Here is a 72,089-nt window from a genome sequence, read left to right as displayed (position 1 = left end):
CCGAACGTCCAATCCTAACCCGCAAATTCTCTCTAACCCTAGACCTCAACATAACCATAACCCTAAGTCCATGCCTAACCCTAATCGTCCACCTAACCGTAGCCCTCAACATAACCCTAACCCTAGGTCCAAACCTAACCTTAATCGACTCTCTAACCATAGCCCTCATCATAACCCTAACCCTAGGTCCAATCCTTACCCTAATCGTCTACCTAACCCTAGCCCTCAACATAACCCTAACCCTAGGTCCAATCATAACACTAATCGTCTATCTAACCCTAGCCCTAAACAAAACCCTAACCCTAGGTCCAGTAATAACCCTAATCGTTTCTCGAACCGTAGCCCTCAACATAACCCTAACCCTAGGTCCAATCCTAACCCGAACGTTCTCTCTAACCCTAGCCCTCAACATAACCCTAAACCTAGCTCCAATCCTAACCCTAATCGTCCACCTAAACCTAGCCCTCAACTTAACCCTAACCCTAGCTACAATCCTATCCCTAATACTCTCTGTAATCCTAGCCCTCAACACAACCCTAACCCTAGGTCGAATCCTAACCCTAATCGTCTACCTAAGCCTAGCCTTCAACATAACCCTAACCCTAGGTCCAATCCTAACCCTAATCGTCTCTCTAACACTAGCCCTCAACATAACCCTAACCCTAGATCCAATCCTAACCCGAACCGTCGCTCTAACCCCAGCCCTTAACATAACCCTAACCCTAGATCCAATAGGAACCCTAAAAGTCTCCATAAACCTGGCCCTCAACATAACCCAAACCCTAGGTCTAATCCTAACCCTAATCGTCTATCTAACCCTAGCCCTCACCATAACCCTAACCCTAGGACCAATCCTAACCCTAATCGTCTATCTAACCCTAGCCCTCAACATAACCCTAACCCTAGCTCAAATCCTAAAACTAATCGTCCACCTAACCCTAGCCCTCAACATAACCCTAACCCTAGGTCCAATCCTAACCCTAAACGTCTCTGTAACCCTAGCCCTCAACATAACCCTAAACCTAGGTCCTATCCTAACCCGAACCGTCTCTCTAACCCTAGCCCTCAACCTAACCCTAACCCTAGGTCCAATCCTAACCCGAACCGTCTCTCTAACCCTAGCCCTCAACGTAACCCTAACCCTAGGTCCAATCCTACCCCGAACCGTCTCTCTAACCCTAGCACTCAATATAACCCTAACCCTAGGTCCAATACTAACCCGAATCGTCTCTCTAACCCTAACCCTCAACATAACCCTAACCCTAGATACAATCCAAACACTAATCGTCTATCTAAACCTAGCCCTAAACATAACCCTAACCGAACCGTCTCTCTAACCCTAGCCCTCACCATAACCCTAACCCTAGCTCCAATCCTAACCTGAACCGTCTGTCTAAACCTACCCCTCAACATAAACAGAACCCTACATCCAATCCTAACCCTAATCGTCTACCTAACCCTAGCCTTCAACATAACCCTAACCCTAGGTCCAATCCTAACCCTAATCGTCTCTCTAACCCTAGCACTCAATATAACCCTAACCCTAGGTCCAATACTAACCCGAATCGTCTCTCTAACCCTAACCCTCAACATAACCCTAACCCTAGGTACAATCCTAACACTAATCGTTTATCTAAACCTAGCCCTAAACATAACCCTAACCGAACCGTCTCTCTAACCCTTGCCCTCACCATAACCCTAACCCTAGCTCCAATCCTAACCTGAACCGTCTGTCTAAACCTACCCCTCAACATAAACTGAACCCTACATCCAATCCTAACTCTAATCGTCTACCTAACCCTAGCCCTCAACATAACACTAACCCTAGCTCCAATCCTAACCCTAATCGTCTACCTACACCTAGTCCTCAACATAACCCTAATCCTAGCTCCAATCCTAAACCTAATCTTCTCTGTAACTCTAGCCATCAACATTACCCTAATCCTAGGTCCAATCCTAACCCTAATCGTCTATTTAACCCTAGCCCTAAACATAACCCTCACCCTAGGTCAAAACCTAACCCAAACCGTCTGTCTAAACCTAGCCCTCATCATAACCCTAACCCTAGGTCCAATACTAACGCTAATTGTCCATCTAAACTAACCCTCAACATTACCTTAACCCTAGGTCCAATCCTAACCCTAATCGTCTACAATAACCCTAGCCCTCAACATAACCCTAACCCTAGCTCCAATCCTAACCCTAATCGTCTACTTAACTCTAGCCCTAAACATAACCCTAACCCTAGGTCCAATATTAACCCTAATCGTCTACCTAACCCTAGCCCTCAACATAACCCTAACCCTAGGTCCAGTCCTAACCCTAATCGTGTATCTAACCCTAGCCCTAAACTTAACCCTAACCCTAGGTACAATAATAACCCGTAACGTCTCTCTAACCCTAGCCCTCAACATAACCCTAACCCTAGGTCCAATCCTATCCTAAATAGTCTACCTAACCCTACCCCTCAACATAACCCTAACCCTAGGTCCAATCCTAACCCTAATCAACGCTCTAACCGTAGCCGACAACATAACCCTAACCCTAGCTCCAATCCAAACCCTAATAGTCTGTCTAACACTAGCCCTCAACAGAACTCTAACCCTAGGTCCAATCCTAACCCAAACCGTCTCTCGGAACCTAGCCCTCAACATAACCCTAACCCTAGGTCCAATACTAACCCGCAACTTCTCTCTAACCCTAGACCTCAACATAACCATAACCCTAAGTCCAATCCTACCCTAATCGTCCAACTAACCCTAGCCCTCAATATAACCCTAACCATAGGTCCAATCCTAAACCGCTCCGTCTTTCTAAACATAGCCCTCAACATAACCCGAACCCTAGGTCCAATCCTAACCCTAACCGTCTCTCTAACCCTAGCCCTCAACATAACCCGAACCGTAGGTACAATCCTAACCCTAACAGTCTCTCTAAACTTAGCCCTCAACATAACCCTAACCCTAGGTCCAATCCTAACCCAAACCGTCTCTCTAACCTTAGCCCTCAACATAACCCTAACCCTAAGTCCAATCCTAACCCTAACCGTCTCTCTAACCCTAGCCCTCAACATAACCCTCACCCTAGGCCCAATCCTAACCCAAACCGTCTCTCTAACCCTAGCCCTCAACATAACCCTAACCCTGGGTCCAATCCTAACCCTAATCGTCTATCTAACCCTAGCCCTCAACATAACCCTAACCCTAGCTCAAATCCTAAAACTAATCGTCCACCTAACCCTAGCCCTCAACATAAGCCTAACCCAGCTCGAAACCTAAACCTAATAGTCTCTCTAATCCTAGCCCTCAACACAGCCCTAACCCTAGGTCCAATCCTAACCCTATTCGTCTACCTAACCCTAGCCTTCAACATAACCCTAACCCTAGGTACAATCCTAACCCTAAACGTCTCTGTAACCCTAGCCCTCAACATAACCCTAACCCTAGGTCCAATCCTAACCCGAACCGTCTCTCTAACCCTAGCCCTCAACCTAACCCTAACCATAGGTCCAATCCTAACCCGAACCGTCTCTCTAACCCTAGCCCTCAACGTAACCCTAACCGTAGGTCCAATCCTAACCCGAACCGTCTCTCTAACCCTAGCACTCAATATAACCCTAACCCTAGGTCCAATACTAACCCGAATCGTCTCTCTAACCCTAACCCTCAACATAATCCTAACCCTAGGTACAATCCTAACACTAATCGTCTATCTAAACCTAGCCCTAAACATAACCCTAACCGAACCGTCTCTCTAACCCTAGCCCTCACCATAACCCTAACCCTAGCTCCAATCCTAACCTGAACCGTCTGTCTAAACCTACCCCTCAACATAATCTGAACCCTACATCCAATCCTAACCCTAATCGTCTACCTAACCCTAGCCCTCAACATAACACTAACCCCAGCTCCAGTCCTAACCCTAATCGTCTACCTACACCTAGCCCTCAACATAACCCTAATCCTAGCTCGAATCCTAACCCTAATCTTCTCTGTAACTCTAGCCATCAACATTACCCTAATCCTAGGTCCAATCCTAACCCTAATCGTCTATTTAACCCTAGCCCTAAACATAACCCTCACCCTAGGTCAAATCCTAACCCAAACCGTCTGTCTAAACCTAGCCCTCATCATAACCCTAACCCTAGGTCCAATACTAACCCTAATTGTCCATCTAAACTAACCTTCAACATTACCTTAAACCTAGGTCCAACCCTAACCCTAATCGTCTACAATAACCGTAGCCCTCAACATAACCCTAACCCTAGCTCCAATCCTAACCCTAATCGTCTACTTAACTCTAGCCCTAAACATAACCCTAACCCTAGGTCCAATATTAAACCCAATCGTCTACCTAACCCTAGCCCTCAACATAACCCTAACCCTAGGTCCAGTCCTAACCCTAATCGTGTATCTAAACCTAGCCCTAAACTTATCCCTAACCCTAGGTACAATAATAACCCGTAACGTCTCTCTAACCCTAGACCTGAACATAACCCTAACCCTAGGTCCAATCCTATCCCAAATAGTCTACCTAACCCTACCCCTCAACATAACCCTAACCCTAGGTCCAATCCTAACCCTAATCAACGCTCTAACCATAGCCGACAACATAACCCTAACCCTAGCTCCAATCCAAACCCTAATAGTCTGTCTAACACTAGCCCTCAACAGAACCCTAACCCTAGGTCCAATCCTAACCCGAACCGTCTCTCTGAACCTAGTCCTCAACATAACCCTAACCCTAGGTCCAATACTAACCCGCAACTTCTCTCTAACCCTAGACCTCAACATAACCATAACCCTAAGTCCAATCCTACCCTAATCGTCCACCTAACCCTAGCCCTCAATATAACCCTAACCCTAGGTCCAATCCTAAATCGATCCTTCTCTCTAAACCTAGCCCTCAATATAACCCTAACCCTAAGTCCAATCCTAATCCGAACCCTCTCTCTGAACCTAGCCCTCAACATAACCCTAACCCTAGGTCCAATACTAACCCTAATTTTCTACCTAACCCTAGCCCTCAACATAACCCTAACCCTAGGTCCAAACCTAACCTTAATCGACTCTCTAACCGTAGCCCTCATCATAACCCTAACCCTAGGTCCAATCCTTAGCCTAATCGTCTACCTACCCCTAGCCCTCAACGTAACACTAACCCTAGGTCCAATCCTAACACTAATCGTCTATCTAACCCTAGCCCTAAAAAAAACCCTAACGCTAGGTCCAGTAATAACCCTAATTGTTTCTCGAACCCTAGCCCTCAACATAAACCTAACCCTAGGTCCAATCCTATCCCTAATCGTCTACCTAACCCTAGCCCTCAACATAACCCTAACCCTAGCTCCAATCCTAAACCTAATCGTCTCTCTAAACCTAGCCCTCAATACAACCCTAACCCAAGGTCCAATCCTAACCTGAACCGTCTCTATAATCCTAGCCCTCAACATAACCCTTACCCTAGGTCCAATCCTAAAACGAACGTTCTCTCTAACCCTAGCCCTCAACATAACCATAACCCGAAGTCTTATCCTAACCATAATCGTCTACCTAACCCTAGCCCTCAATATCACCCTAAATATAGGTCCAATCCTAAACCGACCCGACTCTCTAAACCTAGCCCTCAACATAACTCTCACCCTAGATCCAATCCTAACCCAAACCGTCTCTCTAACCCTAGCCCTCAATATAACCCTAACCCTAGGTCCAATCCTAACCCTAATCGTCTTCCTAACTCTAGACCTCAAATTAACCCTAACGCTAGCTCCAATCCTAACCCTAATCGTCTCTCTAACCCTAGCCCTCAACATAACACTAACTCAGGTAAAATCCTAAAGCTAATCTTCTAACCCTAGCCCTCAACATAACCCTAACCCTAGCTCCAATACTAACCCTAATCTTCTCTCTAACCCTAGCACTCAACATAACACTAACCCAGGTACAATCCTATACCTAATCGTCTCTCTAACCCTAGTTCTCAACATAACCATAACCCTAGGTCCAATCCTAACCCTAATCATGTACCTAAACCTAGCCCTCAACATAACCCCAACCCTAGGTCCAATAATAACCCTAATCGTCTACCTAACCCTAGCCCTCAACATAACCCTAACCCTAGGTCCAATCCTAACCCTAATCGTCTACCTAACCCTAGCTCTCAACATAATCCTAACCAAGGCTCCAATCCTAAACCTAATCGTCTCTCTAACCCTAGCCTTCAACATAACCCTAACCCTAGCTCCAATCCTAAACCTAATAGTCTCTATAAACCTAGCCCTCAACACAACCCTAACCCTAGGTCCAATCCTAACCCGAACCGTCTCTATAATCTTAGCCCTCAACATATCCCTAACCCTGGGTCCAATCCTAACCCTAATAGTCTCTCTAAACCTAGCCCTCAACATAAACCTAACCCTAGATCCAAAAGTAACCCTAATTTTCTACATAACCCTGGCCCTGAACATAACCCTAACCCGAGGTCCAATCCTAACCCTAATCGACACTTTAACCGTAGCCCTCAACATAACCCTAATCCTAGGTCCAATCCTAACCCTAATCGTCTATCTAAACCTAGCCCTAAACATAATCCTAACCCTAGCTCCAATCCTAACCCTAATCGTCTCTCTAACCCTAGCCCTCAACATAACCCAAACCCTAAGTCTAATCCTAACCCTAATCGTCTATCTAACCCTAGCCCTCACCATAACCCTAACCCTAGCTCCAATCCTATCCCTAATCATCTCTCTAATCCTAGCCCTCAATATAACCTTAACCCTAGGTCCAATCCAAATCCAATCCGTCTCTCTAACCCTAGCTCTCAACATAACAATAACCCTCTGTCCAATCCTAACCCTAATCGTCTCTCTAACCCTAGCCCTCAACATAACCCTAAGCCTATCTCCAATCCCAACCCTAATCGTCTACCTCATCCTAGCCCTCAACATAACGCTAACCCTAGCTCAAATCCTAACCCTAATCGTCTCTCTAACCCTAGCCCTCAACATACCCCTAACCCTATCTCCAATTATAACCCTAATAATCTCTGTAAACCTAGCCCTCAACATTACCCTATCCGTAGCTCCAAGCCTAACCCTAATCGTCTCTCTAATCCTAGCCCTCAATATAACCTTAACCCTAGGTCCAATCCAAATCCAATCCGTCTCTCTAACCCTAGCTCTCAACATAACAATAACCCTCTGTCCAATCCTAACCCGAACCGTCTCTCTAACCCTAGCCCTCAACATGACCCTAACACTGGGTCCAATCCTAACCGGAACCTTCGCTCTAACCCTAGCCCTCAACCTAACCCTAACCCTAGATCCAAACGTAACCCTTATCGTCTACCTAACCCTAGCCGTCAACATAACCCTAACCCTAGCTCCAATCCTAACCCTAATCGTCTCTCTAACCCTAGCCGTCAATATAACAATGACCCTTGGTCCAATCCTAACCCTAATCATCTATCTAAACCTAGCCCTCACCATAACAGTAACCCTAGGACCAATCCTAACCCTAATCGTCCACCTAAACATAGCCCTCAACACAACCCTAACCCTAGCCCCAATCCTAACCCTAATCGTCTACCTAATCTTAGCCCTCAATATAACCCTAACCCTAGCTTAAATCCTAACCGTAATCGTCTCCCTAAACCTAGCAATCAACATAACCCTAACCCTAGGTCCAATCCTAACCAGAACCGTTTCTCTAACCCTAGCGCTCAACCTAACCCTAACCCTAGGTCCAATCCTAACTCTAATCGTCTATATAAACCTAGCCCTAAACATATCCCTAACCCTTGGTCCAATCCTAACCCGAACAGTCTCTCTAACCCTAGCCCTCAACATAACCCTAACCCTAGGTCCTATCCTAACCCTAATAGTCTCTATAACCCTAGCCCTCAACATAACCATAACCCTAAGTCTTATCCTAACCCTAATGGTCTACCTAACCCTAGCCCTCAATATAACCCTAACCCTAGGTAACAATTCTAACCCGAACCGTCTCTCTAAACCTAGCCCTCAACATAACCCTAAGACTAGCTCAAATGCTAACCCTAATCGTCTCTCCAACCCTAGCCCTCAACATAACCATAACCCTAGCTCCAATCCTATCCTGAACCGTCTCTCTAAACCTAGCCCTCAACATAACCCTAACCCTAGGTCCAATCCTAACCAGACCCTTCTCTCTAACCCTAGCCCTCAAGTTAACCATAACCCTACATCCAATCCTAACCCTAATCGTCTACCTAACCCTAGCCCTCAACATAACCCTAACCCTAGCTATAATCCTAACCCTAATCGTCTCTGTAACCCTAGCCATCCACATTGCCCTAACCCTAGGTCCAATCCTACCCTAATCGTCTATCTAACCCTAGCCCTAAACATAACCGTACCCCTAGGTCCAATCCTAACCCGAACCGTCTCTCTAACCCTAGCCCTCAACATAACCCTACCCTAGGTCCAATCCTAACCCTAATCGTCTACCTAAACCTAGCCCTCTACATAACCCTTAACATAGCTCCAATCCTAACCCTAATCATATATCTAACCCTAGCCCTCACCATAAGCCTAACCCTAGGTCCAATCCTAACCCTAATCGTCTCTCTAAACCTAGCCCTCAACATAACCCTAACCCTAGGTCCAATCCTAACTCTAATCGTCTATATAACCCTGGCCCTATACATAACCCTAACCCATGGTCCAATCCTAACCCGAACCGTCTCTCTAACCCTAGCCCTCAACATAACCATAACCCTAGGTCCAATCCTAACCCTAATCGTCTACCTCACCCTATCCCTCAACATAACCCTAACCCTAGCTCAAATCCTAACCCTAATCGTCACTCTAACCCTAGCCCTCAACATACCCCTAACCCTATCTCCAATTATAACCCTAATACTCTCTGTAACCCTAGCCCTCAACATTACCCTAACCCTAGATCCAAGCCTAACCCTAATCGTCTCTCTAATCCTAGCCCTCAATATAACCTTAACCCTAGGTCCAATTCAAATCCAATCCGTCTCTGTAACCCTAGCTCTCAACATAACCCTAACCCTCTGTCCAATCCTAACCCAAACCGGCTCTCTAACCCTAGCCCTAAACATGACCCTAACACTGGGTCCAATCCTAACCAGAACCTTCGCTCTAATCCTAGCTCTCAACATAAAGCTAACCCTAGGTCCAATCCTAACCCTAATCGCCTACTTAACCCTAGCCCTAAACATAACCCTAACATTAGGTCCAATCCTAACCCTAATCGTCTATCTAACCCTACCCCTCAACATAACCCTAACCCTAGTTCCAATCATATCCCAGATCATCATCCGAACCCTAGCCCTCAACATAACCCTAACCCTAGCTACAAACCTACCCTAATCGTCTCTGTAACCGTAGCCCTCAACATAACCCTAACCCTAGCTCCAATCCTAACCCTAATCGTCTACCTAACCCTAGCCCTCAACATAACCCTAACCCTAGGTCCAGTCCTAACCCTAATAGTATCTCTAACCCTAGCCTTCAACAAAACCCTAACCCTAGGTCCAATCCTATCCCTAATCGTCTATCTAAAACTAGCCCTAATCATAACACTAACCCTAGGTACAATCATAACCCGAACAGTCTCTCTAACCTTAGACCTCAACATAACCCTAACCCTAGGTCCAATCCTAACCCTAATTGTCGACGTAACCCTAGCCAGCAACATAACCCTAACCCTAGGTCCAATCCTAACCCTAATCGTCTATCTAACCCTAGCCCTAAACATAACCCTAACCCTAGGTCCAATCCTAACCCGAATTGTCAATGTAACCCTAGCCCTCAACATAACCCTACCCCTAGCTCCAATCCTAACCCTAATCGTCTACCTAACCATAGCCTTCAACACACACATAACCGAGGTCCAATCGTAACCCTAATCGACTCTCTAACCGTAGCCCTCAACATAACCCTAAACTTAGGTCCAATCCTAACACGAACCGTCTCTCTAACCCTAGCCCTCAACATAACCCTAACCCTAGGTGCACTCCTAACCCTAATCGTCTCTCTAACCCTAGCCCTCAACATAACCCTAACCTTAGGTACAATCCTAACAATAATCGTCTATCTAACCCTAGCCCTAAACATAACCCTAACCCTAGGTCCAATCCTATCCCTAACCGTCTACCTAACCCTAGGCCTCAACATAACCCTAACCCTAGCACCAATCCTAACCCTAATCGTCCCTCTAACCTTAGCCCTCAACATAACCCTAACCTTGGCTCCAATCCTAACCCTATCATCTCTCTAATCATAGCCCTCAATATAACCTTACCCTACGTCCAATCCAAACCAAATCCATCTCTCTAACCCTACCTCTACATACCCTAACACTCGGTCCAATCCTTACCCGAACTGTCTCTCTAACGCTATCCCTCAACATAACCCTAACCCTAGGTCCAATCCCAACCCTGATCGTCTATCTAACCCTTGCCGTCAACATAACCCTAACCCTAGCAACAATCCTAACCCTAATGGTATCTCTAACCCTAACCCTCAACATTACCATAACCCTAGTTCCAATCCTAAACCTAATTGTCTATCTAAACCTAGCCCTAAACATTACCCTAACCCTAGGCCCAATCCTAACCCTAATCGTCTATCTAACCCTAGCCCTCAACGTTACCCTAACGCTAGGTCCAATCCTAACCCTAATCGAATCTCTAACCGTAGTCTTCAACATAACCCTAAACCTAGGTCCAATACTAACACTAAAGTTCTACCTAAACCTAGCCCTCAACATAACCCTAACCCTAGGTCCAATCCTAACCCTAATCGTCTATCTAACCATAGCCCTAAACATAACCCTAACCCTAGGTGAAATCCTAACCCGAACCGTCTTTCTAACCCTAGCCTTCAACATAACCCTAACCGTAGGTAACAATTCTAAGCCGAACCGTCTCTCTAAATCTAGCCCTCAACATAACCCTAAGCCTAGGTCAAATGCTAAGCCTAATCGTCTCTCCAACCCTAGCTCTCAACATAACCATAACCCTAGGTCCAATCCTAACCTGAACGGTCTCTCTAAACCTAGCCCTCAAAGTAAATCTAACCCTAGGTTCAATCCTAACCAGAACCTTCTCTCTAACCCTAGCCTTCTACATAACCCTACCTCTAGGTCCAATCCTAACGCGAACCGTCTCTCTAACCCTAGCCCTCAACATAACCCTAACCCTAGGTCCAATCCTAACCCTATCGTCAACCTAACCTTAGCCCTTAACATAACCCTAACCATAGCTCCAATCCTAACCCGAATCGTCTCTCTAACCCTAGCATTCAACATAACCCTAACCCTAGGTCCAATCCTAACCCGAATCGTCTCTCTCACCCTAGCCGTCAACATAACACTAACCCTACGTCCAATACTAACCCTAATGGTCTACCTAATCCTAGACCTCAACATATTCCTAACCCTAGGTCCAGTCCTAACCCTAATCGTGTATCTAACACTAGCCCTAAACATAACCCTAACCCTAGGTCCAATCCTAACCAGACCCTTCTCTCTAACCCTAGCCCTCAATATAACCATAACGCTAGCTCCAATCCTAACCCTAATCGTCTATCTACCCTAGCCCTCAACATAACCCTAACGCTAGCTCCAATCCTAACCCTAATCGTCCACCTAACCCTAGCCCTCAACATAACCCTAGCCCTAGCTCAAATCATAACCCTAAGGGTCACTCTAATCCTAGCCCTCAACATAACCCTAGCCCTAGGACCAATCCTAACCCGAACCGTCTCTCTAACCCTAGCCCTCAACCTAACCCTAACCCTAGGTCCAATGCTAACCCAAACCGTCTCTCTAACCCTAGCCCTCAATATAACCATAACCCTAGGTACAATCCTAACACTATTCCTCTATCTAACCGTAGCCCTAAACATAACCCTAACCCTAGGTCCAATCCTAACCCGAACCGTCTCTCAAACCCTAGCCCTCAACATAATCCTAACCCTATGTCCTATCCTAACATGAACCGTCTCTCTAACCCTAGCCCTCAACATAAACGTAACCCTAGCTGCAATCCTAACCCTAATCGTCTACTTAACCCAGGCCTAAACATAAACCTAACCGTAGGTCAAATCCTAAACCGAACCGTCTCTCTAACCCTAGCCCTCAACATAACCCTAACCCTAGGTCCATTCCTAACCCTAATCGTCTACCTAACCATAGCCCTCAACATAACCCTAACCCTAGGTCCAATCCTAACCCTAATCGTCTCTCTAAGCATAGCCCTCAACATAACTCTAACCCTAGGTCCAATTCTAACCCTAATCGACTCTCTAACCGTAGCCCTCAACATAACCCTAACCCTAGGTCCAATCCTAACCCTAATCGTCTATCTAGCCCTAGCCCTAAACATAAGCCTAACCCTAGGTCCAATCCTATCCCGAACCGTCTATGTAACCCTAGCCCTGAACATAACCGTAACCCTAGCTCCAATCCTAACGCAAATCGTCTATCTAACCGTAGCCCTCAACATAACCCTAACCCTACCTCCAATCCTAACCCTAATCGTCCACCTAATCCTAGCCCTCAACATAACCCTAACCATAGCTCAAATCCTAACCCTAAGGGTCACTCTAATCCTAGCCCTCAACATAACCTTAACCCTAGGTCCAATCCAAACCTTAAACGTCTACCTAACCCTAGCCCTCAACATAACCCTTACCCTAGCTCCAATCCTAACCCTAATCGTCTACCTAACCCGAGCCCTCAACATAACCCTAACCCTAGGTCCAATATTAACCCTAATCGTCTACCTAACCCTAGCCCTCAACATAACCCTAACCCTAGGTCCATTCCTAACCCTAATCGTGTATCTAACCCTAGCCCTAAACATAACCCTAACCCTAGGTCCAATAATAACCCGTATCGTCTCTCTAACCCTAGCCCTCAACATAACCCTAACCCTAGGTCCAATCCTATCCCAAATAGTCTACCTAACCCTACCTCTCAACATAACCCTAACCCTAGGTCCAATCCTAACCCTAATCAACTCTCTAACCGTAATCCCACAACATAACCCTAACCCTAGCTCCAACCCAAAACCTAATAGTCTCTCTAACACTAGGCCTCAACACAACCCTAACCCTAAGTCCAATCCTAACTCGAAAGTTGTCTCTAACCCTAGCCCTCAACATAACCATAACCCTAAGTCCAATCCTAACCCTAAACGTCCACCTAACCCTAGTCCTCAATGTAACACTAACCCTACTTCCAATCCTAAATCGATCCGCCTCTCTAAACCTAGCCCTCAATATAACCCTAACCCTAGATCCAGTCCTAACCCGAACCCTCTCTCTAAACCTAGCCCTCAACATAACCCTAACCCTAGGTCCATTCCTAACCCTAATCGTCTACCTAACCCTAGCCCTCAACATAACCCTAACGCTAGGTCCAATTCTAACCCTAATCGACTCTCTAACCGTAGCCCTCAACATAACCCTAACCCTAGGTCCAATCCTAACCCTAATCGTCTATCTGACCCTAGCCCTAAACATAACCCTAACCCTAGGTCCAATCCTATCCCGAACCGTCTACGAAACCCTACCCCTCAACATAACCCTAACCTCAGGTCCAATTCTAAGCCGAACCGTCTCACTAACCCTAGCCCTTAACATAACAGTAACCCTAGCTCAAATCCTAATCCTAATCGTCTATCTACCCTAGACCTCACCATAACTCTAACCCTAGTACCAATCCTAACCCTAATCGTCTATCTACCCTAGCCCTCAACATAACCCTAACGCTAGCTCCAATCCTAACCCTAATCGTCCACCTAACCCTAGCCCTCAGCGTAACCCTAGCCCTAGCTCAAATCATAACCCTAAGGGTCACTCTAATCCTAGACCTCAAGATAACCCTAGCCCTAGGACCAATCCTAACCCGAACCGTCTCTCTAACCCTAGCCCTCAACCTAACCCTAACCCTAGGTCCAATCCTAACCCAAACCGTCTCTCTAAACCTAGCCCTCAACATAACCCTAACCATAGGTCCAATCCTAACGCTGACCGTCTCTGTAACGCTAGCCCTCAACATAACCCTAACCCTAGGTCCAATCCTAACCCTAATCATCTACCTATCCCTAGCCCTCAACATAACCCTAACCCTAGGTCCAATCCTAACCCTAATCGTCTCTCTAAGCATAGCCCTCAACATAACTCTAACCCTAGGTCCAATCACAACCCGAACAGTCTCTCTAACCCTAGCCCTCAACATAACCCTAACCCTAGGTCCAATCCTAACCCTAATCGTCTATCTAACTCTAGCCCTAAACATAACACTAACCCTAGATCGAATCCTAACCCGAACCGTCTCTCTAACCCTAGCCCTCAACATAACCCTAACCCTAGGTCCAGTCCTAACCGTAATCGTGTATCTAACCCTAGCCCTAAACATAACCCTAACCCTAGGTCCAATAATAACCCTAATCGTCTCTCTAACCCTAGCCCTCAACATAACCTTAACCCTAGGTCCAATCCTATCCCTAATTGTCTACCTAACCCTACCCCTCAACATAACCATAACCGTAGGTCCAATCCTAACCCTAATCGTCTCTCTAAACCTAGCCCTCAACATAACCCTAACCCTAGGTCCAATCCTAACCCTAATCGTCTATCTAACTCTAGCCCTAAACATAACACTAACCCTAGCTCCAATCCTAACCCTAATCGTCTATCTAACCCTAGCCCTCAACATAAACCTAACCCTAGGTGCAATCCTAACCCTATACGTCTATGTAACCCTAGCCCTCAACATAACCATAACCATAGGTCTAATCCTAACCCGAACTATCTCTCTAACACTAGCACTCACCATAACCCTAACCCTAGGTCCAATCCTAACACAAATCGTCTCTCTAAGCGTAGCCCTCAACATAACCCTAACCCTAGTTCCAATACTAAGCCTATGGTCTACATAACCCTAGCCCTCAACCAAACACTAACCCTACCTTCAATACTAACCTAATCGTCTCTCTAACCCTAGCCCTCAACATAACCTTAACCCTAGTTCCAATCCTAACCCTAATCGTCTATATAACCCTAGCCCTAAACATAACCCTAACCCTAGGTCCAATCCTAACCCAAACCTTCTCTCAAACCATAGCCCTCAACATAAACTTAACCCTAGGGCCAATCCTAACCCTAATCGTGTACCTAACCCTACCCCTCAACATAACCCTAACCCTATGGTCCAGTCTTAACCCTAATAGGGCATCTAACCCTAGCCCTAAACATAACCCTAACCCTAGGTCCAATCCTAACCCTAATCGTCTCTCTAACTCTAGCCCTAAACATAACCCTAACCTTAGCTCCAATCCTAACCCTAATCGTCTCTCTAATCCTAGCCCTCAACATAACCCTAACACTGGGTCCAATCCTAACGAGAACCTTCTCTCTAAACCTAGCCCTCAACATAACCCTAACCCTAGTTCCAATCGTAACCCTAATCGTCTCTCTAACCCTAGCCGTCAACATAAGACTGACCGTAGGTCCAAACCTAACCCTAATCGTCTATCTAACCCTAGCCCTCAACATAACCCTAACCCTAGCTCCAATCCTAACCCTAATCGTCCAACTAACCCTAGCCCTCAACATAACGCTAACCCTATCTCCAATCCTAACCCTAATCGTCTACCTAACCCTAGCAGTCAACATAACCCTAACCCTTGCTTAAATCCTAACCGTAATCGTCTCTCTAACCCTAGCCCTCAACATAACCCTAACCCTAGGTCCAATCCTAACCCGAACCGTCTCTCTAACCCTAGCCCTCAACCTAACCATAACCCTAGGTCCAATCCTAACCCTAATCGTCTATCTAACCCTAGCCCTATACATAACCCTAACTCTAGGTCAAATCCTAACACAAACCGTCTCGCTAACCCTAGCCCTCAACATAACCCTAACCCTAGGTACAATCCTAAAGCTAATAGCCTCTCTAAACCTAGCCCTCAACATAACCCTAACCCTAGGTCCAATCCTGACCCAAATCGTCTATCTAACCTTAGCCCTCAACATAACCCTAACCCTAGGTCCAATCCTAACCCTAATCGTCTACCTAACCCTAGCCCTCAACATAACCCTAACCCTAGGTCCAATCCTAACCCAAATCGTCTATCTAACCTTAGCCCTCAACATAACCCTAACTCTAGGTCCAATCCTAACCCAAATCGTCTATCTAACCCTAGCCCTCAACATAACCCTAACCTTAGGTCCAATACTAACACTAATCGTCTATCTAACCATAGCCCTCAACATAACCCTAACCCTAGGTCCAATCCTAACACGAATCGTCTATCTAACCCTAGCCCTAAACATAACCCTAACCCTAGGTCCAATCCTATACCGAACCGTCTACGTAAGCCTACACCTCAACATAACCCTCACCCCAGGTCCAATTCTAAGCCGAACCGTCTCTCTAACCCTAGCCCCCAAAATAACCGTAACCCTAGCTCCAATCCTAACCCTAATCGTCTATCTACCCTAGCCCTCACCATAACTCTAACCCTAGTACCAATGCTAACCCTAAACGTCTATCTACCCTAGCCCTCAACATAACCCTAACCCTAGCTCCAATCCTATCCCTAATCGTCCACCTAACCCTAGCCCTCAACATAACCCTAGCCCTAGCTCAAATCCTAACCCTAAGGGTCACTCTAATCCTAGCCCTCAACATAACCCTAACCCTAGGTCCATTCCTAACCCTAATCGTGTATCTAACCCTAGCCCTAAACATAATCCTAACCCTAGGTCCAATAATTACCCGTATCGTCTCTCTAACCCTAGCCCTCAACATAACCCTAACCCTAGGTCCAATCCTATCCCAAATAGTCTACCTAACCCTACCTCTCAACATAACCCTAACCCTAGGTCCAATCCTAACCCTAATCAACTCTCTAACCGTAGCCCACAACATAACGCTAACCCTAGCTCCAATCCAAAACCTAATAGTCTCTCTAACAATAGGCCTCAACACAACCCTAACCCTAAGTCCAATCCTAACTCGAAAGTTGTCTCTAACCCTAGCCCTCAACATAACCATAACCCTAAGTCCAATCCTAAACCTAAACGTCCACCTAACCCTACTCCTCAATGTAACCCTAACCCTACTTCCAATCCTAAATCGATCCGCCTCTATAAACCTAGCCCTCAATATAACCCTAACCCTAGATCCAGTCCTAACCCGAACCCTCTCTCTAAACCTAGCCCTCAACATAACCCTAACCCTAGGTCCATTCCTAACCCTAATCGTCTACCTGACCCTAGCCCTCAACATAACCCTAACGCTCGGTCCAATTCTAACCCTAATCGACTCTCTAACCGTAGCCCTCAACATAACCCTAACCCTAGGTCCAATCCTAACCCTAATCGTATATCTGACCCTAGCCCTAAACATAACCCTAACCCTAGGTCCAATCCTATCCCGAACCGTCTACGTAACCCTACCCCTCAACATAACCCTAACCTCAGGTCCAATTCTAAGCCGAACCGTCTCTCTAACCCTAGCCCTTAACATAACAGTAACCCTAGCTCAAATCCTAATCCTAATCGTCTATCTACCCTAGCCCTCACCATAACTCTAACCCTAGTACCAATCCTAACCCTAATCGTCTATCTACCCTAGCCCTCAACATAACCCTAACGCTAGCTCCAATCCTAACCCTAATCGTCCACCTAACCCTAGCCCTCAACATAACCCTAGCCCTAGCTCAAATCATAACCCTAAGGGTCACTCTAATCCTAGCCCTCAACATAACCCTAGCCCTAGGACCAATCCTAACCCGAACCGTCTCTCTAACCCTAGCCCTCAACCTAACCCTAACCCTAGGTCCAATGCTAACCCAAACCGTCTCTCTAACCCTAGCCCTCAATATAACCATAACCCTAGGTACAATCCTAACACTATTCCTCTATCTAACCGTAGCCCTAAACATAACCCTAACCCTAGGTCCAATCCTAACCCGAACCGTCTCTCAAACCCTAGCCCTCAACATAATCCTAACCCTAGGTCCTATCCTAACCTGAACCGTCTCTCTAACCCTAGCCCTCAACATAAACGTAACCCTAGCTGCAATCCTAACCCTAATCGTCTATTTAACCCAGGCCTAAACATAAACCTAACCGTAGGTCAAATCCTAAACCGAACCGTCTCTCTAACCCTAGCCCTCAACATAACCCTAACCCTAGGTCCATTCCTAACCCTAATCGTCTACCTAACCATAGCCCTCAACATAACCCTAACCCTAGGTCCAATCCTAACCCTAATCGTCTCTCTAAGCATAGCCCTCAACATAACTCTAACCCTAGGTCCAATTCTAACCCTAATCGACTCTCTAACCGTAGCCCTCAACATAACCCTAACCCTAGGTCCAATCCTAACCCTAATCGTCTATCTAGCCCTAGCCCTAAACATAAGCCTAACCCTAGGTCCAATCCTATCCCGAACCGTCTATGTAACCCTAGCCCTGAACATAACCGTAACCCTAGCTCCAATCCTAACGCAAATCGTCTATCTAACCGTAGCCCTCAACATAACCCTAACCCTACCTCCAATCCTAACCCTAATCGTCCACCTAATCCTAGCCCTCAACATAACCCTAACCATAGCTCAAATCCTAACCCTAAGGGTCACTCTAATCCTAGCCCTCAACATAACCTTAACCCTAGGTCCAATCCAAACCTTAAACGTCTACCTAACCCTAGCCCTCAACATAACCCTTACCCTAGCTCCAATCCTAACCCTAATCGTCTACCTAACCCTAGCCCTCAACATAACCCTAACCCTAGGTCCAATATTAACCCTAATCGTCTACCTAACCCTAGCCCTCAACATAACCCTAACCCTAGGTCCATTCCTAACCCTAATCGTGTATCTAACCCTAGCCCTAAACATAACCCTAACCCTAGGTCCAATAATAACCCGTATCGTCTCTCTAACCCTAGCCCTCAACATAACCCTAACCCTAGGTCCAATCCTATAACAAATAGTGTACCTAACCCTACCTCTCAACATAACCCTAACCCTAGGTCCAATCCTAACCCTAATCAACTCTCTAACCGTAGCCCACAACATAACCCTAACCCTAGCTCCAATCCAAAACCTAATAGTCTCTCTAACACTAGGCCTCAACACAACCCTAACCCTAAGTCCAATCCTAACTCGAAAGTTGTCTCTAACCCTAGCCCTCAACATAACCATAACCCTAAGTCCAATCCTAACCCTAAACGTCCACCTAACCCTAGTCCTCAATGTAACCCTAACCCTACTTCCAATCCTAAATCGATCCGCCTCTCTAAACCTAGCCCTCAATATAACCCTAACCCTAGATCCAGTCCTAACCCGAACCCTCTCTCTAAACCTAGCCCTCAACATAACCCTAACCCTAGGTCCATTCCTAACCCTAATCGTCTACCTAACCCTAGCCCTCAACATAACCCTAACGCTAGGTCCAATTCTAACCCTAATCGACTCTCTAACCGTAGCCCTCAACATAACCCTAACCCTAGTTCCAATCCTAACCCTAATCGTCTATCTGACCCTAGCCCTAAACATAACCCTAACCCTAGGTCCAATCCTATCCCGAACCGTCTACGTAACCCTAACCCTCAACATAACCCTAACCTCAGGTCCAATTCTAAGCCGAACCGTCTCACTAACCCTAGCCCTTAACATAACAGTAACCCTAGCTCAAATCCTAATCCTAATCGTCTATCTACCCTAGACCTCACCATAACTCTAACCCTAGTACCAATCCTAACCCTAATCGTCTATCTACCCTAGCCCTCAACATAACCCTAACGCTAGCTCCAATCCTAACCCTAATCGTCCACCTAACCCTAGCCCTCAACGTAACCCTAGCCCTAGCTCAAATCATAACCCTAAGGGTCACTCTAATCCTAGACCTCAAGATAACCCTAGCCCTAGGACCAATCCTAACCCGAACCGTCTCTCTAACCCTAGCCCTCAACCTAACCCTAACCCTAGGTCCAATCCTAACCCAAACCGTCTCTCTAACCCTAGCCCTCAATATAACCATAACCCTAGGTACAATCCTAACACTATTCCTCTATCTAACCGTAGCCCTAAACATAACCCTAACCCTAGGTCCAATCCTAACCCGAACCGTCTCTCAAACCCTAGCCCTCAACATAATCCTAACCCTAGGTCCTATCCTAACCTGAACCGTCTCTCTAACCCTAGCCCTCAACATAAACGTAACCCTAGCTGCAAACCTAACCCTAATCGTCTATTTAACCCTAGCCCTAAACATAAACCTAACCGTAGGTCAAATCCTAAACCGAACCGTCTCTCTAACCCTAGCCCTCAACATAACCCTAACCCTAGGTCCATTCCTAACCCTAATCGTCTACCTAACCATAGCCCTCAACATAACCCTAACCCTAAGTCCAAACCTAACCCTAATCGTCTCTCTAACCATAGCCCTCAACATAACCCTAACCCTAGGTCCAATCCTAACCCTAATCGTCTACCTATCCCTAGCCCTCAACATAACCCTAACCCTAGGTCCAATCCTAACCCTAATCGTCTCTCTAAGCATAGCCCTCAACATAACTCTAACCCTAGGTCCAATTCTAACCCTAATCGACTCTCTAACCGTAGCCCTCAACATAACCCTAACCCTAGGTCCAATCCTAACCCTAATCGTCTATCTAGCCCTAGCCCTAAACATAAGCCTAACCCTAGGTCCAATCCTATCCCGAACCGTCTATGTAACCCTAGCCCTGAACATAACCGTAACCCTAGCTCCAATCCTAACGCTAATCGTCTATCTAACCGTAGCCCTCAACATACCCCTAACCCTACCTGCAATCCTAACCCTAATCGTCCACCTAATCCTAGCCCTCAACATAACCCTAACCATAGCTCAAATCCTAACCCTAAGGGTCACTCTAATCCTAGCCCTCAACATACCCCTAACCCTAGGTCCAATCCTAACCCAAACCGTCTCTCTAACCCTAGCCCTCAACAAAACCCTAACCCTAGGTCCCATCCTACCCCAACCGTCTCTCTAACCCTAAACCTCAACATAACACTAAACCTATGTACAATCCTAACCCGAACCGTCTCTCTAACCCTAGCGCTCAACATAACACTAACCCTAGCTCCAATCCTAACCCTAATCGTCTACCTAAACCTAGCCCTCAACATAACCTTAACCCTAGGTCCAATCCAAACCCTAAACGTCTACCTAACCCTAGCCCTCAACATATCCCTAACCGTAGCTCCAATCCTAACCTTAATCGTCTACCTAAACCTAGCCATCAACATAACCCTAACCCTAGGTCCAATCCTATCCCAAATAGTCTACCTAACTCTACCCCTCAACATAACCCTAACCCTAGGTCCAATCCTAACCCTAAACAACTCTCTAACCGTACCCCACAACATAACACTAACCCTACCTCCAATCCAAAAACTAATACTCTCTCTAACACTAGGCCTCAACACAACCCTAACCCTAGGTCCAATCCTATTTCGAAACTTCTCTCTAACCCTAGCCCTCAACATAACCATAACCCTAAGTCCAATCCTAAACCTAATCGTCCACCTAACCCTAGTCCTCAATATAACCCTAACCTTAGGTCCAATTCTAAATCGATCCGACTCTCTAAACCTAGCCCTCAATATACCCCTAACCCTAGATCCAGTCCTAACCCGAACCCTCTCTCTAAACCTAGCCCTCAACATAACCCTAACCCTAGGTCCATTCCCAACCCTAATCGTCTACCTAACCATAGCCCTCAACATAACCGTAACCCTAAGTCCAATCCTAACCCTAATCGTCTCTCTAACCCTAGCCCTCAACAGAACCCTAACCCTAGGTCCAATCTGAACCCTAATCGTCTACCTAACCCTAGCGCTCAACATAACCCTAACCATAGCTCCAATCCTACCCCTAATCGTCTCTCTAACCCTAGCCCTCAACATAACCCCAACCCTAGCTCCAATCCTAACTCTAATCGTCTATCTAACAGTAGCCCTCAACATAAACTTAACCCTACATCCAATCCTAACCGTAATCGTCTACCTAACCCTAGCCCCGAACATAACACTACCCCTAGCTCCAATCCTAACCCTAATCATCTACCTACACCTAGCTCTCAACATAACCCTAAACCTGGCTCCAATCCTAACCCTAATCGTCTCTGTAACCCTAGCCATCAACATTACCCTAACCCTAGGTCCAATCCTAACCCTTATCGTCTATTTAACCCTAGCCCTAAACATAACCCTAACCCTAGGTCCAATCCTAACGCTAATCATCTATCTAAACCTAGCCCTCAACATAACCTTAATCCTAGGTCCAATCCAAACCCTAAAAGTCTACCTAACCCTAGCCCTCAACATAACCCTAACCCTAGCTCCAATCCTAACCTTAATCGTCTACCTAAACCTAGCCCTCAACATAACCCTAACCCTAGGTCCAGTCCTAACCCTAATCGTGTATCTAACCCTAGCCCTAACATAACCCTAACCCTAGGTCCAATAATAACCCGTATAGTCTCTCTAACACTAGCCCTCAACATAACCCTAACCCTAGGTCCAATCCTAACCCTAATCGTCTACCTAACCCTAGCCCTCAACATAACCCTAACCCTAGGTCCAATCCTAACCCAAATCGTCTATCTAACCTTAGCCCTCAACATAACCCTAACTCTAGGTCCAATCCTAACCCAAATCGTCTATCTAACCCTAGCCCTAAACATAATCCTAACCCTAGGTCCAATAATTACCCGTATCGTCTCTCTAACCCTAGCCCTCAACATAACCCTAACCCTAGGTCCAATCCTATCCCAAATAGTCTACCTAACCCTACCTCTCAACATAACCCTAACCCTAGGTCCAATCCTAACCCTAATCAACTCTCTAACCGTAGCCCACAACATAACCCTAACCCTAGCTCCAATCCAAAACCTAATAGTCTCTCTAACACTAGGCCTCAACACAACCCTAACCCTAAGTCCAATCCTAACTCGAAAGTTGTCTCTAACCCTAGCCCTCAACATAACCATAACCCTAAGTCCAATCCTAACCCTAAACGTCCACCTAACCCTAGTCCTCAATGTAACCCTAACCCTACTTCCAATCCTAAATCGATCCGCCTCTCTAAACCTAGCCGACAATATAACCCTAACCCTAGATCCAGTCCTAACCCGAACCCTCTCTCTAAACCTAGCCCTCAACATAACCCTAACCCTAGGTCCATTCCTAACCCTAATCGTCTACCTAACCCTAGCCCTCAACATAACCCTAACGCTAGGTCCAATTCTAACCCTAATCGACTCTCTAACCATAGCCCTCAACATAACCCTAACCCTAGGTCCAATCCTAACCCTAATCGTCTATCTGACCCTAGCCCTAAACATAACCCTAACCCTAGGTCCAATCCTATCCCGAACCGTCTACGTAACCCTACCCCTCAACATAAACCTAACCTCAGGTCCAATTCTAAGCCGAACCGTCTCACTAACCCTAGCCCTTAACATAACAGTAACCCTAGCTCAAATCCTAATCCTAATCGTCTATCTACCCTAGACCTCACCATAACTCTAACCCTAGTACCAATCCTAACCCTAATCGTCTATCTACCCTAGCCCTCAACATAACCCTAACGCTAGCTCCAATCCTAACCCTAATCGTCCACCTAACCCTAGCCCTCAACGTAACCCTAGCCCTAGCTCAAATCATAACCCTAAGGGTCACTCTAATCCTAGACCTCAAGATAACCCTAGCCCTAGGACCAATCCTAACCCGAACCGTCTCTCTAACCCTAGCCCTCAACCTAACCCTAACCCTAGGTCCAATCCTAACCCAAACCGTCTCTCTAAACCTAGCCCTCAACATAACCCTAACCATAGGTCCAATCCTAACGCTGACCGTCTCTGTAACGCTAGCCCTCAACATAACCCTAACCCTAGGTCCAATCCTAACCCTAATCGTCTACCTATCCCTAGCCCTCAACATAACCCTAACCCTAGGTCCAATCCTAACCCTAATCGTCTCTCTAAGCATAGCCCTCAACATAACTCTAACCCTAGGTCCAATCACAACCCGAACAATCTCTCTAACCCTAGCCCTCAACATAACGCTACCCTAGGTCCAGTCCTAACCCGAACCTTCTTTCTTACCCTAGCACTCAACATAACACTAACCCTAGGACAAATACTAACCCGAATCGTCTCTCTAACCCTAACCCTCAACATAACCCTAACCCTAGGTACAATGCTAACATTAATGGTCTATCTAACCCTACCCCTAAACATAACCCTAACCCTAGATCGAATCCTAACCTGAACCGTCTCTCTAACCCTACCCCTCAACATAACCCTAACCCTAGGTCCAGTCCTAACCGTAATCGTGTATCTAACCCTAGCCCTAAACATAACCCTAACCCTAGGTCCAATAATAACCCTAATCGTCTCTCTAACCCTAGCCCTCAACATAACCCTAACCCTAGGTCCAATCCTATCCCTAATTGTCTACCTAACCCTACCCCTCAACATAACCCTAACCGTAGGTCCAATCCTAACCCTAATCGTCTCTCTAAACCTAGCCCTCAACATAACCCTAACCCTAGGTCCAATCCTAACCCTAATCGTCTATCTAACTCTAGCCCTAAACATAACACTAACCCTAGCTCCAATCCTAACCCTAATCGTCTATCTAACCCTAGCCCTCAACATAAACCTAACCCTAGGTGCAATCCTAACCCTATACGTCTATGTAACCCTAGCCCTCAACATAACCATAACCATAGGTCTAATCCTAACCCGAACTATCTCTCTAACACTAGCACTCACCATAACCCTAACCCTAGGTCCAATCCTAACACAAATCGTCTCTCTAAGCGTAGCCCTCAACATAACCCTAACCCTAGTTCCAATACTAAGCCTATGGTCTACATAACCCTAGCCCTCAACCAAACACTAACCCTACCTTCAATACTAACCTAATCGTCTCTCTAACCCTAGCCCTCAACATAACCTTAACCCTAGTTCCAATCCTAACCCTAATCGTCTATATAACCCTAGCCCTAAACATAACCCTAACCCTAGGTCCAATCCTAACCCAAACCTTCTCTCAAACCATAGCCCTCAACATAAACTTAACCCTAGGGCCAATCCTAACCCTAATCGTGTACCTAACCCTACCCCTCAACATAACCCTAACCCTATGGTCCAGTCCTAACCCTAATAGGGCATCTAACCCTAGCCCTAAACATAACCCTAACCCTAGGTCCAATCCTAACCCTAATCGTCTCTCTAACTCTAGCCCTAAACATAACCCTAACCTTAGCTCCAATCCTAACCCTAATCGTCTCTCTAACCCTAGCCCTCAACATAACCCTAACACTGGGTCCAATCCTAACGAGAACCTTCTCTCTAAACCTAGCCCTCAACATAACCCTAACCCTAGTTCCAATCGTAACCCTAATCGTCTCTCTAACCCTAGCCGTCAACATAAGACTGACTGTAGGTCCAATCCTAACCCTAATCGTCTATCTAACCCTAGCCCTCAACATAACCCTAACCCTAGCTCCAATCCTAACCCTAATCGTCCAACTAACCCTAGCCCTCAACATAACGCTAACCCTATCTCCAATCCTAACCCTAATCGTCTACCTAACCCTAGCAGTCAACATAACCCTAACCCTTGCTTAAATCCTAACCGTAATCGTCTCTCTAACCCTAGCCCTCAACATAACCCTAACCCTAGGTCCAATCCTAACCCGAACCGTCTCTCTAACCCTAGCCCTCAACCTAACCATAACCCTAGGTCCAATCCTAACCCTATTCGTCTATCTAACCCTAGCCCTATACATAACCCTAACCCTAGGTCAAATCCTAACACAAACCGTCTCGCTAACCCTAGCCCTCAACATAACCCTAACCCTAGGTACAATCCTAAAGCTAATAGCCTCTCTAAACCTAGCCCTCAACATAACCCTAACCCTAGGTCCAATCCTGACCCAAATCGTCTATCTAACCTTAGCCCTCAACATAACCCTAACCCTAGGTCCAATCCTAACCCTAATCGTCTACCTAACCCTAGCCCTCAACATAACCCTAACCCTAGGTCCAATCCTAACCCAAATCGTCTATCTAACCTTAGCCCTCAACATAACCCTAACTCTAGGTCCAATCCTAACCCAAATCGTCTATCTAACCCTAGCCCTCAACATAACCCTAACCTTAGGTCCAATACTAACACTAATCGTCTATCTAACCATAGCCCTCAACATAACCCTAACCCTAGGTCCAATCCTAACACTAATCGTCTATCTAACCCTAGCCCTAAACATAACCCTAACCCTAGGTCCAATCCTATACCGAACCGTCTACGTAAGCCTACACCTCAACATAACCCTCACCCCAGGTCCAATTCTAAGCCGAACCGTCTCTCTAACCCTAGCCCCCAAAATAACCGTAACCCTAGCTCCAATCCTAACCCTAATCGTCTATCTACCCTAGCCCTCACCATAACTCTAACCCTAGTACCAATGCTAACCCTAAACGTCTATCTACCCTAGCCCTCAACATAACCCTAACCCTAGCTCCAATTCTATCCCTAATCGTCCACCTAACCCTAGCCCTCAACATAACCCTAGCCCTAGCTCAAATCCTAACCCTAAGGGTCACTCTAATCCTAGCCCTCAACATAACCCTAACCCTAGGACCAATCCTAACCCGAACCGTCTCTCTCCCTAGCCCTCAACCTAACCTTAACCCTAGGTCCAATCCTAACCCAAACCGTCTCTCTAACCCTAGCCCTCAACATAACCATAACCCTAGGTACAATCCTAACACTAATCCTCTATCTAACCCTAGCCCTAAACATAACCCTAAACCTAGGTCCAATCCTACCCCGAACCGTCTCTCTAACCCTAGCCCTCAACATAATCCTAACACTAGGTTCTATCCTAACCTGAACCGTCTCTCTAACCCTAGCCTTCAACATAACCGTAACCCTAGCTCCAATCCTAACCCTAATCGTCTCTCTAACCCTAGCCCTCAACAGAACCCTAACCCTAGGTCCAATCTGAACCCTAATCGTCTACCTAACCCTAGCGCTCAACATAACCCTAACCATAGCTCCAATCCTACCCCTAATTGTCTCTCTAACCCTAGCCCTCAACATAACCCTAACCCTAGCTCCAATCCTAACCCTAGTCGTCTACCTAACTTTAGCCCTCAACACAACCCTAACCCTAGGTGCAATCCTAACCCTATTCGTCTCTCTAAACCTAGCCCTCAACATAACCCTAACCCTCCGTCCAATCCTAACCCTAACCTTCTCTCTAACCCTAGCCCTAAACATAACCATAACCCTAGGTCCATTCATAAACCCTAATTGTCTACCTAGCCCTTGCCCTCAACATAACCCTAACCGTAGCTCCAATCCTAACCCAAGCCATCTCTCTAACCCTAGCCCTCAATATAACCCTAACCCTAGGTCCAATCCTAACCTGAACTGTCTCTCTAACCCTCGTCCTCAATATAACCCTAACCCTAGCTCCAATCCTAACCCGAACGTTCTCTCTAACCGTAGCCCTAAACATAACCATAACCCTAGGTCCTTTCATAAACCCTAATAGTATACCTAGCCCTAGCCCTAAACATAACCCTAACCCTAGCTCCAATTCTAACCCTAACCGTCTCTGTAAACCTAGCCCTCAACATAACCCCAACCCTAGGTCCAATCCTAACATGAACTGTCTCTCTAACCCTAGCCCTCAACCTAACCCTAAACCTAGGTCCAATCCTAACCCGAACCGTCTCTCTAACCCTAGCCCTCAACATAATCCTATCCCCTAGGTCCAGTCCTAACCCTAATCGTGTATCTACCACTAGCCCTAAACATAACCCTAACCCTAGCTCCATCCTAAACCTAATCGTCCAACTAACCCTAGCCCTCAACATAACCTTAACCCAGCTCCAATCCTAACCCTAATAGTCTCTCTACCCTAGCCCTCAACACAACCCTAACCCTAGGTCCAATCCTAACCCTAATCGTCTACCTAAACCTAGCCCTAAACATAACCCTAACCTTAGTTCCAATCCTAACCCTAATTGTCTATCTAACCCTAGCCCTCAACATAACCCTAACCCTAGCTCCAATCCTAACCCTAATCGTCTACTTACCCTAGCCCTCAACATTACCCTAACCCTAGCTTAAATCCTAACCGTAATCGTCTCTCTAACCCTAGCCCTCAACATAACCCTAACCCTAGGTCCAATCCTAACCCGAACCGTCTTTCTAACCCTAGCCCTCAACATATCGCTAACCCTAGGTCAAATCCTAACCCGAACCGTCTCTCTAACCCTAGCCCTCTACATAACACTAACACTTGCTCCAATCCTATCCCTAATCGTCAACCGAACCCTCGCCCTCAAAATAATCCTAAACCTAGCTCGAATCCTAACCCTAATCGTCTCTCTAACCCTAAACCTCAACATAACCGGAACCCTAGGTCCAATCCTAACACTAATCGTCTCTCTAACCCTAGCCCTCAACATAATCCTATCCCCTAGGTCCAGTCCTAACCCTAATCGTGTATCTACCACTAGCCCTAAACATAACCCTAACCCTAGCTCCAATCCTAACCCTAATCGTCCAACTAACCCTAGCCCTCAACATAACCTTAACCCAGCTCCAATCCTAACCCTAATAGTCTCTCTACCCTAGCCCTCAACACAACCCTAACCCTAGGTCCAATCCTAACCCTAATCGTCTACCTAAACCTAGCCCTAAACATAACCCTAACCTTAGGTCCAATCCTAACTCTAATTGTCTATCTAACCCTAGCCCTCAACATAACTCTAACCCTAGCTCCAATCCTAACCCTAATCTTCTACCTAACCCTAGCCCTCAACATAACCCTAACCCAGCTTAAATCCTAACCGTAATCATCTCTCTAAACCTAGCCCTCAACATAACCCTAACCCTAGCTCCAATCCTAACCCGAACCATCTCTCTAACCCTAGCCCTCAACCTAACCATAACCCTAGATCCAATCCTAACCTTCATCGTCTATCTAACCCTATCCCCAAACATAACCCTAACCCTAGGTGAAATCCTAACCCGAACCGTCTCTCTAGCACTAGCCCTCAACATATCCCTAACCCGAGGTCAAATCCTAACCCGAACCGTCTCTCTAACCCTAACCCACTACATAACCCTAACCCTAGGTCCAATCCTAACCCTAATCGTGTATCTAACCCTAGCCCTAAACATAACCCTAACCCTATGTCCAATTCTAACCATAATCGTCTATCTAACCCTAGCCCTTAACTTAACCCTAAACGTAGCTCCAATCCTATCCCTAAACGTCAACCGAACCCTAGCCCTCAAAATAACCATAACCCTAAATCCAATCCTAACCCTAATCGTCTCTCTAACCCTAACCCTCAACATAACCTCAACGCTAGGTCCAATCCTAACCCTAATCGTCTCTCTAACCCTAGCCCTCAACATAACCCTAACCCTAGCTTCAATCCTAACCCTAATTGTCCCTCTAACCCTAGCCCTCAACATAACCCTAACCCTAGCTCCAATCCTAACCCTAGTCGTCTACCTAACCTTAGCCCTCAACACGACCATAACCCTAGGTGCAATCCTAACCCTAACCTTCTCTCTAACCGTAGCCCTAAACATAACCATACCCTAGGTCCATTCATAAACCCTAATTGTCTACCTAGCCCTTGCCCTCAACATAACCCTAACCCTAGCTCCAATCCTAACCCTAACCGTCTCTCTAACACTAGTCCTCAACCTAACCCTAACCCTAGGTCCAATCCTAACCCTAATCGTCTCTCTAACCCTAGCCCTCAACATAACCGTAACCCTAGTTCCAATCCTAACCCTAATCGTCTCTCTAACCCTAGCCCTCAACATAATCCTATCCCTAGGTCCAGTCCAAACCCTAATCGTGTATCTAACACTAGCCCTAAACATACCCCTAACCCTAGCTCCAATCCTAACCCTAATAGTCTCTCTACCCTAGCCCTCAACACAACCCTAATCGTAGGTCCGATCCTAACCCTAATCGTCTACCTAAACCTAGCCCTAAACATAACCCTAACCTTAGGTCCAATCCTAACCCTAATTGTCTACCTAACCCTAGCCCTCAACATAACCCTAACCCTAGCTTAAATCCTAACCGTAATCGTCTCTCTAACCCTAGCCCTCAACATAACCTTAACCGTAGCTCCAATCCTAACCCGAACCATCTCTCTAACCCTAGCCCTCAACCTAACCATAACCCTAGGTCCAAACCTAACCTTCATCATCTATCTAACCCTAGACCTAAACATCACCCTAACCCTAGGTCAAATCCTAACCCGAACCGTCTCTCTAACGCTAGCCCTCAACATATCCCTAACCCGAGGTCAAATAGTAACCCGAACCGTCTCTCGAACCCTAACCCTCAACATAACCCTAACACTAGGTCCAATTCTAACCCGAACCGTCTCTCTAACCCTAGCCCAGAACATAACCCTAACCCTAGGTCCAATCCTAACCCTAGTCGTGTATCTAACCCTAGCCCTAAACATAACCCTAACCCTATGTCCAACTCTAACCATAATCGTCTATCTAACCCTAGCCCTCAACTTAACCCTAAACCTAGCTCCAATCCTATCCCTAATCGTCAACCGAACCCTAGCCCTCAAAATAACCCTAACCCTAGCTCCAATCTTAACCGTAATCGTGTCTCTAACCCTAACCCTTAACATAACCTCAACCCTAGGTCCAATCCTAACCCTAATCGTCTCTCTAACCCTAGCCCTCAACATAACCCTAACCCTAGCTTCAATCCTACCCCTAATTGTCTCTCTAACCCTAGCCCTCAACATAACCCTAACCCTAGCTCCAATCCTAACCCTAGTCGTCTACCTAACTTTAGCCCTCAACACAACCCTAACCCTAGGTGCAATCCTAACCCTATTCGTCTCTCTAAACCTAGCCCTCAACATAACCCTAACCCTCCGTCCAATCCTAACCCTAACCTTCTCTCTAACCCTAGCCCTAAACATAACCATAACCCTAGGTACATTCATAAACCCTAATTGTCTACCCAGCCCTTGCCCTCAACATAACCCTAACCGTAGCTCCAATCCTAACCCAAACCATCTCTCTAACCCTAGCCCTCAATATAACCCTAACCCTAGGTCCAATCCTAACCTGAACTGTCTCTCTAACCCTCGTCCTCAATATAACCCTAACCCTAGCTCCAATCCTAACCCGAACGTTCTCTCTAACCGTAGCCCTAAATATAACCATAACCCTAGGTCCTTTCATAAACCCTAATAGTATACCTAGCCCTAGCCCTAAACATAACCCTAACCCTAGCTCCAATTCTAACCCTAACCGTCTCTCTAAACCTAGCCCTCAACATAACCACAACCCTAGGTCCAATCCTAACATGAACTGTCTCTCTAACCCTAGCCCTCAACCTAACCCTAAACCTAGGTCCAATCCTAACCCGAACCGTCTCTCTAACCCTAGCCCTCAACATAATCCTATCCCCTAGGTCCAGTCCTAACCCTAATCGTGTATCTACCACTAGCCCTAAACATAACCCTAACCCTAGCTCCATCCTAAACCTAATCGTCCAACTAACCCTAGCCCTCAACATAACCTTAACCAAGCTCCAATAATAACCCTAATAGTCTCTCTACCCTAGCCCTCAACACAACCCTAACCCTAGGTCCAATCCTAACCCTAATCGTCTACCTAAACCTAGCCCTAAACATAACCCTAACCTTAGGTCCAATCCTAACCCTAATTGTCTATCTAACCCTAGCCCTCAACATAACCCTAACCCTAGCTCCAATCCTAACCCTAATCGTCTACCTACCCTAGCCCTCAACATTACCCTAACCCTAGCTTAAATCCTAACCGTAATCGTCTCTCTAACCCTAGCCCTCAACATAACCCTAACCCTAGGTCCAATCCTAACCCGAACCGTCTTTCTAACCCTAGCCCTCAACATATCGCTAACCCTAGGTCAAATCCTAACCCGAACCGTCTCTCTAACCCTAGCCCTCTACATAACACTAACACTTGCTCCAATCCTATCCCTAATCGTCAACCGAACCCTCGCCCTCAAAATAATCCTAAACCTAGCTCCAATCCTAACCCTAATCGTCTCTCTAACCCTAAACCTCAACATAACCGGAACCCTAGGTCCAATCCTAACACTAATCGTCTCTCTAACCCTAGCCCTCAACATAATCCTATCCCCTAGGTCCAGTCCTAACCCTAATCGTGTATCTACCACTAGCCCTAAACATAACCCTAACCCTAGCTCCAATCCTAACCCTAATCGTCCAACTAACCCTAGCCCTCAACATAACCTTAGCCCAGCTCCAATCCTAACCCTAATAGTCTCTCTACCCTAGCCCTCAACACAACCCTAATCCTAGGTCCAATCCTAACCCAAATCGTCTACCTAAACCTAGCCCTAAACATAACCCTAACCTTAGGTCCAATCCTAAGCCTAATTGTCTATCTAACCCTAGCCCTCAACATAACCCTAACCCTAACTCCAATCCTAACCCTAATCGTCTACCTACCCTAGCCCTCAACATTACCCTAACCCTAGCTTAAATCCTAACCGTAATCGTCTCTCTAACCCTAGCCCTCAACATAACCCTAACCCTAGGTCCATTCCTAACCCGAACCGTCTTTCTAACCCTAACCCTCAACATATCGCTAACCCTAGGTCAAATCCTAACCCGAACCGTCTCTCTAACCCTAGCCCTCTACATAACACTAACACTTGCTCCAATCCTATCCCTAATCGTCAACCGAACCCTCGCCCTCAAAATAATCCTAAACCTAGCTCCAATCCTAACCCTAATCGTCTCTCTAACCCTAAACCTCAACATAACCGTAAACCTAGGTCCAATCCTAACACTAATCGTTTCTCTAACCCTAGCCCTCAACATAACCCTAACCCTAGGTCCAGTCCTAACCCGAACCTTCTCTCTAATCTTAGCCCTAAACATAACCATAACCCTAGGTCCTTTCATAAACCCTAATAGTATACCTAGCCCTAGCCCTCAACATAACCATAACCCTAGCTCCAATCCTAACCCTAACCGTCTCTCTAACCCTAGCCCTCAACATAACCCTAACCCTAGGTACAATCCTAACCCGTACTGTCTCTCTAACCCTAGCCCTCAACCTAACCCTAACCCTAGGTCCAATCCAAACCCGAAATGTCTCTCTAACGCTACCCCTCAACATAATCCTATCCCTAGGTCCTATCCTAACCCTAATCGTGTATCTAACCCTAGCCCTCAACATAACCTTAACCCTAGCTCCAATCCTAACCCTAATAATCTGTCTACCCTAGCCCTCAACACAACCCTAACCCTAGGTCCAATCCTAACCCTAATCGTCTACCTAAACCTAGCCCTAAACATAACCCTAACCTTAGGTCCAATCCTAACTCTAATTGTCTATCTAACCCTAGCCCTCAACATAACTCTAACCCTAGCTCCAAACCTAACCCTAATCGTCTACCTAACCCTAGCCCTCAACATAACCCTAACCCAGCTTAAATCCTAACCGTAATCATCTCTCTAACCCTAGCCCTCAACATAACCCTAACCCTAGCTCCAATCCTAACCCGAACCATCTCTCTAACCCTAGCCCTCAACCTAACCATAACCCTAGATCCAATCCTAACCTTCATCGTCTATCTAACCCTAGCCCCAAACATAACCCTAACCCTAGGTGAAATCCTAACCCGAACCGTCTCTCTAGCACTAGCCCTCAACATATCCCTAACCCGAGGTCAAATCCTAACCCGAACCGTCTCTCTAACCCTAGCCCTCAACATAACCCTAACCCTAGGTCCAATTCTAACCCAAACCGTCTCTCTAACCCTAGCCCACTACATAACCCTAACCCTAGGTCCAATCCTAACCCTAATCGTGTATCTAACCCTAGCCCTAAACATAACCCTAACCCTATGTCCAATTCTAACCATAATCGTCTATCTAACCCTAGGCCTTAACTTAACCCTAAACGTAGCTCCAATCTTATCCCTAAACGTCAACCGAACCCTAGCCCTCAAAATAACCATAACCCTAAATCCAATCCTAACCCTAATCGTCTCTCTAACCCTAACCCTCAACATAACCTCAACGCTAGGTCCAATCCTAACCCTAATCGTCTCTCTAACCCTAGCCCTCAACATAACCCTAACCCTAGCTTCAATCCTAACCCTAATTGTCCCTCTAACCCTAGCCCTCAACATAACCCTAACCCTAGCTCCAATCCTAACCCTAGTCGTCTACCTAACCTTAGCCCTCAACACGACCATAACCCTAGGTGCAATCCTAACCCTAACCTTCTCTCTAACCGTAGCCCTAAACATAACCATACCCTAGGTCCATTCATAAAACCTAATTGTCTACCTAGCCCTTGCCCTCAACATAACCCTAACCCTAGCTCCAATCCTAACCCTAACCGTCTCTCTAACACTAGTCCTCAACCTAACCCTAACCCTAGGTCCAATCCTAACCCTAATCGTCTCTCTAACCCTAGCCCTCAACATAACCGTAACCCTAGTTCCAATCCTAACCCTAATCGTCTCTCTAACCCTAGCCCTCAACAGAACCCTAACCCTAGCTTCGATCCTAACCCTAATCGTCTCTCTAACCCTAGCCCTCAACATAACCCTAACCCTAGCTCCAATCCTAACCCGAACGTTCTCTCTAACCGTAGCCCTAAACATAACCATAACCCTAGGTCCTTTCATAAACCCTAATAGTATACCTAGCCTTAGCCATAAACATAACCCTAACCCGAGCTCCAATCCTAACCCTAACCGTCTCTCTAACCCTAGCCCTCAACATAACCCTAACCCTAGGTCCAATCCTAACCCAAACTGTCTCTCTAACCCTAGCTCTCAACCTAACCCTAACCCTAGGTCGAATCCTAACCCGAACCGTCTCTCTAACCCTAGCCCTCAACATAATCCTATCCCTAGGTCCAGTCTTAACCCTAATCGTGTATCTAACAGTAGCCGTAAACATACCCCTAACCTTAGCTCTAATCCTAACCCTAATAGTCTCTCTACCCTAGCCCTCAACACAACCCTAACCCTAGGTCCAATCCTAACCCTAATCGTCTACCTAAACCTAGCCCTAATCATAACCCTAACCTTAGGTCCAATCCTAACCCTAATTGTCTACCTAACCCTAGCCCTCAACATAACCCTAACCCTAGCTTAAATCCTAACCGTAATCGTCTCTCTAACTCTAGCCCTCAACATAACCCTAACCATAGCTCCAATCCTAACCCGAACCATCTCTCTAACCCTAGCCCTCAACCTAACCATAACCCTAGGTCCAATCCTAACCTTCATCGTCTATCTAACCCTAGCCCTAAACATAACCCTAACCCTAGGTCAAATCCTAACCCGAACCGTCTCTCTAACGCTAGCCCTCAACATATCCCTAACCCGAGGTCAAATCGTAACCCGAACCGTCTCTCGAACCCTAACCCTCAACATAACCCTAACACTAGGTCCAATTCTAACCCGAACCGTCTCTCTAACCCTAGCCCACAACATAACCCTAACCCTAGGTCCAATCCTAACCCTAATAGTTGTATCTAACCCTAGCCCTAAACATAACCCTAACCCTATATCCAATTCTAACCATAATCGTCTATCTAACCCTAGCCCTCAACTTAACCCTAAACCTAGCTCCAATCCTATCCCTAATCGTCAACCGAACCCTAGCCCTCAAAATAACCCTAACCCTAGCTCCAATCTTAACCCTAATCGTCTCTCTAAACCTAACCCTTAACATAACCTCAACCCTAGGTCCAATCCTAAACCTAATCGTCTCTCTAACCCTAGCCCTCAACATAACCCTAACCCTAGCTTCAATCCTAACCCTAATTGTCTCTCTAACCCTAGCCCTCAACATAACCCTAACCCTAGCTGCAATCCTAACCCTAGTCGTCTACCTAACCTTAGCCCTCAACACAACCCTAACCCTAGGTGCAATCCTAACCCTATTCGTCTCTCTAAACCTAGCCCTCAACATAACCCTAACCCTCCGTCCAATCCTAACCCTAACCTTCTCTCTAACCCTAGCCCAAAACATAAGCATAACCCAGGGTCCATTCATAAACCCTAATTGTCTACCTAGCCCTTGCCCTCAACATAACCCTAACCGTACCTCCAATCCTAATCCTAACCATCTCTCTAACCCTAGCCCTCAATATATCCCTAACCCTAGGTCCAATCATAACCCGAACTGTCTCTCTAGCCCTAGCCCTCAACCTAACCCTAACCCTAGGTCCAATCCTAACCCTAATCGTCTCTCTAACCCTAGCCGTCAACATAACCCTAACCCCAGCTTCAATCCTAACCCTAATCGTCTCTCTAACCCTAGCCCTCAACATAACGCTAACCCTAGCTCCAATCCTAACCCGAACCTTTTCTCTAACCTTAGCCCTAAACATAACCATAACCCTAGGTCCTTTCATAAACCCTAATAGTATACCTAGCCCTAGCCCTAAACATAACCCTAACCCTAGCTCCAATTCTAACCCTAACCGTCTCTCTAACCCTAGCCCTCAACATAACCCTAACCCTAGGTCCAATCCTAACATGAACTGTCTCTCTAACCCTAACCCTCAACCTAACCCTAACCCTAGGTCCAATCCTAACCCGAACCGTCTCTCTAACCCTAGCCCTCAACATAACCCTATCCCCTAGGTCCAGTCCTAACCCTAATCGTGTATCTAACACTAGCCCTAAACATAACCCTTACCCTAGCTCCAATCCTCACCCTAATCGTCCAACTAACCCTAGCCCTCAACATAACCTTAACCCTGCTCCAATCCTAACCCTAATAGTCTCTCTACCCTAGCCCTCAACACAACCCTAACCCTAGGTCCAATCCTAACCCTAATCGTCAACCTAAACCTAGCCCTAAACTTAACCCTAACCTTAGGTCCACTCCTAACCCTAATTGTCTATCTAACCCTAGCCCTCAACATAACCCTAACCCTAGCTCCAATCCTAACCCTAATTGTCTACCTACCCTAGCCCTCAACATTACCCTAACCCTAGCTTAAATCCTAACCGTAATCGTCTCTCTAACCCTAGCCCTCAACATAACCCTAACCCTAGGTCCAATCCTAACCCGAATCTTCTCTCTAACCCTAGCCCTCAACCTAACCATAACCCTAGGTCCAATCCAAACCCACATCGTCTATCTAACCCTAGCCCTAAACATAACCCTAACCCTAGGTCAAATCCTACCCGAACCGTCTCTCTAACCCTAGCCCTCAACATAACACTAACACTTGCTCCATTCCTATCCCTAATCATCAACCGAACCCTAGCCCTCAACATAACCCTAACCCTAGCTCCAATCCTAACCCTAATCGTCTCTCTAACCCTAACCCTCAACATAACCCTAACCCTAGCTCCAATCCTAACCCGAACCTTCTCTCTAACCGTAGCCCTAAACATAACCATAACCCTAGGTCCTTTCATAAACCCTAATAGTATACCTAGCCCTAGCCCTCAACATAACCCTAACCCTAGCTCCAATCCTAACCCTAACCGTCTCTCTAACCCTAGCCCTCAACATAACCCTAACCCTAGGTCCAATCCTAACCCGTACTGTCTCTCTAACCCTAGCCCTCAACCTAACGCTAACCCTAGGTCCAATCCTAACCCGAACCGTCACTCTAACGCTACCCCTCAACATAATCCTATCCCTAGGTCCTATCTTAACCCTAATGGTGTATCTAACCCTAGCCCTCAACATAACCTTAACCCTAGCTCCAATCCTAACCCTAATAGTCTGTCTACCCTAGCCCTGAACACAACCCTAACCCTAGGTCCAATCCTAACCCAAATTGTCTACCTAAACCTAGCCCTAAACATAACCCTAACCTTAGGACCAATCCTAACCCTAACTGTCTATCTAACCCTAGCCCTCAACATAACCCTAACCCTAGCTCCAATCCTAACCCTAATCGTCTACCTAACCCTAGCCCTCAACATAACCCTAACCCTAGCTCCAATTCTAACCCGAACCATCTCTCTAACCCTAGCCCTCAACCTAACCATAACCCTAGGTCCAATCCTAACCTTCATTGTCTATCTAACCCTAGCCCTAAACATAACCCTAACCCTAGGTCAAATCCTAACCCGAACCGTCTCTCTAACACTAGCCCTCAACATATCCCTAACCCGAGGTCAAATCCTAACCCGAACCGTCTCTCTAACCCTAGCCCTCAACATAACCCTAACCCTAGGTCCAATTCTAACCCAAACCGTCTCTCTAACCCTAGCCCACAACATAACCCTAACCCTAGGTCCAATCCAAACCCTAATCGTGTATCTAACCCTAGCCCTAAACATAACCCTACCCCTATGTCCAATTCTAACCATAATCGTCTATCTAACCCTAGTCCTTAACTTAACCCTAAACCTAGCTCCTATTATATCCCTAAACGTCAACCGAACCTAGCCCTCAAAATAACCATAACCCTAACTCCAATCCTAACCCTAATCGTCTCTCTAACCCTAGCCCTCAACATAACCCTAACCCTAGGTCCAATCCTAACCCTAATCGTCTCTCTAACTCTAGCCGTCAACATAACCCTAACCCCAGCTTCAATCCTAACCCTAATCGTCTCTCTAACCCTAGCCCTCAACATAACGCTAACCCTAGCTCCAATCCTAACCTGAACCTTTTCTCTAACCTTAGCCCTAAACATAACCATAACCCTAGGTCCTTTCATAAACCCTAATAGTATACCTAGCCCTAGCCCTAAACATAACCCTAACCCTAGCTCCAATTCTAACCCTAACCGTCTCTCTAACCCTAGCCCTCAACATAACCCTAACCCTAGGTCCAATCCTAACATGAACTGTCTCTCTAACCCTAACCCTCAACCTAACCCTAACCCTAGGTCCAATCCTAACCCGAACCGTCTCTCTAACCCTAGCCCTCAACATAACCCTATCCCCTAGGTCCAGTCCTAACCCTAATCGTGTATCTAACACTAGCCCTAAACATAACCCTTACCCTAGATCCAATCCTCACCCTAATCGTCCAACTAACCCTAGCCCTCAACATAACCTTAACCCAGCTCCAATCCTAACCCTAATAGTCTCTCTACCCTAGCCCTCAACACAACCCTAACCCTAGGTCCAATCCTAACCCTAATCGTCAACCTAAACCTAGCCCTAAACTTAACCCTAACCTTAGGTCCACTCCTAACCCTAATTGTCTATCTAACCCTAGCCCTCAACATAACCCTAACCCTAGCTCCAATCCTAACCCTAATTGTCTACCTACCCTAGCCCTCAACATTACCCTAACCCTAGCTTAAATCCTAACCGTAATCGTCTCTCTAACCCTAGCCCTCAACATAACCCTAACCCTAGGTCCAATCCTAACCCGAATCTTCTCTCTAACCCTAGCCCTCAACCTAACCATAACCCTAGGTCCAATCCAAACCCACATCGTCTATCTAACCCTAGCCCTAAACATAACCCTAACCCTAGGTCAAATCCTACCCGAACCGTCTCTCTAACCCTAGCCCTCAACATAACACTAACACTTGCTCCAATCCTATCCCTAATCATCAACCGAACCCTAGCCCTCAACATAACCCTAACCCTAGCTCCAATAATAACCCTAATCGTCTCTCTAACCCTAGCCCTCAACATAACCCTAACCCTAGCTTCAATCCTAACCCTAATCGTCTCTCTAACCCTAGCCCTCAACATAACCGTAACCCTAGCTCCAATCCTAACCCGAACCTTCTCTCTAACCGTAGCCCTAAACATAACCATAACCCTAGGTCCTTTCATAAACCCTAATAGTATACCTAGCCCTAGCCCTCAACATAACCCTAACCCTAGCTTAAATCCTAACCGTATTCGTCTCTCTAACCCTAGCCCTCAACATAACCCTAACCCTAGGTCCAATCCTAACCCGAACCGTCTTTCTAACCCTAGCCGTCAACATATCGCTAACCCTAGATCAAATCCTAACCTGAACCGTCTCTCTAACCCTAGCCCTCTACATAACACTCACACTTGCTCCAATCCTATCCCTAATCGTCAACCGAACCCTAGCCCTCAAAATAATCCTAAACATAGCTCCAATCCTAACCCTAATCGTCTCTCTAACCCTAAACCTCAACATAACCCTAACCCTAGGTCCAATCCTAACGCGTACTGTCTCTCTAACCCTAGCCCTCAACCTAACCCTAACCCTAGGTCCAATCCTAACCCGAACCGTCTCTCTAACGCTACCCCTCAACATAATCCTATCTCTAGGTCCTATCCTAACCCTAATCGTGTATCTAACCCTAGCCCTCAACATAACCTTAACCCTAGCTCCAATCCTAACCCTAATAGTCTGTCTACCCTAGCCCTCAACACAACCCTAACCCTAGGTCCAATCCTAACCCTAATCGTCTACCTAAACCTAGCCCTAAACATAACCCTAACCTTAGGTCCAATCCTAACCCTAATTGTCTATCTAACCCCAGCCCTCAACATAACTCTAACCCTAGCTCCAATCCTAACCCTAATCGTCTACCTAACCCTAGCCCTCAACATAACCCTAACCCAGCTTAAATCCTAACCGTAATCGTCTCTCTAACCCTTTCCCTCAACATAACCCTAACCCTAGCTCCAATCCTAACCCGAACCATCTCTCTAACCCTAGCCCTCAACCTAACCATAACCCAAGGTCCAATCCTAACCTTCATCGTCTATCTAACCCTAGCCCTAAACATAACCCTAACCCTAGGTCAAATCCTAACCCGAACAGTCTCTCTAACACTAGCCCTCAACATATCCCTAACCCGAGGTCAAATCCTAACCCGAACCGTTTCTCTAACCCTACCCCTCAACATAACCCTAAACCTAGGTCCAATTCTAACCCAAACCGTCTCTCTAACCCTAGCCCACTACATAACCCTAACCCTAGGTCCAATCCTAACCCTAATCGTGTATCTAACCCTAGCCCTAAACATAACCCTAACCCTATGTCCAATTCTAACCATAATCGTCTATCTAACCCTAGCCCTTAACTTAACCCTAAACCGAGCTCCAATCCTATCCCTAAACGTCAACCGAACCCTAGCCCTCAAAATAACCATAACCCTAACTCCAATCCTAACCCTAATCGTCTCTCTAACCCTAACCCTCAACATAACCTCAACCCTAGGTCCAATCCTAACCCTAATCGTCTCTCTAACCCTAGCCCTCAACATAACCCTAACCCTAGCTTCAATCCTAACCCTAATTGTCTCTCTAACCCTAGCCCTCAACATAACCCTAACCCTAGCTCCAATCCTAACCCTAGTCGTCTACCTAACCTGAGCCCTCAACACAACCATAACCCTAGGTGCAATCCTAACCCTAACCTTCTCTCTAACCGTAGCCCTAAACATAACCATAACCCTAGGTCCATTCATAAACCCTAATTGTCTACCTAGCCCTTGCCTTCAACATAACCCTAACCCTAGCTCCAATCCTAAACCTAACCGTCTCTCTAACACTAGTCCTCAATATATCCCTAACCCTAGGTCCAATCCTAACCCGAACTGTCTCTCTAACCCTAGCCCTCAACCTAACCTTAACCCTAGGTCCAATCCTAACCCTAATCGTCTCTCTAACCCTAGCCCTCAACATAACCCTAACCCTAGCTTCAATCCTAACCCTAACCGTCTCTCTAACCCTAGCCCTCAACATAACCCTAACCCTAGGTCCAATCCTAACCCCAACTGTCTCTCTAACCCTAGCCCTCAACCTAACCCTAATCCTAGGTCCAATCCTAACCCCAACTGTCTCTCTAACCCTAGCCCTCAACATAATCCTATCCCTAGGTCCAGTCCTAACCCTAATCGTGTATCTAACACTAGCCCTAAACATACCCCTAACCCTAGCTCCAATCCTAACCCTAATAGTCTCTCTAACCTAGCCCTCAACACAACCCTAACCCTAGGCCCAATCCTAACCCTAATTGTCTCTCTAACCCTAGCCCTCAACATAACCCTAACCATAGCTCCAATCCTAACCCGAACCATCTCTCTAAGCCTAGCCCTCAACCTAACCATAACCCTAGGTCCAATCCTAACCTTCATCGTCTATCTAACCCTAGCCCTCAACATATCCCTAACCCGAGGTCAAATCGTAACCCGAACCGTCTCTCGAACCCTAACCCTCAACATAACCCTAACACTAGGTCCAATTCTAATCGGAACCGTCTCTCTAACCCTAGCCCACACCATAACCCTAACCCTAGGTCCAATCCTAACCCTAATAGTTGTATCTAACCCTAGCCCTAAACATAACCCTAACCCTATGTCCAATTCTAACCATAATCGTCTATCTAACCCTAGCCCTCAACTTAACCCTAAACCTAGCTCCAATCCTATCCCTAATCGTCAACCGAACCCTAGCCCTCAAAATAACCCTAACCCTAGCTCCAATCTTAACCCTAATCGTGTCTCTAACCCTAACCCTTAACATAACCTCAACCCTAGGTCCAATCCTAACCCTAATCGTCTCTCTAACCCTAGCCCTCAACATAACCCTAACCCTAGCTTCAATCCTAACCCTAATTGTCTCTCTAACCCTAGCCCTCAACATAACCCTAACCCTAGCTCCAATCCTAACCCTAGTCGTCTACCTAACCTTAGCCCTCAACACAACCCTAACCCTAGGTGCAATCCTAACCCTATTCGTTTCTCTAAACCTAGCCCTCAACATAACCCTAACCCTCCGTCCAATCTTAACCCTAACCTTCTCTCTAACCCTAGCCCTAAACATAACCATAACCCTAGGTCCATTCATAAACCCTAATTGTCTACCTAGCCCTTGCCCTCAACATAACCCTAACCATAGCTCCAATCCTAATCCTAACCATCTCTCTAACCCTAGCCCTCAATATAACCCTAACCCTAGGTCCAATCATAACCCGAACTGTCTCTCTAGCCCTAGCCCTCAACCTAACCCTAACCATAGGTCCAATCCTAACCCGAACCTTTTCTCTAACCTTAGCCCTAAACATAACCATAACCCTAGGTCCTTTCATAAACCCTAATAGTATACCTAGCCCTAGCCCTAAACATAACCCTAACCCTAGCTCCAATTCTAACCCTAACCGTCTCTCTAACCCTAGCCCTCAACATAATCCTAACCCTAGGTCCAATCCTAACATGAACTGTCTCTCTAACCCTAGCCCTCAACCTAACCCTAACCCTAGGGCCATTCCTAACCCGAACCGTCTCTCTATCCCTAGCCCTCAACATAACCCTATCCCCTAGGTCCAGTCCTAACCCTAATCGTGTATCTAACACTAGCCCTAAACATAACCCTTACCCTAGCTCCAATCCTAACCCTAATCGTCCAACTAACCCTAGCCCTCAACATAACCTTAACCCAGCTCCAATCCTAACCCTAATAGTCTCTCTACCCTAGCCCTCAACACAACCCTAACCCTAGGTCCAATCCTAACCCTAATCGTCAACCTAAACCTAGCCCTAAACATAACCCTAACTTTAGGTCCACTCCTAACCCTAATTGTCTATCTAACCCTAGCCCTCAACATAACCCTAACCCTAGCTCCAATCCTAACCCTAATCGTCTACCTACCCTAGCCCTCAACATTACCCTAACCCTAGCTTAAATCCTAACCGTAATCGTCTCTCTAACCCTAGCCCTCAACATAACCCTAACCCTAGGTCCAATCCTAACCCGAATCTTCTCTCTAACCCTAGCCCTCAACCTAACGATAACCCTAGGTCTAATCCAAACCCTCATCGTCTATCTAACCCTAGCCCTAAACATAACCCTAACCCTAGGTCAAATCCTAACCCGAACCGTCTCTCTAACCCTAGCCCTCAACATAACACTAACACTTGCTCCAATCCTATCCCTAATCGTCAACCGAACCCTAGCCCTCAAAATAATCCTAAACCTAGCTTCAATCCTAAACCTAATCGTCTCTCTAACCCTAAACCTCAACATAACCGTAACCCTAGGTCCAATCCTAACACTAATCGTCTCTCTAACCCTAGCCCTCAACATAACCCTAACCCTAGTTTCAATCCTACCCTAAATGTCTCTCTAACCCTAGCCCTCAACATAACCCTAACCCTAGGTCCAGTCCTAACCCGAACCTTCTCTCTAATCTTAGCCCTAAACATAACAATAACCCTAGGTCCTTTCATAAACCCTAATAGTATACCTAGCCCTAGCCCTCAACATAACCCTAACCCTAGGTCCAATCCTAACCCGAACCGTCTCTCTAACGCTACCCCTCAACATAATCCTATCCCTAGGTCCTATCCTAACCCTAATGGTTTATCTAACCCTAGCCCTCAACATAACCTTAACCCTAGCTCCAATCCTAACCCTAATAGTCTGTCTACCCTAGCCCTGAACACAACCCTAACCCTAGGTCCATTCCTAACCCAAATCGTCTACCTAAACCTAGCCCTCAACATAACCCTAACCCTAGCTCCAATCCTAACCCTAATCGTCTACCTAACCCTAGCCCTCAACATAACCCTAACCCTAGCTCCAATCCTAACCCGAACCATCTCTCTAACCTAGCCCTCAACCTAACCATAACCCTAGGGCCAATCCTAACCTTCATCGTCTATCTAACCCTAGCCCTCAACATAACCCTAACCCTAGGTCAAATCCTAACGCGAACCGTCTCTCTAACACTAGCCCCCAACATATCCCTAACCCGAGGTCAAATCCTAACCCGAACCGTCTCTCTAACCCTAGCCCTCAACATAACCCTACCCCTAAGTCCAATTCTAACCCAAACCGTCTCTCTAACCCTACCCCACAACATAACCCTAACCCTAGGTCCAATCCAAACCCTAATCGTGTATCTAACCCTAGCCCTAAACATAACCCTACCCCTATGTCCAATTCTAACCATGATCGTCTATCTAACCCTAGTCCTTAACTTAACCCTAAACCTAGCTCCAATCCTATCCCTAAACTTCAACCGAACCTAGCCCTCAAAATAACCATAACCCTAACTCCAATCCTAACCCTAATCGTCTCTCTAACCCTAACCCTCAACATAACCTCAACCCTAGGTCCAATCCTAACCCTAATCGTCTCTCTAACCCTAGCCCTCAACATAACCCTAACCCTAGCTTCAATCCTAACCCTAATTGTCTCTCTAACCCTAGCCCTCAACATAACCCTAACCCTAGCTCCAATCCTAACCCTAGTCGTCTACCTAACCTTAGCCCTCAACACAACCATAACCCTAGGTGCAATCTTAACCATAACCTTCTCTCTAACCGTAGCCCTAAACATAACCATAACCCTAGGTCCATTCATAAACCCTAATTGTCTACCTAGCCCTTGCCCTCAACATAACCCTAACCCTAGGTCCAATCCTAACCCAAACTGTCTCTCTAACCCTAGCCCTCAACCTAACCCTAACCCTAGGTCGAATCCTAACCCGAACCGTCTCTCTAACCCTAGCCCTCAACATAATCCTATCCCTAGGTCCAGTCTTAACCCTAATCGTGTATCTAACAGTAGCCGTAAACATACCCCTAACCTTAGCTCTAATCCTAACCCTAATAGTCTCTCTACCCTAGCCCTCAACACAACCCTAACCCTAGGTCCAATCCTAACCCTAATCGTCTACCTAAACCTAGCCCTAATCATAACCCTAACCTTAGGTCCAATCCTAACCCTAATTGTCTACCTAACCCTAGCCCTCAACATAACCCTAACCCTAGCTTAAATCCTAACCGTAATCGTCTCTCTAACCCTAGCCCTCAACATAACCCTAACCAAAGCTCCAATCCTAACCCGAACCATCTCTCTAACCCTAGCCCTCAACCTAACCATAACCCTAGGTCCAATCCTAACCTTCATCGTCTATCTAACCCTAGCCCTAAACATAACCCTAACCCTAGGTCAAATCCTAACCCGAACCGTCTCTCTAACGCTAGCCCTCAACATATCCCTAACCCGAGGTCAAATCGTAACCCGAACCGTCTCTCGAACCCTAACCCTCAACATAACCCTAACACTAGGTCCAATTCTAACCCGAACCGTCTCTCTAACCCTAGCCCACAACATAACCCTAACCCTAGGTCCAATCCTAACCCTAATAGTTGTATCTAACCCTAGCCCTAAACATAACCCTAACCCTATATCCAATTCTAACCATAATCGTCTATCTAACCCTAGCCCTCAACTTAACCCTAAACCTAGCTCCAATCCTATCCCTAATCGTCAACCGAACCCTAGCCCTCAAAATAACCCTAACCCTAGCTCCAATCTTAACCCTAATCGTCTCTCTAAACCTAACCCTTAACATAACCTCAACCCTAGGTCCAATCCTAAACCTAATCGTCTCTCTAACCCTAGCCCTCAACATAACCCTAACCCTAGCTTCAATCCTAACCCTAATTGTCTCTCTAACCCTAGCCCTCAACATAACCCTAACCCTAGCTGCAATCCTAACCCTAGTCGTCTACCTAACCTTAGCCCTCAACACAACCCTAACCCTAGGTGCAATCCTAACCCTATTCGTCTCTCTAAACCTAGCCCTCAACATAACCCTAACCCTCCGTCCAATCCTAACCCTAACCTTCTCTCTAACCCTAGCCCAAAACATAAGCATAACCCAGGGTCCATTCATAAACCTGAATTGTCTACCTAGCCCTTGCCCTCAACATAACCCTAACCGTACCTCCAATCCTAATCCTAACCATCTCTCTAACCCTAGCCCTCAATATATCCCTAACCCTAGGTCCAATCATAACCCGAACTGTCTCTCTAGCCCTAGCCCTCAACCTAACCCTAACCCTAGGTCCAATCCTAACCCTAATCGTCTCTCTAACTCTAGCCGTCAACATAACCCTAACCCCAGCTTCAATCCTAACCCTAATCGTCTCTCTAACCCTAGCCCTCAACATAACGCTAACCCTAGCTCCAATCCTAACCCGAACCTTTTCTCTAACCTTAGCCCTAAACATAACCATAACCCTAGGTCCTTTCATAAACCCTGATAGTATACCTAGCCCTAGCCCTAAACATAACCCTAACCCTAGCTCCAATTCTAACCCTAACCGTCTCTCTAACCCTAGCCCTCAACATAACCCTAACCCTAGGTCCAATCCTAACATGAACTGTCTCTCTAACCCTAACCCTCAACCTAACCCTAACCCTAGGTCCAATCCTAACCCGAACCGTCTCTCTAACCCTAGCCCTCAACATAACCCTATCCCCTAGGTCCAGTCCTAACCCTAATCGTGTATCTAACACTAGCCCTAAACATAACCCTTACCCTAGCTCCAATCCTCACCCTAATCGTCCAACTAACCCTAGCCCTCAACATAACCTTAACCCTGCTCCAATCCTAACCCTAATAGTCTCTCTACCCTAGCCCTCAACACAACCCTAACCCTAGGTCCAATCCTAACCCTAATCGTCAACCTAAACCTAGCCCTAAACTTAACCCTAACCTTAGGTCCACTCCTAACCCTAATTGTCTATCTAACCCTAGCCCTCAACATTACCCTAACCCTAGCTTAAATCCTAACCGTAATCGTCTCTCTAACCCTAGCCCTCAACATAACCCTAACCCTAGGTCCAATCCTAACCCGAATCTTCTCTCTAACCCTAGCCCTCAACCTAACCATAACCCTAGGTCCAATCCAAACCCACATCGTCTATCTAACTCTAGCCCTATACATAACCCTAACCCTAGGTCAAATCCTACCCGAACCGTCTCTCTAACCCTAGCCCTCAACATAACACTAACACTTGCTCCATTCCTATCCCTAATCATCAACCGAACCCTAGCCCTCAACATAACCCTAACCCTAGCTCCAATCCTAACCCTAATCGTCTCTCTAACCCTAGCCCTCAACATAACCCTAACCCTAGCTCCAATCCTAACCCGAACCTTCTCTCTAACCGTAGCCCTAAACATAACCATAACCCTAGGTCCTTTCATAAACCCTAATAGTATACCTAGCCCTAGCCCTCAACATAACCCTAACCCTAGCTCCAATCCTAACCCTAACCGTCTCTCTAACCCTAGCCCTCAACATAACCCTAACCCTAGGTCCAATCCTAACCCGTACTGTCTCTCTAACCCTAGCCCTCAACCTAACGCTAACCCTAGGTCCAATCCTAACCCGAACCGTCACTCTAACGCTACCCCTCAACATAATCCTATCCCTAGGTCCTATCTTAACCCTAATGGTGTATCTAACCCTAGCCCTCAACATAACCTTAACCCTAGCTCCAATCCTAACCCTAATAGTCTGTCTACCCTAGCCCTGAACACAACCCTAACCCTAGGTCCAATCCTAACCCAAATTGTCTACCTAAACCTAGCCCTAAACATAACCCTAACCTTAGGACCAATCCTAACCCTAACTGTCTATCTAACCCTAGCCCTCAACATAACCCTAACCCTAGCTCCAATCCTAACCCTAATCGTCTACCTAACCCTAGCCCTCAACATAACCCTAACCCTAGCTCCAATTCTAACCCGAACCATCTCTCTAACCCTAGCCCTCAACCTAACCATAACCCTAGGTCCAATCCTAACCTTCATTGTCTATCTAACCCTAGCCCTAAACATAACCCTAACCCTAGGTCAAATCCTAACCCGAACCGTCTCTCTAACACTAGCCCTCAACATATCCCTAACCCGAGGTCAAATCCTAACCCGAACCGTCTCTCTAACCCTAGCCCTCAACATAACCCTAACCCTAGGTCCAATTCTAACCCAAACCGTCTCTCTAACCCTAGCCCACAACATAACCCTAACCCTAGGTCCAATCCAAACCCTAATCGTGTATCTAACCCTAGCCCTAAACTTAACCCTACCCCTATGTCCAATTCTAACCATAATCGTCTATCTAACCCTAGTCCTTAACTTAACCCTAAACCTAGCTCCTATTATATCCCTAAACGTCAACCGAACCTAGCCCTCAAAATAACCATAACCCTAACTCCAATCCTAACCCTAATCGTCTCTCTAACCCTAGCCCTCAACATAACCCTAACCCTAGGTCCAATCCTAACCCTAATCGTCTCTCTAACTCTAGCCGTCAACATAACCCTAACCCCAGCTTCAATCCTAACCCTAATCGTCTCTCTAACCCTAGCCCTCAACATAACGCTAACCCTAGCTCCAATCCTAACCCGAACCTTTTCTCTAACCTTAGCCCTAAACATAACCATAACCCTAGGTCCTTTCATAAACCCTGATAGTATACCTAGCCCTAGCCCTAAACATAACCCTAACCCTAGCTCCAATTCTAACCCTAACCGTCTCTCTAACCCTAGCCCTCAACATAACCCTAACCCTAGGTCCAATCCTAACATGAACTGTCTCTCTAACCCTAACCCTCAACCTAACCCTAACCCTAGGTCCAATCCTAACCCGAACCGTCTCTCTAACCCTAGCCCTCAACATAACCCTATCCCCTAGGTCCAGTCCTAACCCTAATCGTGTATCTAACACTAGCCCTAAACATAACCCTTACCCTAGCTCCAATCCTCACCCTAATCGTCCAACTAACCCTAGCCCTCAACATAACCTTAACCCTGCTCCAATCCTAACCCTAATAGTCTCTCTACCCTAGCCCTCAACACAACCCTAACCCTAGGTCCAATCCTAACCCTAATCGTCAACCTAAACCTAGCCCTAAACTTAACCCTAACCTTAGGTCCACTCCTAACCCTAATTGTCTATCTAACCCTAGCCCTCAACATAACCCTAACCCTAGCTCCAATCCTAACCCTAATTGTCTACCTACCCTAGCCCTCAACATTACCCTAACCCTAGCTTAAATCCTAACCGTAATCGTCTCTCTAACCCTAGCCCTCAACATAACCCTAACCCTAGGTCCAATCCTAACCCGAATCTTCTCTCTAACCCTAGCCCTCAACCTAACCATAACCCTAGGTCCAATCCAAACCCACATCGTCTATCTAACCCTAGCCCTATACATAACCCTAACCCTAGGTCAAATCCTACCCGAACCGTCTCTCTAACCCTAGCCCTCAACATAACACTAACACTTGCTCCATTCCTATCCCTAATCATCAACCGAACCCTAGCCCTCAACATAACCCTAACCCTAGCTCCAATCCTAACCCTAATCGTCTCTCTAACCCTAGCCCTCAACATAACCCTAACCCTAGCTCCAATCCTAACCCGAACCTTCTCTCTAACCGTAGCCCTAAACATAACCATAACCCTAGGTCCTTTCATAAACCCTAATAGTATACCTAGCCCTAGCCCTCAACATAACCCTAACCCTAGCTCCAATCCTAACCCTAACCGTCTCTCTAACCCTAGCCCTCAACATAACCCTAACCCTAGGTCCAATCCTAACCCGTACTGTCTCTCTAACCCTAGCCCTCAACCTAACGCTAACCCTAGGTCCAATCCTAACCCGAACCGTCACTCTAACGCTACCCCTCAACATAATCCTATCCCTAGGTCCTATCTTAACCCTAATGGTGTATCTAACCCTAGCCCTCAACATAACCTTAACCCTAGCTCCAATCCTAACCCTAATAGTCTGTCTACCCTAGCCCTGAACACAACCCTAACCCTAGGTCCAATCCTAACCCAAATTGTCTACCTAAACCTAGCCCTAAACATAACCCTAACCTTAGGACCAATCCTAAACCTAACTGTCTATCTAACCCTAGCCCTCAACATAACCCTAACCCTAGCTCCAATCCTAACCCTAATCGTCTACCTAACCCTAGCCCTCAACATAACCCTAACCCTAGCTCCAATTCTAACCCGAACCATCTCTCTAACCCTAGCCCTCAACCTAACCATAACCCTAGGTCCAATCCTAACCTTCATTGTCTATCTAACCCTAGCCCTAAACATAACCCTAACCCTAGGTCAAATCCTAACCCGAACCGTCTCTCTAACACTAGCCCTCAACATATCCCTAACCCGAGGTCAAATCCTAACCCGAACCGTCTCTCTAACCCTAGCCCTCAACATAACCCTAACCCTAGGTCCAATTCTAACCCAAACCGTCTCTCTAACCCTAGCCCACAACATAACCCTAACCCTAGGTCCAATCCAAACCCTAATCGTGTATCTAACCCTAGCCCTAAACATAACCCTACCCCTATGTCCAATTCTAAACATAATCGTCTATCTAACCCTAGTCCTTAACTTAACCCTAAACCTAGCTCCTATTATATCCCTAAACGTCAACCGAACCTAGCCCTCAAAATAACCATAACCCTAACTCCAATCCTAACCCTAATCGTCTCTCTAACCCTAGCCCTCAACATAACCCTAACCCTAGGTCCAATCCTAACCCTAATCGTCTCTCTAACTCTAGCCGTCAACATAACCCTAACCCCAGCTTCAATCCTAACCCTAATCGTCTCTCTAACCCTAGCCCTCAACATAACGCTAACCCTAGCTCCAATCCTAACCTGAACCTTTTCTCTAACCTTAGCCCTAAACATAACCATAACCCTAGGTCCTTTCATAAACCCTAATAGTATACCTAGCCCTAGCCCTAAACATAACCCTAACCCTAGCTCCAATTCTAACCCTAACCGTCTCTCTAACCCTAGCCCTCAACATAACCCTAACCCTAGGTCCAATCCTAACATGAACTGTCTCTCTAACCCTAACCCTCAACCTAACCCTAACCCTAGGTCCAATCCTAACCCGAACCGTCTCTCTAACCCTAGCCCTCAACATAACCCTATCCCCTAGGTCCAGTCCTAACCCTAATCGTGTATCTAACACTAGCCCTAAACATAACCCTTACCCTAGATCCAATCCTCACCCTAATCGTCCAACTAACCCTAGCCCTCAACATAACCTTAACCCAGCTCCAATCCTAACCCTAATAGTCTCTCTACCCTAGCCCTCAACACAACCCTAACCCTAGGTCCAATCCTAACCCTAATCGTCAACCTAAACCTAGCCCTAAACTTAACCCTAACCTTAGGTCCACTCCTAACCCTAATTGTCTATCTAACCCTAGCCCTCAACATAACCCTAACCCTAGCTCCAATCCTAACCCTAATTGTCTACCTACCCTAGCCCTCAACATTACCCTAACCCTAGCTTAAATCCTAACCGTAATCGTCTCTCTAACCCTAGCCCTCAACATAACCCTAACCCTAGGTCCAATCCTAACCCGAATCTTCTCTCTAACCCTAGCCCTCAACCTAACCATAACCCTAGGTCCAATCCAAACCCACATCGTCTATCTAACCCTAGCCCTAAACATAACCCTAACCCTAGGTCAAATCCTACCCGAACCGTCTCTCTAACCCTAGCCCTCAACATAACACTAACACTTGCTCCAATCCTATCCCTAATCATCAACCGAACCCTAGCCCTCAACATAACCCTAACCCTAGCTCCAATAATAACCCTAATCGTCTCTCTAACCCTAGCCCTCAACATAACCCTAACCCTAGCTTCAATCCTAACCCTAATCGTCTCTCTAACCCTAGCCCTCAACATAACCGTAACCCTAGCTCCAATCCTAACCCGAACCTTCTCTCTAACCGTAGCCCTAAACATAACCATAACCCTAGGTCCTTTCATAAACCCTAATAGTATACCTAGCCCTAGCCCTCAACATAACCCTAACCCTAGCTTAAATCCTAACCGTATTCGTCTCTCTAACCCTAGCCCTCAACATAACCCTAACCCTAGGTCCAATCCTAACCCGAACCGTCTTTCTAACCCTAGCCGTCAACATATCGCTAACCCTAGATCAAATCCTAACCTGAACCGTCTCTCTAACCCTAGCCCTCTACATAACACTCACACTTGCTCCAATCCTATCCCTAATCGTCAACCGAACCCTAGCCCTCAAAATAATCCTAAACATAGCTCCAATCCTAACCCTAATCGTCTCTCTAACCCTAAACCTCAACATAACCCTAACCCTAGGTCCAATCCTAACGCGTACTGTCTCTCTAACCCTAGCCCTCAACCTAACCCTAACCCTAGGTCCAATCCTAACCCGAACCGTCTCTCTAACGCTACCCCTCAACATAATCCTATCTCTAGGTCCTATCCTAACCCTAATCGTGTATCTAACCCTAGCCCTCAACATAACCTTAACCCTAGCTCCAATCCTAACCCTAATAGTCTGTCTACCCTAGCCCTCAACACAACCCTAACCCTAGGTCCAATCCTAACCCTAATCGTCTACCTAAACCTAGCCCTAAACATAACCCTAACCTTAGGTCCAATCCTAACCCTAATTGTCTATCTAACCCCAGCCCTCAACATAACTCTAACCCTAGCTCCAATCCTAACCCTAATCGTCTACCTAACCCTAGCCCTCAACATAACCCTAACCCAGCTTAAATCCTAACCGTAATCGTCTCTCTAACCCTTTCCCTCAACATAACCCTAACCCTAGCTCCAATCCTAACCCGAACCATCTCTCTAACCCTAGCCCTCAACCTAACCATAACCCAAGGTCCAATCCTAACCTTCATCGTCTATCTAACCCTAGCCCTAAACATAACCCTAACCCTAGGTCAAATCCTAACCCGAACAGTCTCTCTAACACTAGCCCTCAACATATCCCTAACCCGAGGTCAAATCCTAACCCGAACCGTTTCTCTAACCCTACCCCTCAACATAACCCTAAACCTAGGTCCAATTCTAACCCAAACCGTCTCTCTAACCCTAGCCCACTACATAACCCTAACCCTAGGTCCAATCCTAACCCTAATCGTGTATCTAACCCTAGCCCTAAACATAACCCTAACCCTATGTCCAATTCTAACCATAATCGTCTATCTAACCCTAGCCCTTAACTTAACCCTAAACCGAGCTCCAATCCTATCCCTAAACGTCAACCGAACCCTAGCCCTCAAAATAACCATAACCCTAACTCCAATCCTAACCCTAATCGTCTCTCTAACCCTAACCCTCAACATAACCTCAACCCTAGGTCCAATCCTAACCCTAATCGTCTCTCTAACCCTAGCCCTCAACATAACCCTAACCCTAGCTTCAATCCTAACCCTAATTGTCTCTCTAACCCTAGCCCTCAACATAACCCTAACCCTAGCTCCAATCCTAACCCTAGTCGTCTACCTAACCTGAGCCCTCAACACAACCATAACCCTAGGTGCAATCCTAACCCTAACCTTCTCTCTAACCGTAGCCCTAAACATAACCATAACCCTAGGTCCATTCATAAACCCTAATAGTCTACCTAGCCCTTGCCTTCAACATAACCCTAACCCTAGCTCCAATCCTAAACCTAACCGTCTCTCTAACACTAGTCCTCAATATATCCCTAACCCTAGGTCCAATCCTAACCCGAACTGTCTCTCTAACCCTAGCCCTCAACCTAACCTTAACCCTAGGTCCAATCCTAACCCTAATCGTCTCTCTAACCCTAGCCCTCAACATAACCCTAACCCTAGCTTCAATCCTAACCCTAACCGTCTCTCTAACCCTAGCCCTCAACATAACCCTAACCCTAGGTCCAATCCTAACCCCAACTGTCTCTCTAACCCTAGCCCTCAACCTAACCCTAACCCTAGGTCCAATCCTAACCCCAACTGTCTCTCTAACCCTAGCCCTCAACATAATCCTATCCCTAGGTCCAGTCCTAACCCTAATCGTGTATCTAACACTAGCCCTAAACATACCCCTAACCCTAGCTCCAATCCTAACCCTAATAGTCTCTCTAACCTAGCCCTCAACACAACCCTAACCCTAGGCCCAATCCTAACCCTAATTGTCTCTCTAACCCTAGCCCTCAACATAACCCTAACCATAGCTCCAATCCTAACCCGAACCATCTCTCTAAGCCTAGCCCTCAACCTAACCATAACCCTAGGTCCAATCCTAACCTTCATCGTCTATCTAACCCTAGCCCTCAACATATCCCTAACCCGAGGTCAAATCGTAACCCGAACCGTCTCTCGAACCCTAACCCTCAACATAACCCTAACACTAGGTCCAATTCTAATCGGAACCGTCTCTCTAACCCTAGCCCACACCATAACCCTAACCCTAGGTCCAATCCTAACCCTAATAGTTGTATCTAACCCTAGCCCTAAACATAACCCTAACCCTATGTCCAATTCTAACCATAATCGTCTATCTAACCCTAGCCCTCAACTTAACCCTAAACCTAGCTCCAATCCTATCCCTAATCGTCAACCGAACCCTAGCCCTCAAAATAACCCTAACCCTAGCTCCAATCTTAACCCTAATCGTGTCTCTAACCCTAACCCTTAACATAACCTCAACCCTAGGTCCAATCCTAACCCTAATCGTCTCTCTAACCCTAGCCCTCAACATAACCCTAACCCTAGCTTCAATCCTAACCCTAATTGTCTCTCTAACCCTAGCCCTCAACATAACCCTAACCCTAGCTCCAATCCTAACCCTAGTCGTCTACCTAACCTTAGCCCTCAACACAACCCTAACCCTAGGTGCAATCCTAACCCTATTCGTTTCTCTAAACCTAGCCCTCAACATAACCCTAACCCTCCGTCCAATCTTAACCCTAACCTTCTCTCTAACCCTAGCCCTAAACATAACCATAACCCTAGGTCCATTCATAAACCCTAATTGTCTACCTAGCCCTTGCCCTCAACATAACCCTAACCATAGCTCCAATCCTAATCCTAACCATCTCTCTAACCCTAGCCCTCAATATAACCCTAACCCTAGGTCCAATCATAACCCGAACTGTCTCTCTAGCCCTAGCCCTCAACCTAACCCTAACCATAGGTCCAATCCTAACCCGAACCTTTTCTCTAACCTTAGCCCTAAACATAACCATAACCCTAGGTCCTTTCATAAACCCTAATAGTATACCTAGCCCTAGCCCTAAACATAACCCTAACCCTAGCTCCAATTCTAACCCTAACCGTCTCTCTAACCCTAGCCCTCAACATAATCCTAACCCTAGGTCCAATCCTAACATGAACTGTCTCTCTAACCCTAGCCCTCAACCTAACCCTAACCCTAGGGCCATTACTAACCCGAACCGTCTCTCTATCCCTAGCCCTCAACATAACCCTATCCCCTAGGTCCAGTCCTAACCCTAATCGTGTATCTAACACTAGCCCTAAACATAACCCTTACCCTAGCTCCAATCCTAACCCTAATCGTCCAACTAACCCTAGCCCTCAACATAACCTTAACCCAGCTCCAATCCTAACCCTAATAGTCTCTCTACCCTAGCCCTCAACACAACCCTAACCCTAGGTCCAATCCTAACCCTAATCGTCAACCTAAACCTAGCCCTAAACATAACCCTAACTTTAGGTCCACTCCTAACCCTAATTGTCTATCTAACCCTAGCCCTCAACATAACCCTAACCCTAGCTCCAATCCTAACCCTAATCGTCTACCTACCCTAGCCCTCAACATTACCCTAACCCTAGCTTAAATCCTAACCGTAATCGTCTCTCTAACCCTAGCCCTCAACATAACCCTAACCCTAGGTCCAATCCTAACCCGAATCTCCTCTCTCTCCCTAGCCCTCAACCTAACGATAACCCTAGGTCTAATCCAAACCCTCATCGTCTATCTAACCCTAGCCCTAAACATAACCCTAACCCTAGGTCAAATCCTAACCCGAACCGTCTCTCTAACCCTAGCCCTCAACATAACACTAACACTTGCTCCAATCCTATCCCTAATCGTCAACCGAACCCTAGCCCTCAAAATAATCCTAAACCTAGCTTCAATCCTAAACCTAATCGTCTCTCTAACCCTAAACCTCAACATAACCGTAACCCTAGGTCCAATCCTAACACTAATCGTCTCTCTAACCCTAGCCCTCAACATAACCCTAACCCTAGTTTCAATCCTACCCTAAATGTCTCTCTAACCCTAGCCCTCAACATAACCCTAACCCTAGGTCCAGTCCTAACCCGAACCTTCTCTCTAATCTTAGCCCTAAACATAACAATAACCCTAGGTCCTTTCATAAACCCTAATAGTATACCTAGCCCTAGCCCTCAACATAACCCTAACCCTAGGTCCAATCCTAACCCGAACCGTCTCTCTAACGCTACCCCTCAACATAATCCTATCCCTAGGTCCTATCCTAACCCTAATGGTGTATCTAACCCTAGCCCTCAACATAACCTTAACCCTAGCTCCAATCCTAACCCTAATAGTCTGTCTACCCTAGCCCTGAACACAACCCTAACCCTAGGTCCATTCCTAACCCAAATCGTCTACCTAAACCTAGCCCTCAACATAACCCTAACCCTAGCTCCAATCCTAACCCTAATCGTCTACCTAACCCTAGCCCTCAACATAACCCTAACCCTAGCTCCAATCCTAACCCGAACCATCTCTCTAACCTAGCCCTCAACCTAACCATAACCCTAGGGCCAATCCTAACCTTCATCGTCTATCTAACCCTAGCCCTCAACATAACCCTAACCCTAGGTCAAATCCTAACGCGAACCGTCTCTCTAACACTAGCCCTCAACATATCCCTAACCCGAGGTCAAATCCTAACCCGAACCGTCTCTCTAACCCTAGCCCTCAACATAACCCTACCCCTAAGTCCAATTCTAACCCAAACCGTCTCTCTAACCCTACCCCACAACATAACCCTAACCCTAGGTCCAATCCAAACCCTAATCGTGTATCTAACCCTAGCCCTAAACATAACCCTACCCCTATGTCCAATTCTAACCATGATCGTCTATCTAACCCTAGTCCTTAACTTAACCCTAAACCTAGCTCCAATCCTATCCCTAAACTTCAACCGAACCTAGCCCTCAAAATAACCATAACCCTAACTCCAATCCTAACCCTAATCGTCTCTCTAACCCTAACCCTCAACATAACCTCAACCCTAGGTCCAATCCTAACCCTAATCGTCTCTCTAACCCTAGCCCTCAACATAACCCTAACCCTAGCTTCAATCCTAACCCTAATTGTCTCTCTAACCCTAGCCCTCAACATAACCCTAACCCTAGCTCCAATCCTAACCCTAGTCGTCTACCTAACCTTAGCCCTCAACACAACCATAACCCTAGGTGCAATCTTAACCATAACTTTCTCTCTAACCGTAGCCCTAAACATAACCATAACCCTAGGTCCATTCATAAACCCTAATTGTCTACCTAGCCCTTGCCCTCAACATAACCCTAGCCCTAGCTCCAATCCTAACCCTAACCGTCTCTCTAACCCTAGTCCTCAATGTAACCCTAACCCTAGGTCCAATCCTAACCCGAACTGTCTCTCTAACCCTAGCCCTCAACCTAACCCTAACCCTAGGTCCAATCCTAACCCTAATCGTCTCTGTAACGCTAGCCCTCAACATAACCGTAACCCTAGGTCCAATCCTAACCCTAATCGTCTCTCTAACCCTAGCCCTCAACATAACCCTAACCCTAGCTCCAATCCTAACCCTAGTCGTCTACCTAACCTTAGCCCTCAACACAACCATAACCCTAGGTCAATCCTAACCCTAACCTTCTCTCTAACCGTAGCCCTAAACATAACCATAACCCTAGGTCCATTCATAAACCCTAATTGTCTACCTAGCCCTTGCCCTCAACATAACCCTAACCCTAGCTCCAATCCTAACCCTAACCGTCTCTCTAACCCTAGTCCTCAACATAACCCTAACCGTAGCTCCAATCCTAACCCGAACGTTCTCTCTAACCGTAGCCCTAAACATAACCATAACCCTAGGTCCTTTCATAAACCCTAATAGTATACCTAGCCTTAGCCATAAACATAACCCTAACCCTAGCTCCAATCCTAACCCTAACCGTCTCTCTAACCCTAGCCCTCAACATAACCCTAACCCTAGGTCCAATCCTAACCCGTACTGTCTCTCTAACCCTAGCCCTCAACCTAACCCTAACCCTAGGTCCAATCCTAACCCGAACCGTCTCTCTAACGCTACCCCTCAACATAATCCTATCCCTAGGTCCTATCCTAACCCTAATGGTGTATCTACCCCAGCCCTCAACATAACCTTAACCCTAGCTCCAATCCTAACCCTAATAGTCTGTCTACCCTAGCCCTGAACACAACCCTAACCCTAGGTCCATTCCTAACACAAATCGTCTACCTAAACCTAGCCCTAAACATAACCCTAAGCTTAGGTCCAATCCTAACCCTAATTGTCTATCTAACCCTAGCCCTCAACATAACCCTAACCCTAGCTCCAATCCTAACCCTAATCGTCTACCTAACCCTAGCCCTCAACATAACCCTAACCCTAGCTCCAATCCTAACCCGAACCATCTCTCTAACCTAGCCCGCAACCTAACCATAACCCTAGGGCCAATCCTAACCTTCATCGTCTATCTAACCCTAGCCCTCAACATAACCCTAACCCTAGGTCAAATCCTAACGCGAACCGTCTCTCTAACACTAGCCCTCAACATATCCCTAACCCGAGGTCAAATCCTAACCCGAACCGTCTCTCTAACCCTAGCCCTCAACATAACCCTAACCCTAGGTCCAATCCTAACCCCAACTGTCTCTCTAACCCTAGCCCTCAACCTAACCCTAACCCTAGGTCCAATCCTAACACCAACCGTCTCTCTAACCCTAGCCCTCAACATAATCCTATCCCTAGGTCCAGTCCTAACCCTAATCGTGTATCTAACACTAGCCCTAAACATACCCCTAACCCTAGCTCCAATCGTAACCCTAATAGTCTCTCTACCGTAGCCCTCAACACAACCCTAACCCTAGGTCCAATCCTAACCCTAATTGTCTACCTAACCCTAGCCCTCAACATAACCCTAACCCTAGCTTAATCCTAACCGTAATCGTCTCTCTAACCATAGCCCTCAACATAACACTAACCCTAGGTCCAATCCTAACCCTAATCGTCTACCTAACCCTAGCCCTCAACATAACCCTAACCCTAGCTCCAATCCTTACCCTAATCATCTACCTAACCCTAGACGTCAACATAACCCTAACCCTAGGTCCAGTCCTAACCCTAATCGTGTATCTAACCCTAGCCCTAAACATAACCCTAACCCTAGGTACAATAATTACCCGTATCGTCTCTTTAAACCTAGACCTCAACATAACCCTACCACTAGGTCCAATCCTATCCCGAATAGTCTGCGTAACCCTACCCATCAAAATAACCCTAACCCTAGGTCCAATCCTAACCCTAATCAACGCTCTAACCGTAGCCGACAATATAACCCTAACCCTAGCTCCAATCCAAACACTAATAGTCTCTCTAACACTAGCCCTCAACACAACCCTAACCCTAGGTAAAATTCTAACCTGAACCGTCTCTCTGAACCTAGCCCTCAACATAACACTAACCCTAGGTCCAATCCTAACCCGCAACTTCTCTCTAACCCTAGACCTCAACATAACCATAACCCTAAGTCCAATCCTAACCCTAATCGTCCACCTAACCCTACCCTCAATATAACCCTAACCCTAGGTCCAATCCTAAATCGATCCATTTCTCTAAACCTAGCCCTCAATAGAACCCTAACCCTAGATCCAATCCTAATCCTAACCCTGTCTCTAAACCTAGCCCTCAACATAACACTAACCCTAGGTCCAAACATAAATTTAATCGACTCTCTAACCATAGCCCTCATCATAACCCTAACCCTAGGTCCAATCGTTACCCTAATCGTCTACCTAACCCTAGCCCTCAACATAACCCTAACCCTAGGTCCAATCCTAACACTAATCGTCTATCTAACCCTAGCCCTAAACAAAACCCTAACCCTAGGTCCAGTAATAACCCTAATCGTTTCTCGAACCGTAGCCCTCAACATAAACCTAACCCTAGGTCCAAACCTATCCCTAATCGTCTACCTAACCCTAGCCCTCAACATAACCCTAACCCTAGCTACAATCTTAACCCTAATCGTCCACCTAACCCTAGCCCTCAACATAACCCTAACCCTAGCTCCAATCCTAACCCTAAAAGTCTCTCTAATCCTAGCCCTCAACACAACACTAACCCTAGGTCCAATCTTAACCCTAATCGTCTACCGAAATCTAGCCCTCAACCTAACCCTTACCCTAGGTCCAATCCTAACCCTAATCGGCTCTGTAACCCTAGCCTTCAACATAACCCTAACCCTAGTGCCAATCGTAACCCGAACCGTCTCTCTAAACCTAGCCCTCAACCTAACCCTAACCCTAGGTCCAATCCTAACCCGAAACATGTCTAACCCTAGCCCTCAACCTAACCCTAACCCTAGGTCCAATCCTAACCCGAACCGTCTCTCTAACCCTAGCCCTCAACACAACCCTAACCCTAGGGCCAATCCTAACCCTAATCGTCTACCTAACCCTAGCATTCAACATAACCCTAACCCTAGGTCCAGTACTAACCAGAATCGTCTCTCTAACCCTAACCGTGAACATAACCCTAACCCTAGGTACAATCCTAACATTAATCGTCTATCTATCCCTAGCCCTAAACATAAGCCTAACCCTAGGTCCAACTCTAACCCGAACCGTCTCTCTAACCCTAGCCCTCAACATAACCCTAACCCTAGCTCCAATCCTAACCTGAACCGTCAGTCTAATCCTAGCCCTCAACATAACCCTAATCCTAGATCCAATCCTAACCCGAACCGTCTCTCTAAACCTAGCCCTCAACATAACCCTAACCCTAGATCCAATCCTATCCCGAACCGTCTCTCTAACCCTAGCCCTCAACCTAACCCTACCCTAGGTCCAATCCTAACCCGAACCGTCTCTCTAACCCTAGCCCTCAACATAAACCTAACCCTAGGTCCAATACTAACCCTAATGGTCTACCTAACCCTAGCCCTCAACATAACCCTAACTCTAGCTCAAATCCTAACCCTAATCGTCTACCTAACTCTAGACCTCAAATTAACCCTAACCCTAGCTCCAATCCTAACCCTAATCGTCTCTCTAACCCTAGCCCTCAACATAACCCTAACTCAGGTACAATCCTAAACCTAATCTTCTCTACAACCCTAGCCCTCAACATAACCCTAACCCTAAGTCCAATCCTAACCCTAATCGTCTTCCTAAACCTAGCCCTCAACATAACCCTAACCCTAGCTCCAATCCTAACCCTAATCGTCTCTCTAACCCTAGCCCTCAACATAACCCTAACCCAGGTCCAATCCTAACCCGAACCATCTCTCTAACCCTAGCCCTCAACCTAACCATAACCCTAGGTCCAATCCTAACCCTCATCGTCTATCTAACCCTAGCCCTAAACATAACCCTAACCCTAGGTCAAATCCTAACCCGAACCGTCTCTCTAACCCTAGCCCTCAACATATCCCTAACCCGAGGTCAAATCCTAACCCGAACCGTCTCTCTAACCCTAGCCCTCAACATAACCCTAACCCTAGGTCCAATTCTAGCCCGAACCATCTCTCTAACCCTAGCGCACAACATAACCCTAAACCTAGGTCCAATCCTAACCATAATCGTCTATCTAACCCTAGCCCTCAACATAACCCTAAACCTAGCTCCAATCCTATCCCTAATCGTCAACCGAACCCTAGCCCTCAAAATAACCCTAACCCTAGCGCCAATCCTAACCCTAGTCGTCTACCTAACCTTAGCCCTCAACACAACCCTAACCCTAGGTGAAATCCTAACCCTATTCGTCTCTCTAAACCTAGCCCTCAACATAACCCTAAACCTCGGTCCAATCCTAAACCTAACCTTCTCTCTAACCCTAGCCCTAAACATAACCATAACCCTAGGTCCATTCATAAACCCTAATTGTCTACCTAGCCCTTGCCCTCAACATAACCCTAACCCTAGCTCCAATCCTAACCCTAACCGTCTCTCTAAACCTAGCCCTCAATATAACCCTAACCCTAGGTCCAATCCTAACCCGAACTGTCTCTCTAACCCTAGCCCTCAACCTAACCATAATCCTAGGTCCAATCCTAACCCTAACCGTCTCTCTAACCCTAGCACTCAACCTAACACTAACCCTAGGTCCAATCCTAACCCTAACCGTCTCTCTAACCCTAGCCCTCAACATAACCCTAACCCTATGTCCAATCATAACCCTAACCGTCTCTCTAACCCTAGCCCTCAACAAAACCCTAACCCTAGGTCCAATCCTAACCCTAACCGTCTCTCTAAACCTACCCCTCAACATAACCCTAACCCTAGCTCCAATCCTAACCCTGACCGACTCTCTAAACCTAGCCCTCAACATAACCCTAACCCTAGGTCCAATCCTAACCCTAAGTGTCTCTCTAACCCTAGCCCTCAACCCAACCCTAACCCTAGGTCCAATCCTTACCCTAACCGTCTCTCTAACCCTAGCCCTCAACATAACCCTAACCCTAGGTCCAATCCTAACCCTGACCGTCTCTCTAACACTAGCCCTCAACATAACCCTAACCGTAGGTCCAATGCAAACCCTAACCGTCTCTCTAACCCTAGCCCTCAACATAACCCTAACCTTTGGTCCAATCCTAACCCTAACCGTCGCTCTAAACCTAGCCCTCAACATAAACCTAACCCTAGGTCCAATCGTAACCCTAACCATCTCTCTAACCCTAGCCCTCAACATAACCCTAACCTTAGGTCCAATCCTAACCCTAACCGTCTCTCTAACCCTAGCCCTCAACATAACCCTAACCGTAGGTCCAATCCTAACCCTAACCGTCTCTCTAACCCTAGCCCTCAACATAACACTAACCCTAGCTCCAATCCTAACCCTGACCGACTCTCTAAACCTGGCCCTCAAAATAACCCTAACCCTACGTCCATTCATAACCCTAACTGTCTCTCTAACCCTAGCCCTCAACCTAACCCTAACCCTAGGTCCAATCCTAACCCTAACCGTCTCACTAACCCTAGCCCTCAACCTAACCCTAACCCTAGGTCCAATCCTCTACCTAACCGTCTCTCTAACCCTAGCCCTCAACCTAACCCTAACCCTAGGTTCAATCCTAGCCCTAACCGTCTCTCTAATCCTAGCCCTCAACATAACCTTAACCCTAGGTCCAATCCTAACCCTAACCGTCTCTCTAAACCTAGCTCTCAACATAACCCTAACTCTACGTCCAATCTTAACCCTAACCATTCTCTGACCCTAGCCCTCAACATAAGCCTAAACCTAGGTCCAATCCTAACCCTAACCGTCTCTCTAACCCTAGCACTCAACCTAACCCTAACCCTAGGTCCACTCCTAACCCTAACCGTCTCTCTAACCCTAGCCCTCAACATAACCCTAACCCTAGGTCCAATCCTAACCCTAACCGTCTCTCTAACCCTAGCCCTCAACATAACCCTAACCCTATGTCCAATCATAACCCTAACCGTCTCTCTAACCCTAGCCCTCAACATAACCCTAACCCTAGGTCCAATCCTAACCCTAACCGTCTCTCTAAACCTACCCCTCCACATAACCCTAACCCTAGCTCCAATCCTAACCCTGACCGACTCTCTAAACCTAGCCCTCAAAATAACCCTAACCCTACGTCCAATCCTAACCCTAACCGTCTCGCTAACCCTAGCCCTCAACATAACCCTAACCCTAGGTCCAATCCTAACCCTAAGTGTCTCTAACCCTAGCCCTCAACCCAACCCTAACCCTAGGTCCAATCCTTACCCTAACCGTCTCTCTAACCCTAGCCCTCAACATAACCCTAACCCTAGTTCCAATCCTAACCCTGACCGTCTCTCTAACACTAGCCCTCAACAAAACCCTAACCCTAGGTCCAATGCTAACCCTAACCGTCTCTCTAACCCTAGCCCTCAACATAACCCTAACCGTAGGTCCAATCCTAACCCTAAACGTCTCTGTAACCCTAGCCCTCAACATAACACTAACCCTAGCTCCAATCCTAACCCTGACCGACTCTCTAAACCTGGCCCTCAAAATAACCCTAACCCTACGTCCATTCATAACCCTAACCGTCTCGCTAACCCTAGCCCTCAACATAACCCTAACCCTAGGTCCAATCCTAACCCTAAGTGTCTCTCTAACCCTAGCCCTTAACCCAACCCTAACCCTAGGTCCAATCCTTACCCTTACCGTCTCTCTAAACCTAGCCCTCAACATAACCCTAACCCTAGGTCCAATCCTAACCCTGACCGTCTCCCTAACCCTAGCCCTCAACATAACCCTAACCCTAGTTACAATCCTACCCCTGACCGTCTCTCTAACTCTAGCCCTCAACATAACCCTAACCCTAGGTCCAATCGTAACCCTAACCGTCTCTCTAACCCTAGCCTCAACAAAACCCTAACCCTAGGTCAATCCTAACCCTAACCTTCTCTAACCCTAGTCATCAACATAACCCTAACCCTAGGGCCAATCCTAACCCTAACCGTATATCCAACCCTAGCCCTCAACATAACTCTAACCCTAGGTCCAATCCTAACCCTAACCGTCTCGCTAACCCTAGCCCTCAACCGAACCCTAACCCTAGGTCCAATCCTAACCCTAACCACCTCTCTAACGCTGGTCCTCAATATAACCCTAACCCTAGGTCCAATCCTTACCCTAACCGTCTATCTAAACCTAGCCATCAACATAACCCTCACCCTAGGTCCAATCCTAACCCTGACCGTCTCTCTAAACCTAGCCCTCAACATTACGCTAACCTTACGTCCAATCCTAACCCTTACTGTCTCTCTAACCCTAGCACTCAACCTAACCCTAACCCTAGGTCCAATCCTAACCCTAACCGTCTCTCTGACCCTAGCCCTCAACCTAACCCTAATCCTAGGTCCAATCCTAACCCTAACCGTCTCCCTAAACCTAGCCCTCAACATAACCCTAATCTTAGGTACAATCCTAACCCTAACTGTCTCTCTAACCCTAGCCCTCAACATAACACTAACCGTAGGTCCAATCCTAACCCTAACCGTCTCTCTAACCCTATCCCTCAACATAACCCTAACCGTAGGTCCTATCCTAACCCTAACTGTCTCTCTAACTCTAGCCCTCAACATAATCCTAACCCTAGGTCCAATCCTACCCTAACCGTCTCTATAAACCTAGCCCTCAACATAACCCTAACCCTAGGTCCAATCCTAACCCAAATGTCTCTCTAACCCTAGCTCTCAATCTAACCCTAATCCTAGGTCCAATCCTAACCCTAACCGTCTCTTTAACGCTAGCCCTCAACATAACCCTAACCCTAGGTCCAGTCTTCTACCTAACCGTCTCTCTAACCCTAGCCCTCAACCTAACCCTAACCCTAGGTTCAATCCTAGCCCTAACCGTCTCTCTAATCCTAGCCCTCAACATAACCTTAACCCTAGGTCCAATCCGAACCCTAACCGTCTCTCTAACCCTAGCCCTCAACATAACCCTAACCCTAGGTCCAATCTTAACCCTAACCATTCTCTGACCCTAGCCCTCAACATAAGCCTAAACCTAGGTCCAATCCTAACCCTAACCGTCTCTCTAACCCTAGCCCTCAACCTAAACCTAACCCTAGGTCCAATCCTAACCCTAACTGTCTCTCTAACCCTAGCACTCAACCTAACCCTAACCCTAGGTCCAATCTTAACCCTAACCATTCTCTGACCCTAGCCCTCAACATAAGCCTAAACCTAGGTCCAATCCTAACCCTAACCGTCTCTCTAACCCTAGCCCTCAACCTAAACCTAACCCTAGGTCCAATCCTAACCCTAACCGTCTCTCTAACCCTAGCCCTCAACATAACCCTAACCCTAGGTCCAATCTTAACCCTAACCATTCTCTGACCCTAGCCCTCAACATAAGCCTAAACCTAGGTAAAATCCTAACCCTAACCGTCTCTCTAACCCTAGCCCTCAACATAACCCTAACCCTAGTTCCAATCATAACCCTAACCGTCTCTCTAACCCTAGCCCTCAACATAACCCTAACCCTAGGTACAATCCTAACCCTAACCGTCTCTCTAAACCTACCCCTCAACATAACCCTAACCCTAGCTCCAATCGTAACCCTGACCGACTCTCTAACCCTAGCCCTCAAAATAACCCTAACCCTACGTTCAATCCTAACCCTAACCGTCTCGCTAACCCTAGCCCTCAACATAACCCTAACCCTAGGTCCAATCCTAACCCTAAACGTCTCTCTAACCCTAGCCCTCAACCCAACCCTAACCCTAGGTCCAATCCTAACCCTAACCATCTCTCCTACCCTGGCCCTCAACATAACCCTAACCCTAGGTCCAATCCTTACCCTAACCGTCTCTCTAAACCTAGCCCTCAACATAACCCTAACCCTAGGTTCAATCCTAACCCTGACCGTCTCTCTAACCCTAGCCCTCAACATAACCCTATCCCTAGGTCCAATCCTAACCCTAACCCTCTCGCTAACCCTAGCCCTCAACCCATCCCTAACCCTAAGTCCAAACCTAACCCTAACCACCTCTCTAACGCTGGTCCTCAATATAACCCTAACCCTAGGTCCAATCCTTACCCTAACCGTCTCTCTAAACCGAGCCATCAACATAACCCTAACCCTAGGTCCAATCCTAACCCTGACCGTCTCTCTAAACCTAGCCCTCAACATAACGCTAACCCTACGTCCAATCCTAACCCTAACTGTCTCTCTAACCCTAGCCCTCAACCTAACCCTAACCCTAGGTCCAATCCTAACCCTAACCGTCTCTAACCCTAGTCGTCAACATAACCCTAACCCTAGGGCCAATCCTAACCCTAACCGTATATCTAGCCCTAGCCCTCAACATAACCCTAACCCTAGGTCCAATCCTAACCCTAACCGTCTATCTAGCCCTAGCCCTCAACATAACCCTAACCCTAGGTCCAATCCTAACCCTAACCGTCACCCTAAACCTAGCCCTCGACATAAGCCTAATCTTAGGTACAATCGTAACCCTAACTGTCTCTCTAACTCTAGCCCTCAACATAACCCTAACCCTAGGTCCAATTCTAACCCTAACCGTCTCTCTAAACCTAGCCCTCAACATAACCCTTACCCTAGGTCCAATCCTAACCCTAACCATCTCTCTAACCCTAGCCCTCAACATAACCCTAACCGTAGGTCCTATCCTAACCCTAAACGTCTCTCTAACTCTAGCCCTCAACATAATACTACCCCTAGGTCCAATCCTACCCTAACCTTCTCTATAAACCTAGCCCTCAACATAACCCTAACCCTAGGTCCAATCCTAACCCTAAATGTCTCTCTAACCCTAGCTCTCAACCTAACCCTAATCCTAGGTCCAATCCTAACCCTAACCGTCTCTCTAACACTAGCCCTCAACATAACCCTAACCCTAGGTCCAATCCTCAACCTAACCGTCTCTCTAACCCTAGCCCTCAACCTAACCCTAACCCTAGGTCCAATCCTAGCCCTAACCGTCTCTCTAATCCTAGCCCTCAACATAACCCTAACCCTAGGTCCAATCCTAACCCTAATCATCTCTCTGACCCTAGCCCTCAACATAAGCCTAAACCTAGGTCCAATCCTAACCGTAACCGTCTCTCTAACCCTAGCCCTCAACCTAAACCTAACCCTAGGTCCAATCCTAACCCTAACCGTCTCTCTAACCCTAGCCCTCAACATAACCCTAACCCTAGGTCCAATACTTACCATAACCGTCTCTCTAACCCTACCCCTCAACATAACCCTAACCCTAGGTCCAATCGTAACCCTAACCGTCTCTCTAACCCTAGCCCTCAACATAACCCTAACTCTAGGTCCAATCCTAACCCTAACCGTCTCTCTAAACCTAGCCCTCAACATAACTCTAACCCTAGCTCCAATCCTAACCCTGACCAACTCTCTAACCCTAGCCCTCAACATAACCCTAACCCTAGGTCCAATCCTAACCCTAACCGTCTCTCTAACCCTAGCCCTCAACCCAACCCTAACCCTAGGTCCAATCCTAACCCTAACCATCTCTCTAAACCTGGCCCTCAACATAACCCTAACCCTAGGTCCAATCCTTACCCTAACCGTCTCTCTAAACCTAGCCCTCAACATAACGCTAACCGTAGGTCCAATACTATCCCTGACCGTCTCTCTAACCCTAGCCCTCAACATAACGCTAACCCTAGGTCCAATCCTAACCCTAACCATCTCTCTAACCCTGGCCCTCAACATAACCCTAACCCTAGGTCCAACCCCAACCCTAACCGTCTCTCTAACCCTAGCTCTCAACATAAACCTAACCCTAGGTCCAATCGTAACCCTAACCGTCTCTCTAACCCTAGCCCTCAACATAACCCTAACCCTAGGTCCAATCCTAACCCTAACCGTCTCTCTAACCCTAGCCCTCAACATAACCCTAACCCTAGGTCCAATCCTAACCCTAACCCTCTCTTTAACCCTAGCCCTCAACATAACACTAACCCTAGCTCCAATCCTAACCCTGACCGACTCTCTAAACCTAGCCCTCAAAATAACCCTAACCCTACGTCCAATCCTAACCCTAACCGTCTCGCTAACCCTAGCCCTCAACATAACCCTAACCCTAGGTCCAATCCTAACCCTAAGAGTCTCTCTAACCCTAGCCCTCAATCCAACCCTAACCCTAGGTCCAATCCTTACCCTAACCGTCTCTCTAACCCTAGCCCTCAACATAACCCTAACCCTAGGTCCAATCTAACCCTGACCGTCTCTCTAACCCTAGCCCTCAACATAACCCTAACCCTAGGTCCAATCCTAACCCTGACCGTCTCTCTAACACTAGCACTCAACATAACCCTAACCCTAGGTCCAATCCTAACCCTAACCGTCTCTCTATCCATAGCCCTCAACATAACCCTAACCCTAGGTCCAATGCTAACCCTAACCGTCTCTCTAACCCTAACCATCAACATAACCCTAACCCTAGGTCCAATCGTAACCCTAACCGTCTCTCTAACCCTAGCCCTCAACATAACCCTAACCCTAGTTCCAATCCTAACCCTAACCGTCTCTCTAACCCTAGCCCTCAACATAACCCTAACCCTAGTTCCAATCATAACCCTAACCGTCTCTCTAACCCTAGCCCTCAACATAACCCTAACCCTAGGTCCAATCCTAACCCTAACCGTCTCTCTAAACCTACCCCTCAACATAACCCTAACCCTAGCTCCAATCGTAACCCTGACCGACTCTCTAACCCTAGCCCTCAAAATAACCCTAACCCTACGTTCAATCCTAACCCTAACCGTCTCGCTTACCCTAGCCCTCAACATAACCCTAACCCTAGGTCCAATCCTAACCCTAAACGTCTCTCTAACCCTAGCCCTCAACCCAACCCTAACCCTAGGTCCAATCCTAACCCTAACCATCTCTCTAAACCTGGCCCTCAACATAACCCTAACCCTAAGTCCAATCCTTACCGTAACCGTCTCTCTAAACCTAGCCCTCAACATAACACTAACCGTAGGTCCAATACTAACCCTGACCGTCTCTCTAACCCTAGCCCTCAACGTAACGCTAACCCTAGGTCCAATCCTAACCCTAACCATCTCTCCTACCCTGGCCCTCAACATAACCCTAACCCTAGGTCCAATACTTACCCTAACCGTCTCTCTAAACCTAGCCCTCAACATAACCCTAACCCTAGGTTCAATCCTAACCCTGACCGTCTCTCTAACCCTAGCCCTCAACATAACCCTATCCCTAGGTCCAATCCTAACCCTAACCCTCTCGCTAACCCTAGCCCTCAACCCATCCCTAACCCTAAGTCCAATCCTAACCCTAACCACCTCTCTAACGCTGGTCCTCAATATAACCCTAACCCTAGGTCCAATCCTTACCCTAACCGTCTCTCTAAACCGAGCCATCAACATAACCCTAACCCTAGGTCCAATCCTAACCCTGACCGTCTCTCTAAACCTAGCCCTCAACATAACGCTAACCCTACGTCCAATCCTAACCCTAACTGTCTCTCTAACCCTAGCCCTCAACCTAACCCTAACCCTAGGTCCAATCCTAACCCTAACCGTCTCTAACCCTAGTTGTCAACATAACCCTAACCCTAGGGCCAATCCTAACCCTAACCGTATATCTAGCCCTAGCCCTCAACATAACCCTAACCCTAGGTCCAATCCTAACCCTAACCGTCTATCTAGCCCTAGCCCTCAACATAACCCTAACCCTAGGTCCAATCCTAACTCTAACCGTCACCCTAAACCTAGCCCTCGACATAAGCCTAATCTTAGGTACAATCGTAACCCTAACTGTCTCTCTAACTCTAGCCCTCAACATAACCCTAACCCTAGGTCCAATTCTAACCCTAACCGTCTCTCTAACCCTAGCCCTGAACATAACCCTTACCCTAGGTCCAATCCTAACCCTAACCGTCTCTCTAACCCTAGCCCTCAACATAACCCTAACCGTAGGTCCTATCCTAACCCTAAACGTCTCTCTAACTCTAGCCCTCAACATAATCCTACCCCTAGGTCCAATCCTACCCTAACCGTCTCTATAAACCTAGCCCTCAACATAACCCTAACCCTAGGTCCAATCCTAACCCTAACTGTCTCTCTAACTCTAGCTCTCAACCTAACCCTAATCCTAGGTCCAATCCTAACCCTAACCGTCTCTCTAACACTAGCCCTCAACATAACCCTAACCCTAGGTCCAATCCTCAACCTAACCGTCTCTCTAACCCTAGCCCTCAACCTAACCCTAACCCTAGGTCCAATCCTAGCCCTAACCGTCTCTCTAATCCTAGCCCTCAACATAACCCTAACCCTAGGTCCAATCCTAACCCTAATCATCTCTCTGACCCTAGCCCTCAACATAAGCCTAAACCTAGGTCCAATCCTAACCGTAACCGTCTCTCTAACCCTAGCCCTCAACCTAAACCTAACCCTAGGTCCAATCCTAACCCTAACCGTCTCTCTAACCCTAGCCCTCAACATAACCCTAACCCTAGGTCCAATACTTACCATAACCGTCTCTCTAACCATACCCCTCAACATAACCCTAACCCTAGGTCCAATCGTAACCCTAACCGTCTCTCTAACCCTAGCCCTCAACATAACCCTAACTCTAGGTCCAATCCTAACCCTAACCGTCTCTCTAAACCTAGCCCTCAACATA

The sequence above is a fragment of the Miniopterus schreibersii genome (assembly GCF_964146895.1).
Source record: "Miniopterus schreibersii genome assembly, chromosome: 7".
Taxonomy (NCBI): domain Eukaryota; kingdom Metazoa; phylum Chordata; class Mammalia; order Chiroptera; family Miniopteridae; genus Miniopterus; species Miniopterus schreibersii.
This window is presented reverse-complemented; position numbering follows the sequence as displayed.